The 71,689-nt window shown below is 35.0% G+C and overlaps 6 protein-coding genes and 1 pseudogene across 8 annotated transcripts; 4 read left to right on the plus strand and 3 right to left on the minus strand.

Annotated features, from left to right (window-relative positions):
• The first annotated feature begins 9,206 nt into the window (after positions 1-9,206).
• Positions 9,207-12,761, plus strand: LOC111898212 (probable serine/threonine-protein kinase PBL1). Its single transcript, XM_052767158.1, has 5 exons — positions 9,207-9,545; positions 10,046-10,779; positions 10,858-11,115; positions 11,215-11,334; positions 11,929-12,761. The coding sequence occupies exons 2-5, from the start codon at positions 10,081-10,083 to the stop codon at positions 12,535-12,537; spliced, it is 1,686 nt and encodes a 561-aa protein (XP_052623118.1). The 5' UTR covers positions 9,207-9,545; positions 10,046-10,080; the 3' UTR covers positions 12,538-12,761.
• Positions 12,762-13,871: 1,110 nt separating this feature from the next.
• Positions 13,872-18,605, minus strand: LOC111898211 (B3 domain-containing transcription repressor VAL2). 2 transcript variants are annotated; one of them, XM_023894139.3, is made up of 13 exons: positions 18,317-18,605; positions 17,993-18,100; positions 17,369-17,450; positions 17,164-17,265; positions 16,502-17,064; positions 16,307-16,403; positions 16,057-16,231; positions 15,880-15,956; positions 15,370-15,783; positions 15,243-15,292; positions 15,048-15,161; positions 14,881-14,948; positions 13,872-14,802 (listed from the first exon to the last, which is right to left on the minus strand). In XM_023894139.3, the coding sequence occupies exons 2-13, from the start codon at positions 18,091-18,093 to the stop codon at positions 14,192-14,194; spliced, it is 2,454 nt and encodes an 817-aa protein (XP_023749907.1). In that variant the 5' UTR covers positions 18,094-18,100; positions 18,317-18,605; the 3' UTR covers positions 13,872-14,191. The 2 variants fall into 2 exon arrangements, with proteins under 2 accessions (XP_023749907.1, XP_023749906.1); XM_023894138.3 differs by having other exon boundaries at positions 17,993-18,142.
• Positions 18,606-21,806: 3,201 nt separating this feature from the next.
• On the minus strand, positions 21,807-26,254 carry LOC111898210 (probable disease resistance protein At4g27220). Its single transcript, XM_023894137.2, has 4 exons — positions 26,155-26,254; positions 23,223-26,049; positions 22,373-23,149; positions 21,807-22,124 (listed from the first exon to the last, which is right to left on the minus strand). Exons 2-4 carry the CDS (start codon positions 26,001-26,003, stop codon positions 22,071-22,073), a joined length of 3,612 nt encoding a protein of 1,203 aa, XP_023749905.1. The 5' UTR covers positions 26,004-26,049; positions 26,155-26,254; the 3' UTR covers positions 21,807-22,070.
• Positions 26,255-37,872: 11,618 nt separating this feature from the next.
• On the plus strand, positions 37,873-40,235 carry LOC111898209 (uncharacterized). Of its 2 annotated transcripts, none has more exons than XM_023894135.2 (4): positions 37,873-38,391; positions 38,637-38,949; positions 39,089-39,219; positions 39,294-40,235. In XM_023894135.2, exons 1-4 carry the CDS (start codon positions 38,263-38,265, stop codon positions 40,026-40,028), a joined length of 1,308 nt encoding a protein of 435 aa, XP_023749903.1. In that variant the 5' UTR covers positions 37,873-38,262; the 3' UTR covers positions 40,029-40,235. The 2 variants fall into 2 exon arrangements, with proteins under 2 accessions (XP_023749903.1, XP_023749904.1); XM_023894136.3 differs by having other exon boundaries at positions 37,875-38,391; positions 39,092-39,219.
• A 6,702-nt stretch (positions 40,236-46,937) lies between these two features.
• Positions 46,938-48,622, plus strand: LOC111898208 (uncharacterized). The gene is made up of 4 exons (XM_023894134.2): positions 46,938-47,093; positions 47,547-47,611; positions 47,704-48,215; positions 48,374-48,622. The coding sequence occupies exons 2-4, from the start codon at positions 47,563-47,565 to the stop codon at positions 48,434-48,436; spliced, it is 624 nt and encodes a 207-aa protein (XP_023749902.1). The 5' UTR covers positions 46,938-47,093; positions 47,547-47,562; the 3' UTR covers positions 48,437-48,622.
• A 2,363-nt stretch (positions 48,623-50,985) lies between these two features.
• Positions 50,986-52,746, plus strand: LOC111898246 (uncharacterized). Its single transcript, XM_023894178.1, has 5 exons — positions 50,986-51,421; positions 51,542-51,730; positions 51,848-52,023; positions 52,101-52,570; positions 52,650-52,746. Exons 1-5 carry the CDS (start codon positions 50,986-50,988, stop codon positions 52,744-52,746), a joined length of 1,368 nt encoding a protein of 455 aa, XP_023749946.1.
• Positions 52,747-56,318: 3,572 nt separating this feature from the next.
• LOC128129414 (5S ribosomal RNA) lies at positions 56,319-56,436 on the minus strand (annotated as a pseudogene).
• Positions 56,437-71,689: the final 15,253 nt, after the last annotated feature.

Consider the following 71,689-nt stretch of genomic DNA (forward strand, 5'->3'; position numbering starts at 1 on the left):
ACCATGCGCACTTGATATACGAATGTAGTTCACACACAAAAAAAGGGATAGCACGCAACTTGGGTTGTGTATGGGCTAAATGGGCTCTCAAATTTCAAATGGGCTAATAAACTACAAAGTGGCCTCCAAACACATTTATCTTTGGATTTTATATCAAATTCATATTTTATTGGCCATCTCAACAATAAATGGGCTAATATTACAAGACAAACAACACCCATTTAACGAAGGCGTATCACAAGCCCCGCTCAACAAATACGTCTCGAATACGCAAGGAGTTTTCAAAAAAAAGGAAGCAGAATAGTAGTACGCTATTATGCGTGACGTATTTCAAAATAACCCTCAGCAACTGTGTTGCCTGGCAATCAGCATCCGTATTGACCAACTTCAAGCAGTCTTGCTACTCAGCTCTCACCATTCATGTTGACCGGCCCCTGCTAGTCTCGCTGCTCAGCTCTCAGCAGCCATACTTTCCTGGACCTCAACAGTCGCACAATCCGACCCTCAGCAGCCATGTGACCTAGCTCAACAGCCGTAAAGCCCAGTCATCAGCACTTATGTTGTCCAACATCCCACAGTTGCGCTGCTCAGCCCTCAGCAACCAAGCTACCCAGCTCTTGTCAGCACTTGCATCGCTTAACTCTCTCCAGTAGCTGCGTATCTCAGCTTTCAACAGCTATACATCCATCTTTCCATTTTCCTCGCCTCCTCTAAGGAAAAGAGGGGGGAGAGAGTTGGTACAACACTATGCAGGAGTGATTTTCATTCCAAAAGGGCATAGTTGAAGTACACAAAGAGCTAATACTTTGTGATAGTGCATCCCCGAGATGGCGTTAATATCCTGGATCGAAAGAGAAACCCTGTGGTTCAACCCTTGGTAGTCTCGTTGCCCAACTCTCAATAGTCAAGCTGCTCATCTATCGCTAGTATCCCGATGCTCGGTTCTCAACGACCCTGTTGATCAGCTCTTGATAGCAGCTCTATAGTCCAACTCTCAATAGCGTCGTTGCATAGCCCTCGGTAGTCAGCCAAGACAGCGAGGTACTAATCATCACTACAGCTAACGATGTAGTAGAGCATCAGGTGTCATTACACTTTAACCCGGACTGGTCATCCGGTCTAGACACAAAAGATTGCATATTGTTGCGCCCAACCAGGCGAGGTTCAGTACCATCGCCTTGATTCGTCTGGCTTCTCAGCTCGACTCCATTATAGCGGCAAGCTCCGCATGCGAGGTTCAGTACCCTCTCCTTGGGTCACCTGGCTTCTCAGCCCGACTCCATTATAGCGGCAAGCTCCGCATGACAGGTTCAGTACCTTCTCCTTGAGTCGTCTGGCTTCTCAGTCTGACTCCATTATAGTGGCAAGCTCCGCATGCGAGCTTCAGTACTCTCTCCTTGGGTCGTCTGGCTTCTCAGCCTGACTCCATTATAGCGGCAAGCTCTGCATGAGAGGTTCAGTACCCTCGCCTTGAGTCGCCTAGCTTCTCGATCCAACTCTGTTATAGCGGCAAGCTTCGCATGCGAGGTTCAACACCCTCGCGAGTAGTCACTTGGCTTCTCAGCCTGATTCCATTATAGCAGCAAGCTCCGCATACGAGGTTCAACACCATTGCGAGGAGTCGCATGGCTTCCTAGCCTGATTCCATTATAGCAGCAAGCTCCACATGCGAGGTTCAGCACCCTTGCGAGGAGTCGCCTGGCTTCTCAACTCGACTCCAGCGACATGCTCCGCCAACAAGGATCAAAGGCTCGCAACCTTTGCATATATGATCCCATGCGATGCTCTCCTACATGAGGTATCTATGATCGTTGGCAGCTAAGTCCGATTCATCCCACACGATGCTCTCCTGCGTGATGTATCTATGATCATTAGCAGCTAAGCCCGATCAATCCCACGCGATGCTCTCCCGCATGAGGTACCTACGATCGTTGGTAGCTAAGCCTGATCCATTCCACGCGATGCTCTCCCGTGTGATGTATCTATGATCGTTGGCAGCTAAGCCCGATCCATCCCATACGATGCTCTCCCGTGTGAGGTATCTATGAACGTTGGTAGCTAAGCCCGATCCATTCCACGAGATGCTCTCTCGCGTGATGTATCTACGATCATTGGTAGCTAAGTATGATCTATTCCACACGATGCTCTCCCGCATGACATCTCCATGGTCGCTAACCGCTAAGCCCAAGCTATTCCCCTAAGTCGCACAACATAAGTCATACATCATCGCACACCACAAATTTATTTTGTGCCTAACACCGCGCCCTTGGTGTTTCTTCTCTCACAGTCATCATGGTTCTCCACATTACAACCTGCTATAGTAAGGTGACTCTCTAGCAAGAAGGTCATCCCGACAGCGGCCCTGCTACCTACTACCTTTCAGCATCTCTATTTTCTGGCTCTCTGAAACGGTCTTACTATGCAACCTTACATGTAGCTTCGTCACGTATCCCACAACATCTTTGTTTCCTGGCTCTCGGAAACAATCTTGCTATGCAACCTTACCTGTAGCCTCGCTGTGCATCCCTCAGCATCACTGTTGCATGGCCCTCGGAAACGGTCTTGCTGCGCAACCCATACCTCTGGCCTCACCGCTTATCCCTTAGCACCTCTACTACCTGGCTCTCAGCAACAGTCTCACTACATATTTCCTACCTATAGCCTCGCTACCTGTTCCTCAAGAATTATGTTGTCTGACTATCGAATATAGTCTCACTATATGACCCTAGCTAGCAACCTAATCGCCCAGCTCTCAGAATCTCTGCTACCTATGTTATGGTTAACAACCTTACGAATCCTCGGTTTAAAAACATCCATCTTTAACTAAGAGTTTTATACTTTTTATGCCAACAACTTCGTCGTCTATTGGTATAACAACCTTGCCTTATTCGTCATAGTCTGATCTGGATACCTACGCTAACCACACCAGACTGGGGGGAGTCTAGTTGGGTATAGTGTAGTTTGAAGATACCTTTAGGATAGTTACTAATTCTCGGGTAAGGCAGACTATCTAGATGGCTATTGGTGAAATTCCATCTGCGTCGAATAATAGTCTTAGAGATTGTATGGCTACCTTGACCCGATGTCGTACCGACTCCATTGTCACATAGCAGCCTCGCTCCGCATAACATTGTCAACAACCTCGCTCTGCATGATCGCAACAATAGCTACGTTGCATCATATGAGCTGAATCGTATTCCTAACAAGGAAAGTTCATTCAGCCAGCACTGCCTGGCTCATTACGCATCCCCATAGCTCTCGTGGTCGAGGTTCGGTCGTTTTCTCTATTATTTAATGTACTGGTTCTTTATTTAGTCCGATCCGATTGTCAGCAACCCAATCACATCAGACTAGGGGGACTTGACGACGCACAGTTTATATGACTAAGTCCAGTCCGATGTCATTGGCCGCGTACCAATAACGTCAGACTGGGTGGGGGGGACTTTCCATTAGCATGACCTGGACCGCTCTAGTGTACCAGCCTTGTCTGGTGCGCTCCCGTCGGCCTGGCCTGGCGCTCCCTTACCAACCTTGCCGGGGACTCCCTTGCCAGCCTCGCTGGGGACTCTCCTGTTGGTTTATATGACTTAGTCCAGTCTAATGTCATTGGCCGCATACCAATAACATCGGACTGGGGGGGACTTGTTAATATATGGTCCATTAGCATGGCCTAGACAACTCTGGTGCGCCAGCCTCGCCTGACGCTCCCTTGCCAGCCCTGCTAAGGACTCTCCTGTTGGTCTGGCATGGCGCTCCCTGGCTTGGTGCTCCCTGGCCAGCCTTTCCTGGTGCGCGCCCGCCAGCCTTGCCTGGTGCGCGCTCACCAGCCTTGCCTGATGCCTACGGGCGGCCGTGCCCAACTCCTTGCTAGCTGGGCCTGAATTGGGCTGGCCCAAGGGTTGACCTAATTCCCCTTGACCTAATTGTCCCCTATATAATGAATAGTATCTCCTCCATGGAGAGGGATCTTCCCATTGACTCAGCCACCACACTATATTTCGGCCGGGTGGCTCAGCCGCCACCCACCGCCGTCAGTCACCATACACCACCACCAACACCAAGATGGTTCTCTCTAGCTAAAGAGAACCATCTCAGATCTACCAGATGATCTAACTTGGCCGTCGGAGCCCGCTCCCAGGGCACAGTCCCTGGGGCAGCTCTAACGGGCTTGTCTTTTGTGACCTCGCAGATCCGTCTCTGGTGTAGAAGCACTCCCGCAGCTAAGGTGGTCGGAGCCGATGTCGCATCAATTGCATATGCTATAATATTATATGGAAATATTATAGCAAAAGACTGGTCAAGTATCATATCTTTATGTAAGACATTATGAATCGTATCCCATATGCTTCGGGTATAGGATCAATTGCATATGCTATAATATTTATGTGTTCTAATTTTCCAAATGCCTAGGGCATTAAGAGGGAAAAAGGACTAGAACTGGATATGACTAAAGTTATTAAACAATTTCTATGAACAATCCAAGGTTCGCCAACGATTGGTTGCTTATGGATAGTTGGAAGTATAGTAATGGATGGACCATATTGACATTATTATGAATAGACCCCGTAACCGGTTGAGATAAACCGGAGAGTAGGTCAGGCACCCATATATGTTTGACAGTATGTTATGATATGTTATTATGTGGTAGTGGTAGGGGTGAAATAGTCCCCGTAACCGGTTGAAATAAACCGAAGGGTAGGTCGGGCATCCAGATATGCCTGGCAGGGTAGGTCGAGCACCCTAATATGCTTAACAGGGGTAGGCCGGGCACCCCAGTATGCCTAACAAGGGTAAGTTGAGCACCCATATATGATCATCAGGGTAGGTCGGGCACCCAGATATGCCTGACAGTATGTCTATTGTATGGTATGTAGTATGAAAGGGGAACTCACTAAGCTTCGTGCTTACGGTTTTCAGTTTTGGTTTCAGGTACTTCGTTTTCAAAGGAAAGGATTCGGTGATCGCATCTCATCACACCATGCTTTCCCGCACATGAGATCTTTAGGATTACACTATGATATTGTTTTATAATAACATGTTTTGATTATTAACACTTGGGTTTTGACATGAGATGTTATTATGGATGTTTGCTCATACTATTGGTTTTATGATAACTTAATTAAAAATGAAATTTTTGGTCTTGAATTTTGGGATGTTACAGCCTGTCATAAAAGCTCATATATGACAAAGAAATTTCTAGAACATTTTTTGGAAACAACAAATAACATTAAAAGGCACCCGTAAGCAAGAAGTTAAACATGGCAAGGCAACGATACAAAGTCCAAAATAAGATATGCAAACAAGAAAAAGAAGAAAACAAAACATTAAATGAGAATATCTATCTAAGAGAAAAGATGATTAAATGGCGAGATACTCCAATCTGACGAAGTGTCTCATCCAATGTTGCTTCTGTATTTGAACCATGCAATTGACAAGGAAATGATGTTGTCAGTCGTTTTAGTTGGGGGTGTGCCAATCCTCTTGAATCTTTTTTCATTTCGGGCCAACCACATGTTCCAAATGAGACGGTAAAACACCATACTCAAAGTAGATTTCTTTTTTGGGCAATTCCCTTAGGCATCTGCGAGGTCGATGAAATTCCTTACGGATATGAATCTTCTACTTGTAATCCCATACCACTTAAGTATCTAATCCCACACCACCAGGGAATAGTCACAAGTAACGAGTGTGTGGTCAACCAATTCAATCAATTTGTTGCATAATGAGCATGTGCTATCTGGTATGTTGACTCCCCTTGTTGACAGAGTGGCCGCCACCAGGATCCTACCCATTACAACTCTCCAAACGAAGCATCTAACTTTTAGAGGAATAATATTGGATCAGCAGATGTATTTCCCTTTGAACAAAATCATTTTTGATTTTAATAGCATCCTCATGGCATTAACTATGTAATCCCATTCGGAATTCAATGTGAAATTGAAGTCGTACATAGACGTGTACTCTGTCTTCAAATTACTGATCTTGATATAAATTTGATGAAGCTCCTTTAATTCTACTACTCCTATTGGTTTATATCTCCACATCCAAGAGAAACCGTTCCTTGAAATATGATCTTCCAACAGGCAACATTTTATCGATTCTAATGAATACAAATGAGAGAATTTTGTTTGAAATGGCACTTTGCCACACCAAGCATCTTTCCAAAACACAATCTTAACTCCATAACCAGGAATAAAATTGAAAATCTCCATGCTATCGATGTTTAACTTATAAATGGATTTTACTGCCTTGGATGTATTGCACCTAACTCCATTCGAAGTCTTCTTTTCCATATATGGTGTCGATGTGTTATACAAATTATGAATACTCTCGATTACTACCTTCCATAAACTTCTCTTCTCATTCATCAATCTCCACCACCACTTTATTAAGAGAGTTGTGTTGTGAGCTAATAAGGTGCCAACCACTAAATCACCATCTTGTATTGGTGCAATAATTTTAGACCATCCCACCTAATGAATCTTCTTTTTAACCTCAACATTTTCGCCCCATAAGAAATTTTGTCTGATCTTCTTAAGTTCATCAACGATTTAATGAGGGTAAGTAGACCGCCAAATGATAATGATTTTGCTTTCCACATTGATAATTTGGAACTAACTTTATCTAGGATTGGTTTCCCGTTATTTTTGAGAGCCATGTTTGTACCGATAGGGACCCCAAGATATTTGAATGGGAAATTACCTTCTAAGCATCCAAAAATACGTACAATTTCATGTAATTCTACGTTTGAGACATCGACTCCAAGGATTTGAGATTTTAGAAAGTTTACTTTTAAGTCAGGATACATTTGAAAGCACTTAAGAATGTGGGATAGATTTCTAATGCTTTCATAATCCCATTCCCCAGCAAAGATTGTGTCGATGACATAGAATAAATGTGAGATAAAAGGTCCGTTTCTTGTTAATTTGACCCCACGCATAAGGATTTGTCGCAAGCACTCTTAATTGTAGTATTTAGGCCCTCTATAGCAAGTATAAAAAGAAACAGGGATAGTGGGTCTCCTTGTCTCACCCTTTTCGCTATAGCAAATTCCATCGTCGGTGAACCATTTACAAGTATCGATGATCTCAAAGAGGATAGACAACACATGATCCATTTTCTCCATTTACACCCAAATTGCATTTCTTCCATTACAAAGTTCAAGTAACCCTAATTGACCGAGTCAAAGGCCTTTTCAAAGTCTATTTTGAATATAAATATATTTTTCTTGCATTACAAAGTTTAAGTAACCCTAATGGACCATCGAGGATGTTTCTGTTCTGAATATAGGTTGATTGGACTTCATATACAACCGATTTGATCACGTGATTTAATCTGCTTGCTAGCAATTTGGCCACCACTTTGTACATACATCCGATGAGGCAGATGAGACGATAGTCACTAAGCGATAGCGAATCAGATACTTTGCGAATGAAAGTGATGAACGAGACAGATGGTTGGTTCTCCATGGTACATATTTGATAGCCCTAGTTTTAACCACATATGTTTACGTCATTATCAATTTTGGTCCCTAAGTGGTATACACTTTGTGGTTCATACATAAATGGTCCCTGGATTTTTTTGAGCTTGACTTTTTTTTGTCCTTATATGGGTTTTGTTATTATGTTCCCCTATTTATTTAGTTTGTTATCTTGTACCTTTGCTATAAGTTAGATAAATGATCCGTGCTATTAAGAAATCATCAAATTTGATTTTGATTTTTTTTATTTTATTTTAGTTTTTGTTGTTTTAAATGCATCGATTTTTTGGTGAATTAAAAAAAAAGACTTGGACAAAACCCGAAATCATCTACTACTTATTATAGTTTTATTGTATCCAATATTTTAACATATTGTATTATTTTTTTATAACCATGATATATTGTCCTTGACTAACAAAATGTATTATTTTATTATGATTTTAATATATTATCTTTTAAGATAAAGTTTATTATCTTATTATAAGATTAAAGTAAAAATCTATTACAAAAATTACAAAAGAGTTAATTTAGGAAAAAAAAAAACTTATATTTTCAGCAAATCCTACTTATCGAATTATTGGTTACAATCCCAAAATTGAATATACTAGGCAATATCTTGCCACTTTCGGTTTAAGAAAAAAATATATAGGGATTTTTGACAATACCATATAATTTCCAGTGATAAATCACAAAAACAATTTAGAAAATACTCGGATGAAATATTGTTGAGGATCAGTCCTAAGCTTAGAAATATGATACGATTAAAGATCGATTTCCGGTGGCCTTGTCTTACTGTGCATCCATGTATTTGGGGCTACCCCAATTGGTTAACATGAAAGTTCTTTCTTTTTTTTTAAAAAAAAATATGAAGGTTCTAATCTAACTATTAATTAGAAGACTCTGGGTGAGTTTAGTCCCAAAGAGATGAGATATATAGTTATTTGCCATTGAAAAAAAAAAGTATTTATATACCTCAAGTTCCTAATCTATTAAGTTCCTAGCTTATTAAGTCATAAACAAAAAACACCCAAATCTAGAGTAGAGCGAGGGGTATTATTAAGTCAAATTATTTGGGGATGGATCTGATAATAAGATATCGATAAAAGGAAAATCTCATATCCTTCAAGTTCACATGTATTTTAATTTCTGTTATATATTATTTAATAGTAAAATATAAAAAAGGAAATTATAAAAATGGTATGGCCCACATGTTATTATATGGTCCAAAGTTTGACTGAGACGTCACCTCAATCGAGGCCCCCTTCGTTGAATATCGAGATACTACTTGTTCCCTTGTTCTAATTACGAAATTGCCCATCCCCTTTTTATTTTTCTTTATTTTCTTTGCTTTCTCTAATGACCAAACGACCCTCTAACTAACTACCACCCTCTCTCATAAATCCATATTTCAATTTTCATATCACATCTTTTATTTTTCTTATTGTTTGTCTATCCCTATCTATTTATTCTATAAAAAGTTAGAAAAATGATCATCGGTTTTTATAAAATATAGAAAAGTCATATTCACTATTCAGTATAATATAACTGAAATTCTATCCAATGTAAGATTATTTAAACTTATATTCAAGGACAAAATAGTAAAATTAGATAAAGACAGAAGATTTTCGTTCTTTGTGGGCATTGAAATGGCATGGGTAAAATGGTCAATGAAAAGTGAGTAAATCCATTTTTGTTGTATACAAAGTGATAACAATAATGACATCTTCCCTTTGATTGGTTTGACTACTGAAACTCTCTTCCCTTTCTCTCTTTCTCTCTCTTTAAAAACACAAAAACAAATACACATCTGCTTCCTAAATGCACAGTACTCCTACTCTTAAATATTTTCCCCAAACTTTTTTCTCTCTTCGAAAATCTCTTAGTTGTTTTAGTTTGACTCCTTTAAAAACGTTTCTAGGGTTTGTTCTTCACAAATCTCACAAGTTGTCAACAGATTTAAACAAATCTTGCAAACAAGATTTGTGGGTTTTCTTATTTCTGTTTATTAAGGCCATCAAGATCAACAAATTGGAACAATCAACGGCGAAAGGTCAATTTTCCTCAGGTCAGTTCATGTTCTTCCCTCTTTAGATCTTGATTTATGAAGCCTTTTCAGACATCTCTTGAATTCCATCTTTTGTTTATTTTCTTTGATTTTTTTCGTTGAAATGGGTCTTTTGAATCTGGGAATATGATAAAGATTACATCTTTTACACCTCGTCGATTGAATTTATCCGTTATTTTTAGTTTCAGGTATATTATTATCTGATTAGCTGCTTGATTTCTGATAAAAACACATTCAGTTTTTAGGTTACGCTTAATTTGATCTGTTCTAAAGCTCTTCAAGAATGACAGTAGTCAACTCTTTTTTTGAAATCGGATCAGTGAATATATGACAATCTGTTCTTAAATCAGTGATTATTTGTAACAATTTAGGTTTTTTTTTTCAGCTTTACCAATTCAAGAATATAATCACAATTTCTGTATATACATCGTTATTATCTTTTAAGATGTTTATAGTTTCATTTTGTTTTACGCAAACTGTTTCTGATTTTCAATCTGCAGTGAATAAAACGCAAAGCTCTTGAATTTCAAAGACGATGGGGTGTTTAACGGTGTTAAAAGGCAAGAAAAAGAAATCAAACCCAAACATTCACGTAAAACGAATCAACCCACAAGACCCGACTCCAACTACATTACCCGAACCACTAACCCAAACCCAAACCCAAACCCGGTCCCTACAATCCGCACCACCAAGCTTCCGAACCAGGGTCAAACCGGTCCAACCCAACAACCCACCAAACACCAGCAGAACACGAGCCCTATCAGCACCTTCAACCCTGGATGCAGCCGAAGAAGACGCACTTTCATCAGCCGAATTTGAAGAACACGAAGAATCCAAAACCCGTGGCAGCGGCGGAGGCGGAGGCGGGTTGCCGCCTGTCCCGCAGCCGCTGCCGCTTCCTGCACCGCATTCAGCCAACTTGAAAACCATGGGAAGCTTTAAAGTTGGTGGCGGGAGTGGGCTGCTGCCGCCTCTTAATACTTCCGGCCCTCTGCCACTTCCGCCATCGGGAACCACCCATCTTCCGCCAATGATTCCGGCATCTTTACCGACATCTGGAACACTTAAGAACTTCACATTTGAAGAAATCGCAGCTGCTTGCCACAACTTTTCACCTGAGAGATGCGTGTCTGAAGGTCTTTCTTCTGTTATGTATAGAGCTTCTTTTGGAGAAGATACTTCTAATTTAAAGAATCTTCAAGCCACTGTTACCAGTCTCCATCCTTCATCTCAGGTAAAGATAGGACCCACAATATCAGTAACATCAGTAACAGGATCAGTAAATAACATCGATTTTTTTGCATTTTTTTAGGGTTTGAAGGAATTTGTGAGTGAAGTGAACACGCTAGCATCATTGCAACACCCTTATCTCTGTAAATTGATTGGTTTCCATGCGCGTGAGGGATCTGATAGAAGAATGTTGGTTTACGAGAGGCTTTTTCATGGAAGTTTAGATCGGCTTTTATATGGTAGAACAGATGGCCCACCTATTGATTGGAATGCAAGAATGAAAGTCGCACTTTGTGCTGCTCAAGGGCTTACTTTTTTGCATGAGGAAGGACCATTTCAGGTAGTCAAAGAGTTGACTTTTTTTTAAATGAAATTTGAATCTTGAAATATGGTCAAGTTTGTGGTGTTCATTGTTGTTATGTATTTTATCAATGTGCAGGCGATGTTTCATGAATTTTCAACTGCTAATATACAAATTGATAAAGATTTTAGTGCAAAGCTTTCGGGGTATGGTTGCATAAGTCACATTCCTGAAACTGACATCTCAAATAATTCAGTTGTAAGTTATTTCTTCTTAAAACTTTCTTTTTATGATTATATTTTAAATAATCGGATAAATGATTTGTAAATAATATTTGAGAAACCTACGGCATATTTGGGGAAATGAAAGGAAAAAAAATAATTAAATGAGGGACAATTTGGTAAAAACTTAGGACTTAATGAAAGCTACACTTCCTTGACTTTCTTTGTTAAGTCGTTTTGTCCATGTTAAGTAAAAAATAAACGCTTGTATATAGCTTATCAAGTTAAGTTATATCCTCGTTTAGTTTGGAAAACCGGTCAAAATAGTCATTTTGTCAAAGATTAACGAATGGGATGTAATTTTGGACAACTCAAGGACCAAAAATTTGAAAAAAACATACCACATGGATAAAAAAGGTAAAAAGATTCCTTTTTTGACCAGATCCAAAAAACCACTATATCATATGGAAGAAAAATGTGATTCACTTTTGTGGAAACGTAGATGCTAAAAGGACCATTCTACACTTCCCCTTTTTTCATTTTCGCAATTGTTACGGTTTGAAAAGTCATCCATTTAGCAAAATTACATATATACCCTCCTTGATGTATGTATGTTTAAAATGTGATTCAGGCAATGGGGAATCTTTCAGTAGAGACATTAGAGAGAGGACTTTTAACCCCAAAAAGCAACGTATGGAGTTTTGGGATCATCCTCCTTGAATTGCTTACAGGGAGAAAGAATCTAGACAGCCGCCACCCAAAAGAAGAAAGAAACCTAATCAAATGGAGCAGACCCTTTTTAGCGGACGATAGCCGCCTCTCCCTGATCATGGATCCTCAGCTAAAAGGGCGGTTTCCGGCGAAAGCCGCCAGGACAATGGCGGACATAGCCCAAAGATGCCTTCAAAAAGAGCCATCAGAAAGACCAACAATGAGAACAATTGTTGAACACCTTAAAATCATACAAGAGATGAAGTTTTCATGTCGATTCCCGCTTCAAGAGCCAGGTGGCCCAATCAGCCGGAAACACATGGCGAAATCTTTGAGTTTGAATGGGATTATTTATCCGGCACCAAGGCTGAGCTACTCGCCATCGCCACCGCCGCCGCCACGGCTGCCGCCGTCTCTGCCGCCACGAAACTGTGCTGCGAATCTTGCGATGGAGGGGATGATTGTGGACCGTCAAGAAAGTCGGAGGTCATCGGCTTCGGGTAGACGGTCTAGTGTAGAAGGGTTTTGAATGTTAATAGAAAGTTTTTTTTTTTTTTTTTTCTTATAAATTTTTTGATTTTGCTTCCTCTTTTCTTGAGGTGAATGTTACTAGATATAGAAAGTGGAGGATGGATTTATATTTTTGGATGTTAGGTTTTTGTTTTTAGTTTGTAGATAAAGTGTTTTGGTTTGGCTTTGGGCATATATGATGCCAAAGGTTTTATTGATAATATTAGAATTAGTTTTCTTGTATCTTATAAATGTTCTTATTTCAAAATAATTGTGGGTTTAGTTGTTTAAAGTTGTAATGATAAGTATTGAAGGTGGTGTTGAATAATTACTTATTATTGAAGAGAGTTTTAGATGAAATGATTATAAAGAAGAAGAAATAAGTCACTTTATTTTCTCATCATCACTTTTGTGTGGCTCGAGTCAAACTGTTGCCAAAGTTGTTTATTTGGTTCCGGAGTAGTCAAATGTTCATAATGGAAATCTCTTTATTCAAATGATTCGCTTAATAACTTTTTTTCTTTTTTGCACAAATTGTTTACAAATCCATTAATTTTAACAAATTCTAATACTTCAACGTCACTAGAAATTAACAAAGTTTTTAACCCAAATCGAGATCTTTCGTCTCATCTATATATACAAAAGACATGAATACCCTTTCAATCCTTATTTGTTTTGTATAACGTAGTCTCATCTATATATATAAAAGACATGAATACCCTTTCAATCCTTATTTGTTTTGTATAACGTACGCAACTATATGTATGTGAATGCTTGTCATGTAAAGATTAGAGATTAACTTACGCTTTTTACACGCTTAATAGCGTATAGAGTACCAAATGGATTAAAAAAAAAAGAAAAAAAGAAGATAAACTTCTGAGCTAGACTGTCAACATATACCTCATCTTAGTGAGATTATGAGATGTGTTGTTGCCTGGTGGTGTACTAGTTTGTGTTGTACCAACGTTCAATAAATTAATAAGTTGCCTTTTTCTAATGATTTCCTCTTAAACATGTAAAATATGATTTTTATTAGACATGTAAAAAAAACATGAGAAAATGTACACCATGGTAATGAAAAAAGGAAAAACAAAAGTTTTTCTAATGTTTAACAATTTCTAAAAAAAAAGAAAAGAAAGAAAGAAAAACATATAAAAGGGTAAACGGTATGTGCATCATTGGTAATGAAAAAAGAAAAAGAAAACAAGACCATCATACATCGTTTTTTAGGGTTAAAACAGTGATAATAATGTAAATTGGTTTCCACACATATAAGCGCTTTTATAAAAATAAAAGTTATAAACAACTTCAAATAAGTTATAGAAGAAACCAACCTACTTATTTAAGCCGATAAAGTCTAAACAGTTTTTCATTTTATTCCATACAAACACTCAAAAATACTTATTAACATCACCAACCAACCCACAATAAGCTAACAAACACCTTAAATAACCAATCTCAAACACCCTTTACACTCTTTTGTACAAGACATGTAATGTGTGTTCATGTGTTGTACAACATATATCAAATCCCGTTTCTAAACAACTCCTCACCCAAATTGTACTACAAAATACAACATATCAACTTCCCAAAAAAAAAAAACAATAAAAAGTTTTTCCTTTTTCATTTTTCTTTTTCCACCTCTGTAAAACCCAGAAAAACAAATTCCAAATTTACGAACTGTTTTGGTTATTCTGCTCATCTTGAGCTGTTGAGCTTGCTTGTTGTTGTGGTAATGGCTGTGAACCAGAGCTAGTACCTTGTGGCTCAGGGATTAATGTGGTAAGACCATTCTGCTTCATGTAAGTCTCTAATGGCTGATTTGCAGCTTGAAGAAGACTCATCATGCTTACATGAGGATGAGGTCGTATGTTCAAATCCAACTGACTTTTCCCGCCTCCTCCTGATGATTGTTGTGACTTCATAACACCTTCAATTTCTTCTTTGGGATTCGAAGTGGGTCCCAATTTGAGTTGATTATTTTTTTCTGCAATTTCAGCTTCACGTTCTGATTGGCGTTGCTGTTTGCGTAACATTAGGGTTTTGAATCTTCGTTTAACTGTCATACACACATTACAAGTGCAGTTTGGCTTGTGTTTGCCTTTGCCACTTGGCGGTTGACTGCAGACTATGCAGGAGCACCCCGGGCGGTGCCTTGGGTGTTTCGTGGTGGTTGCAACCGATGGGTCCGGTGGTGGTTCCGCCTGGTTCTGGTTCTGGTTCTCCCCCTGGTCTTGGTCTGGTGGTGGCTTTTGGTTCATGGAGTTTCTCCATTTGTGAAACTCTGAAAATGAAAATGAAAATCAGGAAGGGCATTTACGTCATTTTACATGAAAGTTGAAAGTAGTTGTAACAACTATACCTTTAGCTAGTCTAAGAAGGTGGTCGAGTTCCCTAGGGCCTAGTTCATCTGGTGCAACACAGGCAGACCTATAAATATAAATAATCCCAATATTGTCACATCATGTGAATATTTATTAAAGTTTTTGTTTATTATAATAAGAATAATAATTAGGAGTAAGGACTCACCTCATGTGATCCCAGACATTTTCTTGGCATGTCCATTTAGCAGGGAGAAGAAAATCAATAGGTAACCTTCGCCATTTTGAACAGTTATCACATTGGGCCCACTGTTCTTGTTCCCTGAAACATAATTTTTTCATGTTACGTTTAATTTATATATAATATATAATTAAATATAAAACGTGAAACAATAATTGTTACCCAGAAGAGCGAGCAGTGAATATACTCCCCTTTCCAAAAACAGGAGGTTCCTTAAAAAAGAAAAAGAAAAATCAATTATTTTTTAGTTGATGCATATGATATGGGAAAAAAAATTAAGATGACTGACTTCATATTCTTCAAAATCTTGGTCTTCAATGGTGACACTAGTTGGATTCAAAGTGTTAGGTGGAGTCAACATATCTTGTAATTCTTCCCATGTATATTTCAGCTCAAGAGCATCTTGACTTTCAATCAACAATCTTTTACTTTTTGAACTAATATTTCGACTTCTTTTTTTGTCTGGTTGAAATGAGTCAGCCCTTGACTTGCTTCCTTGCTTTTCATTTGCATGCCAGCTGGCATCTCCAATAGTCAAGCTCATACTTCTTGACAATGGATTTAAATGGGAATCTGTGTTTCTCTTTAGTGACTGAAGAAGACCAGAATAATCACTCATATTTGAAAGATTCTCGACACCAGATAAAGAAGGTGAAGATCCACTTGGAAATACTCCATTATGCATTGCACCCATTCGAGAATCCTGTTCATTTAATTTCTGTATATCAGTATTAAAATAACAATTGACAAATTATACATACATTATATATAATTATTTATATATATAGTATATAGTTACCTGTACAGAAGCACTAACTGAGGCTTTTCGGAAGCCCATAAGAAGCTTTCCTTCAGGTTCCATGCGGCTGAATGTCACTGGTGAAAAGTAAGATAATATGAGCAAAAGCTTCTAGAAGATTTAAATTTTTAAGAATTGTTAGCAGAAATTAAGGTTTTGGATGAATGAATTGAATACCAGTATCTCCAGCCTTCAACTGCATAGACTGTATGCATGGAGTGACACCTTCTAGAACATACATACGGCTGTTGTTATTTGGCCAAAATCTGAACTGAAAAAGCCATTCTTTGCCTTTCACATCCTGTATTCTGATTGGAAGCCCCTCGGGTTGAGAAATAGGTGGAAAATATGCCTGTAGAGTATGTGAACTTGAGTATTACTCAAAGGACATAATTGTCTTTTTATCATAAATATACAATATACTTACTTCAGCACATGCTTTTGGGAGAACCAAACGACCAATTCTACCAGCATCACTGGCACTAAGAACCTTCTCAAATAGTGGAACAACTGTAGCATTTGAACTTAAAGAAGCAGAATCAAGGAAAATATTACATTGTTTAATATATTTATTTTAGATTAATGTAATATAAATAATCAAAACATGGTTAAACATGGATACTCTCCAGATATCTGCTGCAACTCTTGTTCTGTAATTCTAGGCCAATAACGAGGAAGAAGCTGATTTTTAATACGCCCTTCAACAGGAGGCCTAGCAATTCGTATCTGTGAATTCATTCCAATATTTGCATCAAATCCTTGTGAAAAGACGGATTTGGGCACTTTGGGTAAAATATGGCGAGACCAAGGTCCTTGTTGAAAGGGTTTATTCAATTCCCTTCCATCAAGAGGAAGAAGAAAAGGTGATTTTTGTGAAGAGGAAGAAGAAGAAGCTAAGCCCATAGTTAAGTCTGTTTGAACAAGTGATCCAATTACATCTTTACCCCCTGTAGTTTCTCTATACTTAAATGATTTGGTTCCATGAGCAGGTTCGAAAGTTGAAATGGGAAAGATTTCCTCTTGTTTCATTTGAGATGTTGATGTGTCATCGTTATCAGATGGAAGAGGGTATTTTTGTCCATCATCGTTTGATTGTTTCAACATTTTATTAGAGGATGATGGTATTTCTCCAATGCTATTTTCTACTGAAATGCCACATTCTCCAAGCTTATCCTCACTCGTGCTCTGCATTTAATACAATAAACATGAATAATTAAAACTCTTTAAGTGCTTAACCAATTAAGTCTTAAGTCAAAAAGAAAAAATAATGTAACTTGATCTTACAGGGTCACGTCTCAAACTATTTGAACAGCTGGCACAACTTACACCACCATTTTCAAGTAGTTCAATGGCAGCAGTAGAAGCAATACATCCACAATGGAGACGCTGTAATTAACAGAACATATTAGAAAATTCAAATTACAAAATTCCACACAAAAAAAGGAAATTTAGGGATGTAGTTTAGATAATTGTGTATATGTTTGCTTACCTTGCCACATGAAGTGCACTCCCTCCAACCAGTGTCTTCTAGGTGGAATAGTTCACAAAATGCTAGTTGTTCATATGCAGTACTGGAACAATCCGGAACTTCAAATATTAAGAAAGTTATTCAAAATCTTTAACAAAAAGTATATGCAAGATAAGATTGTGACTAGAAAGTTTGTTATATCTCCACTCTAGTCTTCTCTTAGTAAAACTGTGTAGCAAGCAAATTAAGTTTATTCAGAGGAATTGATGACAGAAGTGAAAGGTCTCTGTAAACAATGGCTAAAGATGAGATCTGTAGCAAGAAGAATATGGGGATTCACTCTCTTTTGGGTGGATTAATAGAAGATTATACGTTAAGTTTATTCACTTTTCTGAAAAAGAAACTTCACCTAATACTCCAATAACATATCCCAGAAAGAAGTCACTGTTTTGTAAATTCAAAAGGGAGAAGAATCTACACTACAAACAAAAAGGTAAAAAGGAAAAGGGAATAGGGAAATGATAGCTAATGAAACCTAGTAATGAACAGTATTGTGTTGAACTAAGTGATAATTCGTTAATTCCACCTTCAGATCAAAGTACAGAAACTTAAAATTGGAAACCGAAGAGATCTGGGATTAATTACCCGCATTTATTACAAAGTCTGGCAAAATCACCAGACCGCAAAGCCCAACCTTTCCTATAATCACCAGCTGCTGCTAATGAAGCTCCGCATAAGTCATTCATGCATATTCTAGACTCCATCCGCAGACATCAGTTCGGAAAAAGAAAAACCCTAATCCCAATTAATTAAAATCCAATTCAACAGGGGAGACTAAATACTAGCAAAAATCCCCCAATTAACCTACTCAAAATGCTTGAATTGAAAAATAACACTAATTTTCAGAAGTAATTTGCCCGAAACACGGTATTCATAATAGCAAGATGTATCGAGTCAACAAAAACTTACTTTATCCGAGTGGTGTTTGTGTAATTGTGTCGTGAAGTCAAAAGAAACGGTGGGATTGTTGGTTCCTGTATGAAATTTGATCTTGCTGATCTTGGTTCGCCGGAGATGGAGGTTGCTGCCGGCGTTTGGAAGAGTCATGGAAAATGAAGAAAGTGCATGCTTAAGAGAGAGGGAGTGAGTTGCATGCACGACGCTTTACGGCACAGCAAACCAACTCTGTTACTCGGCGTCGAACTCTTGTGGGTCCTTTACCCACCACTCATGATTCATGACTCAACCAATTTAAGTGGTGTTTAGATACCAATTATGATAATAAAAAATAATTGAAGATATATATATATATATATATGCAATGTTAGATAATGGGTAAAGATTCTCATATCATCTTGATGGAAAATAACCAAATCAATGTGTCATTATATTGTGTAAAAAATAAAGTATTGGTAGATTGGTATTTTATGGTTGGTTAATTTTGTGTTGAAAGCTATTTGAGGTTATGATGTTTATATTACCTAAATACATTATGCGAGACCATGGGTTAGCTGGTCAACATCACACGCGTGATGTAGACAATTGGGGGTGGATCAATAATAGCGTTTAAGAAGAAATGGTATAAGTTATTATTTACAAAGAGACTACAATATATATATTTTTTTAACAAAATAAGCTATAGCTGATTAGTTGGTTACTGGTTAGTGATTTGCATTCATTTGCCAATTGAGGTGGGGAGATCCTGACCCAAGACAACTTTCTTACATGTGATCCCAGGTTTGGATCAACCCGCCCAAGGCCCAACTTTCAACTTTTATAGTTTTGGCCACTATTTTTTATTTTATTTTTCTTTTTTTATGAGCTTACCCATTTACCTTTCCATCTTTGTTTATATAACTTATTTATTTATTTATTTTATATATTTGGCCAAACTTTCTTTTTATTTTTTTTATAAATTTATTCAGAAACATTGTATACATATTTTTTCGAACTCTTTTTTTACAACTATACTTTTATGTCTTTTAAATTTAACTTTTTTTTTTTTTAACTTAGTTAACATTTTTTAAAATAAATTACTGAAATTGTCCCTATATTTTGGGGTGTGTTTGGTTCTTTAATTTTTGTTTTGCACTTAGGCTTTATTTGTTTACCTCTTAATTGCAAAATTAAGAGGTAATATCTTAAAAATTCAGATTCAGATTGTTTGTTTGCATCTTATTTTTTTACCTCTTAAAGTTGTAAATACCTCTTAATTTTTCAGATATTAAACAACGTCTGAATTTAAAATAATAAAAAAAAAAAAACACACACACACACGCGTTCCTATTGTGCCTTAAACGATTGACCCTTCACCAAAACAACGCCTCATTTTCTCCTCCCTCTATGCGTTCTTCTTCCCTTCCCCACCAGATTCACTGACGACACTGCCTCGCCGACGATGTCGCCTGCAACACCGCCGCCTCTGTCGTTTGGAACGGCGCTTCCGCCTCCATCATCGACAAACCAGGTTCGTTTCTTCCTTCTTTCCCTCAAAATCGATATTTTTTTGTTTTTATGAATGATTTGGTCTGAAATAAACGAAATCAGCTTTCTCTTTTTCATCTGAAAATCGTATTCTCTTCAAACTCAAGTTCAAATCAATAATGTTTCTCTTTTTATGTTCAAATCAGATTTTTTTCTTCTAATTTTGTCGATTTTTTAAAGTTCAAATCTATTTTTTGTTTTTTATGCTCGGTTATCATGTGTTCAATGGATATGATATTTATAAATAATTGATATGATTTGCTGAAATCAAATTTATGTTATGCTGAAATGTTGAAATCAAATTTGTTGTTGATGTTATGCTGAAATCATATTTGTGCTTGATGTTATGCTGAAATCATATAAGTTCTTGTTGTTATCATTAAATATGCATTACTTTTGCTAAAATGTGCATTTGTTTTGTTGAAATTGTTGCTAAAAATGTGCCTTTGTATTGCTTAAATTGTTGTTGAAAATGTGCATTTGCAATGCTTAAATTGTTGCTAAAACATGTATTTGTTTGTTGAATTGATCAAAGAAATGAGAGAAAAGAAGGATAATATTAGTTGGAAGGTTGAAGGTGCAGGAAAGACGTTATCCGATTTTCGACGACGACCTGTGTTAACTAAGGAAGAAAAATTCAATCATGCACATGCGCAACTCATAAATGTTATTGAACGTGCTTACGGTGTTTTGAAGGTGAGAGTCCCAATCTTAAAGCAAATGACTCTTTTTTCTTTTTTAGTGCAAAGAGACGTAGTCGTTGCTTGTTTTGCAGTCCGTAATTTCATAAGGAAAAACAATATTCATGATGAGTTATTTATGGCGTTCGGGGAGAACAATGGTCAAACACAAGGGGGGGGGGGGGGGGAGAATGATGGCAAAAACATTTACACATATATTTATATTTTATTGTATCTTTATAACTATTAGATAGAGAAAACATTATGTTCTTCGACTGCTCTCATTTTATTGTTGCATAATATTGTATGTTTATATTTATATACTTTATTTGAAAGTTCGTAACTTGCTAAAATTGTTTAAAACGGCAATAATTAGCATCTATCCACCTCACGTGCATGTATCTCACGCATTGAAAGGTCTAGAAATCTTCATCGTCATATATTCATCTTCATATTCCAATAAATGAATCAAATTTGCCACATGACATCTTTTCCACCTAATTTTCTATCAATGTTAAATTACTATTTTATCATTCATCTTTATTAATATAAATCATATCAATTAACTATCAATGTTAAATTACTATTTTATCATTCATCTTTATTAATATAAATTATATCAATAAAATTCTGCTAAATTTCAACATCTTAGTTTTGGAAACCTATTAATTTCTAAAATGCACAAAGCTACATGGCAAGTCTTCAAACATATAATTCCAACATAACATATTTATCCATAACTGGCATATCTATCCATAAAAACCACATCAATTACGATGAAAATTCAATTTTATGCCCTCCAGAAAAACAGAATTTTCAAATTCAATTACAAAATATCTATCCACAAAAAGTTAAATTACGTTATTACCCTCAACGTATATATTAATTTTAATTAGTCATTATAATCTTACTAGGTTAAAAACTTGTGTATTACACAGATGATATTTAAAAATAAATTATAAGAAAAAGTCTTATATGAAATTATAAATATGAAAATAATTCTTTATATATAGGGTTTTATATATTAAATTGTTTGATTTTGAGCATTAATTAATTTGAATATGTTTAAATCGTTATATGAAAAATAACGGGAATAAATTGTTAAATTTTGAACTTCTTAAATTTAGGTATTTATATCAAGTAAATTAAAAAAATATGGAAAGAATCAAAATGCCATTAAATTTTAAACTCCTTAGAATTTGAGATTTATATCAAATGAAAAAAAGAAAATAAAAAAATATGGAAAAAATGACATGTGACATCATTTTATCTTTTATATATAGAACTATGTCATGTGTCAATCAAAATGTATGTTTTATTATAATAGGGATAGACAAAATTTCTTAATTTAATAAATTTTTATAAATCTTTGATCTATCATTACTTATTACCATTTTAAATTATCAATAATGTTTTTCTTGTAGGGATATTAACCTAATACAATATATAATATATTCCATAATTATGAACCTTGTTGAACCAATAGCGATACAACAGGAAGGAGATTTGTCTTCCATGGCTACATTGATTTTGATATTTGACTCCGCCTGTTGAGGTAGTCATTCCACGAGTGAGCTTGTGAAGGTAGAATCACTTGTGTTACCATCATTCAACTACAAAACAGAAAAAAGATGGATAATATACGGGAAGAGAGGAATGAAAATTTAAGCATTTTTCTAGCTTATTTACATGGCTAAATATATAATTTTCTTCATTTCTCTGTTATAGTCCAATCTTTGTTTATCTGGAATAAAGTAAAAGAACCACAAAATAAAGAACACCCACAATCTAAATATGATAGTAAAGTAAAATAAAACGTAGTACTTTATATAAAACAATTCCTAGAAATTGTGGAACAAACCTGTTGTTGCAGCCACCTTAGATCAGTGTTTATGTCTCCTTCCATATTATGATTTTGTCCATTAATTGAAATTTCCCTAAGCTTCGGTGTGTTGGAGGTTCCAGCAGTGAAAACCATCATCTCCTTGCAACAATCAATCCACACTGATTCAAGTAGTGGCCATATAAAGCTATGCAACCCCGACGAGTAGAAACACCTTAGGCATGGAAGATCAATGAGTTCTAGAGATTTTAATCGAGGGAACACTAGTTCATGACTCTCACTTGTTAATTGGGTGGCCTCATGTTCATCTTCTTCCTTGAGAATTACTGTCAGATTCCGGCATTCAGTTATGGATAATTCTTGAAGATGTGAAAGAATAGTGGCTATTGAAGGCAAGAGTATGTAAGTTAACTTATGACAACTAGATACTGAGAGTTTAGTCAGATTCTGAAACCCTACGAAAGTTTCAGGGCCATGATTCCAGATATGTGTCATTGCAGGCAGATGTTCGAGCTCCAAGTCGCTCAAATTTTTAAGCACCTCATGATCTTCTCTTATCAGCCTATCTATGTCAAAGACCACTTCTACCATATGACAACGTTCAATACGTAGTACTTTGAGATCCTTTGGCTTTTGTAAGAGCCCAGAAAGAACGACACTTGATAGATCATCACAGTAGCACAATGACATTACCCTTAAGTTGACAAAAGATGAGACTGGAAGAAGATGGTTCTGTATCTCGTTGATCTTCATCTTGGAAACTGATAAAACCTTCAGTTGCATAGTTGAAAGAATCTGCAATGACTAAATATCAGTTAGAAACACATCGCGTCAATAAATGTTACATTAATAATACTAAGAGGTGGACCTTTTGATTTAATGACTGAAGCTTAGGAAGGTTGCGCAACCGGAATTCCAACAGTTGAGGAATCGCAAATGAAAAAACGTCTTTGCAAAAACCAGTTAAACGTGGGAGATCTTCAAGAATCAAGGATTTCAGATTTAAAAGCTGAATCTCAACAACAGATTTTTCATCTTTCTTCCTCAAGAAAATTTCTTCTATCATTTCACACCCAATAATCTTGAGACTTTCAAGCTTACGAAAATCTGTTGGGGCAGATAGAGAGAAAACACGTCTTAAATTAACACAGCCTACAATTTCAAGATCATGTAGATTCTCAAACAAAGTAAGCTGATGATCAGGTTCGTCGACTGTAATTTCACCCACAACATGGTTTTGGCCCTGACATATTTCTGTCAAATAGGACAAATCACAACGTTCTAGCTTTAAGTTTCTCAACATTAGGAAGTTGGATCTTGAAGGATTCTTGAGGCTTGAATTTGTTAACAAACGCCAACCATGTAAATGCAAGATTTCAGTTCTGTTGAATAGAACTTCTATTCCACCATCTCTCCAGTGAGCTGGAAAGCGTACTTGCAGCATGTTTTGAAACATCTTGCTCTCGATGGAAAACCCAATACATATCCTGAATCTTTTTAGCCTCATGAAGATGAAGTCATGTGGAAGAAGATCATAAATGGAAAGCTCAATCTCTAACGCAGTCAACATAGATAACGAGTTGAGTTCTGTAATACATGTTGTGATTTGTTCATCAGGCCAACTTACAAGGGTTCCACTCATGTATAATTCTTCTAATTGGATCAAACTTTTCAAAACTCCAGGAGCTATATTAAAGAGATCTCCACACCCTGTTAGATCAAGTACTTTTAATTGGCTTAACTTTCCAATTTCTTCGGGTAATTCTTTAACATCGGAGTGTAGAAAGCTTAGAGTTTCCAGTTTTACTAGATTTCCTATCATTGATATATCACTAGTTTTGTCAAAAGTGCAGTATTCTAACGACAAGTTTCGGAGTTTGCTCGAGACTTCAAATGATACAGGATAGGATTGAAGTTGAACTAACATTCCCCTAAGAACTATCACTTTGAGTTCAGTCATACCTTCATAAAAACCAGTCGGGAACTCCAACGGGTGATTTCCACCAATCAAAAGCAAAAGCTCGAGTTTCGGGCAGTTAAGCCTGCCCGGAAGTTCAGACATTTCATCGCATCTTAGAGAGATGGAAGTGCAACATTCGTCAGTGAGCTCATATGGCCAAAACGTTAATCCATCACCATTTTTGACAACAAAAACATGTTTGTTCTTGGAAGCAATCTTAAGAGCAGAATCACGTACTAGATCATGCAATTTTACAGATTGTTCATGATCACTTCCATCTAACAACAAGTTCAAATTCTTTAGTTTCTGAACAAAAGCATTTATTCGGATCCTAGCTTCACTAACCCCAGTTGTCTTCTTAAACAAACTTAACCCTAACCCAAGCCTTAGCAAATCCTCGATGGAAATATCATGACCTTCAGGAAACAAGCAGCATAGAAGAAACACGTGTTTCATCTCATCACTTTCTAGAAAATTGTAAGTCACTTCAAGACTCGAGTACACAGAAGCATACTCTCCTTCAAGGTCGTAGCTTCTTAGTCTCTGAAGCGCATCATCCCACATAGACTTGTCCTTCTCGCTCTCAAGAGCTCTTGCAATTGTCACGATGGCAAGTGGCAACCCACCACACTCCTCCACGATATCTCTTGCTACTTGATGCAGATTCGGATCTGGGTGAAAAGCTTTTTTAGCTGTTCTTTCGAAAAGAAGCCATGCTTCATTCAGTGGCATTTCTCGTATTTTAAAGATTCTATCAGCTCTCATCTGGTTACAAGCACTAATACTTCTTGAAGTCAACAAGATTTTGCAGCCGTGGTGTTGTCTATCTGATCCAAAGGGAATCCCAAGTTCCTCCATGTCAAGCCTTGACCATATATCGTCTAATATCACCAGCACCCTTGTAAGCATTTTTAACCTCGCACTTACCCTAGCTGCTCTTACCAACAAGCTCTCTTCTTGCAGTTTTAATCCCAACTGTTCTGAAATACTACTTTGAATTGTGTTCTTGTTGGGTGCTTGAGTGACATCTACCATGATAATGACGTCAAATAGATGCTCTAACTTAGCTCTTGCTCCGACTTCTTTTGCCATTGTTGTCTTCCCCACGCCACCCATTCCACATACCCCAATCACACAAACGGCGTCATCTTTCAAAGATTCCATGATTTCAGTTCTAATCGAGACCCTTGATCCAAACCCTTCAGAATAACTCAAATGATTGAAATCTGTGATTTCTACAGGCAATGGAGGATTTGAAACGTTAGTGAATTTGTACTTCTCCTGGAGTTGTTTCACATCTTCCATCATCTTCACAGCCTTCTTACTCCGTGAATACCGTGATTTGATATTTAGAAATCGACCACAAAAACACCAGAACCATTTCTGAACCGAATCCGTTGTAGTAGCTTGTAAGACTTTATCTGCCTCTTTCTTCAACTCATCAACTCCATTCATCCATGCCAAAACGTCTGGTTTGATAACCTCTAAATTTCTCATGGCAGCATCAACTGAATGCTGAACACTAGCTCTACGATTTTCAAGATCTTCGACACCATCTCTAAGTTTCCCAATGTTAGATATGTAGTTAAAAAGATACCCATGTTGGTTTTTAACTGGACCACACAACCATTGTCCAATCTTTAAACTAACCTCCACTAGAGGGACTAAAAATGCCAGTAAGGCAACCATCTGTTCTTCTTTTCTTGAAAAAAGGACTTATCTTTGAATACGTGACCTTGTAAATCGGAAGAATACAATCAAACCCGAAATAAGAACTGACAGCAGAAATGAAGGAAACTGAAAGGCAACAAGAATGTTTACACGAACGGAAAGTAATTACCGTGATATGGTCTCTGTAGATTGCAGACGACTAGCTGGAAGACTTCATCAGCCAATGGCGGAATGTAGTACAGAGTGAGTAAACATTGACTTAAACATCTGATTGTGAATAGATGACAAAACAATGATTGGAGTTTGTGTTTAATTGGTTTCTTACAAAAATAGTCCCTAAAGTGTTTGTGAAGGACTTATGTACCCATATTTGTTTGGTTTCTTGCAGAAATAGTCCATAAAATATTTGCAATCACAGGACGACATGCATGCCAGACAAAGTAAACATTTCCTGCATGAAGAATTGTTGTAGCTACATTGCATAATTAAATTGTAGAATAACCTCCACGGGTCATACTTAAGGAGGGAAATAAAGAGAAATGGAGAAAATTGAAAAGTAAAGAGGAAAATATGTGTATTCACCATAATTTTTTTTTGAAAGGATTTGGATGGAAGAGAAAATGATTGTTCTTCTCTCGAGGATGTCAATACTATATTTATACATCCATAAAAAAATCATAATTAATAAGCTAGAGATGATTTCTACCATCATAAAACCCTTGTTATAAGCAAATTCAATGATTCAATACTAAATCAATAAAATAAACCAACAATTGCTCATTCAAATATCAAACTCATGATCAAAGTATTAAATAAGCATAAGAATTATGAACTAGAATCATAAACATAAGATAAATGACAATCAAGCATGAATCCTTCAAAACCCACAGATATCCAAGGGTTTCAGCCAAAGTTAAAATAAAGAGATTAGTCACTCATGACAGCAAGATAACAATCACAAACGTGTTTTTGCATCAAGAAACTAACAATTACTAGAAAGATGAGAAGACTGTAGATCAAGCTTTCAAAAATCGCCTCTAAGGTGCTCCAATGGTGGAAAATCGAAGTGTGGTTGTCAAACCTAACCCCCAAGGTAAACGAGGAGCAAAATGACCAGAATGCCCCAAAGTGTGCAGCTGGGCGGGTACCCTCACAAAGTTGTGCGACTGAGACTCCACCATCGTAAATGATGTTAAAATGCTATTGGCTCTTTTTCTCCACTGCATGTAACACTTGGAAAATTTGTAAGTTTCATATGTAATCCCTCCTTATTAAAAATATTGCATTTTGGTCTTTGAGCTAGTACGTAGGGCGTACAGGGTGGTACGTTTAACGTATTAGCCCATATTTGGATCACGACCTTGGACCACGTACGTTGGACGTACATGGACTACGCATGACATACACATGGATCAATGAAACCCTAATTTTAGGGTGTTGCAACCTATTTAAACCTTGTGATAGCCTCACTGGGTTATGTTTAGATAGCTTCCATCCCCTATTGTCCAGAAAGTTGAACCCTAAGTGAGATCTTGAGAGTTTGAGCCTTAAAGTGTGATTTTTGCGTGCTTGTGAAGGAGAAGAAGAAGTGAACCACTTGGATTTGTGATTGGAGCTTGAAGATCTGAGATTTGTTCTTCATTTTCTTTCCTTGTGAGATAAAAAGCTTTCATCTTGCTAATTCATGTTGCTAGATCTAGTTTGGTGCCATTTTTGTACTTTTTGAGTCCATGGTTGGGTTGTTGAGCCTCTTGATTCACTCCAGAAGTGATTGATGGTCTGGGGTCCTTTAGGTCCATTTGTCCATAAAAGTGCAAGCTTTATAGCATTTGTGGTCTCATGCATGTGTTAAGTATTTTGTTAAGCTCTTTTGAGCTCTAAAAGCCTCATTAAGCCATGCATGCACGTAAAGTTGACAACTTTACGTGATAAACCACCTTAAGGAAGTTAGATCTAGGTGTTGGGGTGAAGTCTTAACTGTTTAAGAGCTGAATAAGAAAGTTGGTTAAAAGGGTGGAGTACGCAGGGCGTACAAGGACTTAAGCGAGTATGCCATGCGTACTCAACATTGGGCTTCAAATATGTGGGCTTCTCGGTATTGGGCTATGTTGGGCTTTTGATGTCTTGAGCCTTGTTGACCATCATAATTCTCTTGTTGGGGTGTTAATGTTTTATTGGACTCTTTGGTTGAAGGCCCATGAAATGGGTTTGGGTCCAATTTGGAAAATCGGGCCATAATTGGGCTTTGGGTGATTATTTTGGAATTTGAGCTTTTGGACAAGTGGATTAGGCCTTGGTCTTGGGCCAAGTTAGGAGAAGGGTAAAAAGGACTTTTACCCTAGTTTGGACTCTTAGTGTGAGTCGGGATTTAAATATTAATTGGATGTTATTTTGTAATAGCGCGGGAATTTTAGTGGGCCAACAACGAAAGATTTTTCTATGAGATTTAACAATACGAGGTGAGTTTCCTCACTATGTTTAGCGGGTCTAAGGCACCAATGTCGGCCCATGATCAGTTATGCTAGGATACTAGATGTTTGTGTGACTCTTGTATGTGTATATGCTTATATGATTTGTATGTTGAGCGGGGCCCGTTATACTCAGTGACTGGGGCCCGATATGCGAGTTTGGGCGGGGTCCGTTATGCGAGTGTGGGCGGGGCCCAATACACTCATTAGGCAGGGGCCATTATGTGTTTGTTTATGTATGGTATGTTGTATTTTGGGAACTCACTAAGCTTTGTGCTTACTATTTTCAGTTTATGTTTCAGGTACTTTAGAATCAAAAGGGAAGAACTTGGGATGATTGCAGAGCACACACCACGTTTTTCCACATTTTGAGATTTACTATGATATGTTTTAATTTAGTGACATACTTTGATCGTTTGGGGTTATATGACAATGTTTGGGTTAATGTTTTATTGAATCAAAATCGAATTTTTTTGGGTCTTATTTTTGGGAACGTTACACTGCACCACCTCACTACTAAAGATTCCCTTGGTCCCCTCCATACCTCATATGATTCAAATTTGGCCAATCATCTTCAAGATTCAAATGGACAATCCAAGTCCATCTTCTTTAGTCCATGAGCCATCTTTATAAGCCCACTTCATCTAAGTCTTCAACATTTTAAGCCTACTTCCTCTTTGATGGATCCATAAAGCCCAATGACGCCTCTAAAGCCCACTAAATCCATCTCCAAGCCAAATCGTAACCGCACCGAGACTCCAAAACCCTGCATAATACCTCATGCAAAATAGAAAGTACTTGACAAGATCCATGATAAAGAAAATAAAGAATATACAATGCAATACTAATAGAAATGGCTAAAAATTCTAAAATAAACTATAAAAAGAAGGAAATCAAATAAACTATCAATTGTACTAATTACAAGTATTGTTGCATGTTACGAATATAATTCATGTTTTGTTAATAATAAAAAGTAAGTTTCTTAAATGAATTATTAATATCAATTAGAATTTAAATATTAATGTAAAGACATTTACATATCTAAGGACCTACCAAGAACATGGGTTTGAGAAGACTTTGAATTAAGCTAGAATTATAGTTTCAAATTTTAGAATTGATATGGTGTTTGATGAGAAAAATAATAAAAGAAGAACTGTTAAGAAAATAGATTTTGACAAGAGAGGCAATCAGTCATTAGAACTAATACATGAACTTTCACCTCAAAAAAACATTCATGACTCGGTATTTTATGTACATAGTTGATCAAACTATTGGTTCATTAGAGTGAAAGTTTGAGCAATACAAGCAGTATGAACTTTTAGTTATGTTTCGAGATATGACGTGGATAACTTAAGAGGACTCGGGAACACGGGGGGTCCAAGAGCAGAGTCCATGATGGGTTTCCAAGGGACATTTCCCTTGGTGAGATCTAGGTGCAACACCCCTAATAAGGTCTAAGGGGCAGAGCCCAACTTTTCTAGCTAAATAACCCATTATTCGTGTCCATTAAAAGGGCATCGTTTTCCCTACTAACCATCATCTTCTACATATAAAAGAAGATTATAACGCTTTAGAACATCATAAAAACTGTTATCTTCTATTTGCATCTTGGTTTCTAGAAAAAACACATCGATTGCAAGGTATATTTTTATGTTTCAGAATTGGAATATACGTGTATTTCAATTCGTTTTGTTCTTGGATTATCTCAAATCGGATTTCATGATACCCCAAGAAAAAAGGTTGAAATAACAAATTTTGGAAAATGCTTCTTATACATGATCCTTAAAATTATCGAAGTATTGATTGATATTCAAAACCCAAAGGCTAACACTAATTTCTTGGCCAGCATACACAATATTGTTGATTGTTTCCATTACAATTGCATAAGCGAAAAAAAAAGTTTTCTAAAACTAAAACTTTTAAAATCTTATTGTTCTACCATGTCTCTACATTAAATGTTTCTTAAAAATATTTGTTATGACAATATAACATATGTTTGCTTATATAAAAAATGCTAGACTACGATGTTTAAGAAATAGTAATGCCTTGTCGGTTTATCTTCTTTGGAAAGTTTTTTGCAGGAGTTTCATTTTATTAGTAATGAGTAAATACTAGTAACAAGTGAAGACCCATATATGACGTTTAGGCTTAATAACATTTTATAATAATTTTTAATGGGACCTTAATTTAATTTTCACATAAGGACTTGAAATATCATGGACATGCCTGGTTACAAGTACATTTTTCTGTTGTGTGTCTGCGTCAACCCAAATTTCGTGATATAACAAAACAAAATAATGTTATAAATCAAACTCAAACATTGTTAAATGTTTTTCCCGAAGGAATCTGAATAAGTTTGAAATTAGATGAGAACTTTGGATAAGCTTTTCCCCAAAGGGCTTTGGAAGCATTGTTTTTTTGTTTCGCTATGATTGAAATGGGTGTTACCCATGAGAACAAGAAGAGAGGGGTTGTGAGATGATCTTCGAGTTTATTAACTAGGGTTCCTACAACGAAGAGTGAGAGACTTAGAGGTTGAAGGTGACAATTTGAAAGTTCACAGGGGTTATATGGGGATTTGGAGTAGATGTGTTTGTATTTAATGCCAAAAAAGAGGAATAAGGAGAAGAAAAGAAGATGTTGGTGTTTTAAGGGTATCACTAACTCCTCATCAAAATCCATTTTTTACACCAAAATGGTGTTAATCATTTTTAATCTTTTTTCATTTTTACACAATTTTTTTTTTTGTGTAAATACATAATATAACATCAAATTTGGTGTTATGTTATGATGTAAAAATTTTATGTGACACTTTTAGTCTCTCGTTTTTAATATTTATTATATTCTACTTTATAAAGTATGGATTTGTTTATTTTAAATATAATAATTATTCATTATAATATTATGTTAAACTGATATTCATAAGTATAAAAGTTAATATGAAGGTTTACAATTTATTTAAAAATTTAAATACTTTAAAGTTTTAAAATACAGTAACATATTTTATAAAATAAAATAAATTTGACATATATATCTTAAAAAATTAAATTGGTTATAAATTAATAATAATATTTTATAAAGTTTTACACAAAAAAGTTGTAAAAGGCTAATAAGTCGAAAAGTTTTACACAAAAAAGTTGTAAAAGGCTAATAAGTCGAAGAAGGTATTTGATAATCTAAGATAAAAAAATATTCTATGAAATATACCTTTTGGTGTACAAAAATGGTGTACAATTGGAAATGAAATACTATTTGCACCATTTTTTATACCATTTTGACGTAAAAAAATGACAAAGTTAGAGAGGGTCTAAGTCCATGGTTGCAAAGGGCGTTGGAGTAGAGGTTTTGTTTTAATCTCTCATTAAAAGTACAACAATAATAATATTATTATTAATAAACATTGAACCAGTCACCATACCGATAAAGTTTTTCATGTGTTTGCGATATAAAGCAACAAAATTCCACTTGTATAAATCTAAGAAGTTATTTGTTTATTTATTTATTTATTTTTAATTCACACCCAAGTACCCATGAATTTAACACTATAAACATGTGCATTAAAGTCTAACCATGAATTTAACATTGTAACCATGCATTAAAGTGTATTTCATCAACAATTTTACTTGTATACTACTTTGAAATGATATGAAACAACGTTAAGGGTATAACTGAAAATTATGTTGGATAATATTTGGATTGCTTAATAAATGTGTATATTATGTTATCATTAAATTGAAATTAATTATGTAAATTATTTAAAATTATTGATGGATAGATTTTATCAATATATGAAAATAAACACTTATAATTTCTATGTTGTGAGTTGAGTTACCGGCCTGACTCGAGATCTAGATCTCCTATTTAATATGGGCCATGGACTAAAAGTAAGATTGAATGCAAGGACAAGATTGTAACTTTGACCAGGGATGTAATCAAAGTCGACCACTACCAAGCTCGAAACTTGACTCAATTAAGAAAATCGAGCTCAAAACTCGGCTTAAACTCAAATCGAGCCTTCACTTCAAGCTCAAGCTCGAGCTCGATAAAGTAATCGAGTCTTTCGAGTTCAGCTCAACTCAACTTGAATAGCTACTAAAAAAATAAAACCACCTTAAATTACAATAGAAATACATTGAAGCTCGCGAGCTTGACTCGACTCTATAATATGTAATATATGAAGAAAATAAAGGGTAAATGTGTAAATATAACACTACTTGATTAAGCTCACGAGTTTCACGAGCCGAGTATTTCTATACTCGAGCTCGGCTCAATAATGTACTCGAGTAGCTCGAGCTCGAGCTCAACTCAATTTGAACCGAGTCAACTTCGAGTATTTTTCAAGTCGGTTCCGAGTATCACACGAGTTCGCTCGGCTCAGTTACACCCCTAACTTCCACTAAACCCACTTACCATTTGTTTCTAGTTGGAAGCTATAAACTCTTGTTCATATTGATAGAGTTTGTTATTTTCACCGACTTTAATTTTTCTATATTTGCTTATGATGTCCAAAACTTGTTTAAGGTGTGAAAATTTCGTAAGATTCCTTCATATTAATCTATAAGGTCTTCAAACCATTACATTTTTTTAAACATTCACGAGTTTTCCAGGTCAGTAGACATTAATAACATTCGTTTTTCTTTCACATATTGTTATTTGTTAGAAATCAAATTATATGTTGTCGATCAAAATTGGTATTCGTTGCCTACATTTAATGTGTGGTTATGTTATGATGACTATTAGCATACACTCTCCATTACTTACAGTCGATAGGTTAGTTGTATTAATTAGGATGGTAGCTTATCTTGGATTTGCGCCTGACACGTTGTTATGTTTTGATTTACCTCAGTAGGATGGACCTTTGGTGATTGTATGGTTCTTGTTAATGTTTTTATAATAGGGATGAAATTGGTACGGTCAATCATTTTTTACTAAATTATGTACCGTACAAATTATAACGGGTATAAAATTTGTGCTACTATTACTGTACCAAGTATAGTTGATATTAACTTGTTTGTATACCAATACGTTTAATTGATAATGGTATATTCCAAAATGTATGGAGGGTTTTATGAATGGAGACGTGTTCTTGAGCATTATGGAACATGAATAGAGACTTTATGAAAAAAGATTTTTGTAATTGTTAGTAGTGAAAATTCGCTTTAAACAATTTATATTAATTTCTACCACGAGTTTAAAATTTAAAACAATGGAGAAAAATGGGGCATTTAAACTTTACACTTTACTAATACGGTGAATGCTAATATTAAAGTTCTTAAAATCTTAAACACTAAATATACTAAAATTTATATATATATATATATATATATATATATATATATATATATATAGGGAAAGGATCAAATGAGAACACCTAAAAGGTTGAGAACGCGATAACAGTTCTGGACCAATCAATATATAAGGGCATATTAGTAATTGTATATTTTAATTAAATTAAAATAAAACAAAATTCAATCAAATCTCTTAAATTTAGGATCAGTTACCAAAAAAGAATAAAATATTCGATTTTTTAATCTTCTTATTAATGGAATGTAAAATGCATTTTTACCAAAAATTATTTTAAAACTGAAAAAAAGTATTTTGTTTCTTAAAAAAATCAAAAAATTTCTCCTGTTTGACTTTTTTTTTCAAAAAAAAAATGAATAGAAATCTAACCCCAAATCAATACATTTGTATTCACAAATGATTTTTTTTTTCAAAAAACATGATACTACTCCAATCACAAATAAATACACATCAATTTACAAGTAATCCAATTTCTTTTTTAATCAATTGAAAATAAAGAGTGTAAAATTATCATTTTTTCATAGAAAGAATACTTCTAATCATAAATAAATACATTCATTAACATATGATTGCAATGCTATTCACAAATGAATACACTATTATTAACAAATGAGTACCCTGGTATTCACAAATGAATGATTGAATACCTCAAATCATAAATAAAAACATTCATTCACATATGAATGCACTGCTATTCACAAATGAATACAATGTTATTCATAAATAAAATACACATTCTAACATAAATGAATTCATAAAAAAATAATATAACTTACATCTAAAAAATATAGAATATAATACAATTTTTCATTCTCTTCTAGCTCAAATTCTTCACCTTTCATCTTCTCAAACATCTCCAAAGAACCTCCACAAAACCCATATGAAATTGGTGTTTTTCTCTTCTCTAGAGCATCCAAAATCTACAACTAATGTTATAATCGTTAATGAAATGTTATAATCATTAATGATTGAAACTCAAAGCTTACCTCTTGATCTCTATATTTAAAAGCTATTCCATTAAATCTAAAATTATGACATCAAAGAAATTAAAATTCAAAATCGAAAATTATGGACTCAAAGAAATTAAATTGTGATTTCTGTTAGGAGTTCATATATGATATGGATTGGAGTGATCTTCGGTAACGATGATGTGGAAAAGTTTAATACCTCGATTGTCTTCCTACCATAAGCATCAATCCATTTTCCTCCAATTAGACCTTTGGTTCGCCATAATCCAGAACTCTTGAGCCGATCAACAATACTTTCTGTTTCTGTGCTCATCTGAGCCATCCGAGACTCCATTTAGTGAATTCATGAATCTATCCAAAAACCCTAAAAAATTAATAACGATTAGAGTAATCGATAATGCACCTGGCGATGAAGAAGATGCGTGAGATTGAAGAGTGGTGAAATTTGATCCTGCTGCTACTACAATGAATTGCTCGTGAAAACATTGTCGTTATCATGGTGTTTGGCTTCTAAAATCGAAAAACCTTCTTCTACCTCCACGTATTTGACACCTTTGTACAAATGGCAAAAGATTCAACTTCCAACACACCACTTATTGCTTCTCCCTACACCAGTTGGATGATACAATTGATAACAAGAAAAAATTGAAATCCCTTCGGTCACAAAAGGCTACTCATGGATCAAATTTCTACGGATAATGAAGCTCAGATCTAATATGTAAAAGTCGGCAGTGGAGAGATGAGAGGGAAGAGGCAGACATTTTTTTTAGTCCTGGCTTCCATCAATTAGGGTTTAAAGGAAACGAGAGAGAGAGAGAGAGAGAGAGAGAGAAAGAGAGAGAGATTTTAATAAAACCTAATGACTATAGTACCCTTTTAGGTAATTAGGAAGTTACAGTTTAATCCTATGACTTTCAGAATTTATATAAATGGCCCGATAATATAAACCTTTGATTTTAAAATTTAGAAGGCTTAGATCTGTTCTCGCGTTGGAATGTCCTATACTTAGATCTAGTTTTGGGATGTTTTCTATTATATTTTCGTCTTATAGTTGAGGTTCTTTGAGTAAATGAGTTTTCAGTCCATATGAGCTATCCTTTTAGGCTCTTAGAAGTGTTAAGAGCCATAAAAATCGAACATTGATGGTTTAGCCTCAACCATGCAAGTTCTAGGTACCAACTAAGTGTGTTTATGGACTTAATCTATGTCTTAATCCACATCCATGCATGCAAAAGCATAAAGTTTATGACTTTATGGCTTAGGATGTTCTTAGGAACCTGGATCTACATTATGGACGTTAGGAATTAATGGATTAAGTCACAAGAGGATTCTTGGGTTGGTTGGGTAGTACACTGGGCGTACTCCCTGGTACGCTGCGCGTACTGGGTTAACCACCCGAGTCAGGTCAAGACCAGCATAAGTTGGGCGTACATGCTGAGTACGCCACACGTACGCATGCATAATGCAAAAATGATTTGTTGGGACTTGGCTTGTTAGACCCAAGCCCATCTGTGAATGAAGACCTTTGGGTGTAGGGTTGACGGATGATATTTGGGCCTTATTAGGCCTTAGAATTTAATTGTTTGGGCTTGGTCACTTTTGGGTTGTTCGAAACTAGGCCTTAGAAGGGAGAGGCCCAATAAGGCAAGAATTAAGGAATCTTTGCCTTAAGACATGAATTAGGGTTGGAGTCATACTTTGTTAGCTAATTTGAATTTTATGATGTACGATAGGGGAGGAGTTAACGAGTCATTCGCCGAGTACATTATTACACCCACAGTTTGAGGTGAGTCTCCTTTCGTAGAACTTATTGGTCGACACCAAGGTCGACCCACTAGTTATGATATGGCATGATGATTGTCTTTATGATAATTATCGGTTGTGCATTTAATGTTTGATGATTTTGTGAATTATGTGGGATATTATGTGGTAGTGGTAGGTGGTGAAGTAGACCCGATATCCGATTGGAATAGACTGAAGGGGCAGGTCAAGCACCTCAATATGCTCGACATTATCCGGTTGAAATAAACCGAAGGGGCAGGTTGAGCACCCATATATGCTCGGCAGTATCCGGTTGAAATAGACCGAAGGGGTAGGCCAACACCCATATATGATTGGCAGTATTTTTATTGTGTATGTGATATGGTGGGGGAACTCACTAAGCTTTGTCCTTATAGTTTCAGTTTGTGTTTCAGGTACTTCTAGCTCGAAAGGAAAAAGTCGGCATGATCGCATCGCATCACAACTCTAATTTTCCGTATTAGAGATTTTGGGACTTAAGTTCTGATAATACTTTTCTATGTCTGATTTTGTTTAAATACTATAATCACCGTATGTACACATTGCTTTTGAAACTGATGATGTTTTGGGTTACGGATTTAGTAACTTTAAAAATGAAAATTTTGGATTGTAATTTTTGGGATGTTACACATTATGAAGATGTTTATCGATAAAATAGGTTGTGGTAGCAGTCGAGTTGGACACAAAAACGATCCAGTATTTTTTAGGATCGGTATCAGAAATGGTCGTTCTTTTTTGGACCAGTGGAAGTTTTTTTGTTTCGTTTTTGTAAACAAGTCCTTTTTAGACATATTTTGCTTTAGATCGGTTCAGTCTCGCTCAAAGATCTTTTTTTGTTCCGTTTTTGTTTTGGACCGGTCCTTTTTTAGATATATTTTGTTTTAGATTGATTTGGCCTCGCTTTTCTTATGGAACTAATTCAAAACCGATTTATTTGCTCACGCCTACTTTAACACTTTGTTACCTTCAACTTAACAAGGGGAAAAAAAGAAATGGATGGAAGTAAGAAAAAAGTAAAAAAAAAAAAAATTGGTGATTTTGAATTCATTAAAGGAAATGAAATGATTACTTTCCCTCCTAGCTTCTTTTCAATTTAGAAGAATTTGAAGAGATATAGCAAAATGTTTTATTTTGCTTTCATTTATCTTCAATCTGAGAAAACACAATATATTTTTTCCTTTTTTTTTATTATTTTTTTCTTACCTTTTTTTTTATTTGCTAAAATTCGGAGCCACACATAAATGATTAGAAAGTGTTGAGGCCCAAATAGTTTTGAAACTTTTTGAAGACTATAAGCTGGGCGTCCGGCCCAATAATCTGATAACTCGGCTTCAAGTAATTTTATTCACATCGTCAAGAATGACAAGAACACATCTACTGATACAATTTCCTCTCTGCGAATTGAAATCTCTAACAAATTCCGATTTTAATTTCAATTCCAATTCCAATCTCCACAAATTTCTGATTTCTTCCCTCCTTCGGGTTTCCTAAGATCGCCAGTAACGTGCTTTGTAAGCTACCCCTCACTCCTTTAACCAAACTTCCGTTCTGATCGAAAATTTGCAGCTGATTAAGATGATGTTGATGAGGGCTTAGGGTTTTTTTTATCAAGAGGATGAGACGATTTCATCAACTGAATAGATTAAGTGGACGATTGATAACTTTATATCAACAGGTTAAGTTAGGATTTCTTATACTTTGAGTTTTGGATCGAAGATTTGTTCTTTTTGAGGTGGAATGGATAAAAATGGATTGCTGATAGTGTTATTGCTCTTATTTATGACCGTTTTGGGTCGGTCTAATGCCTTGAGTTCCAGGAAATTAGTTTCGACACCGGATCCAAATGGCAGCTCTAATGCAATTAAGGTTCGTGATCTGTTGATACGTGTTTTTGTTATCCCGAATTACTTACCGATTATTTTTTATTGAAGAAATTAATTGAAAATCATGTAAGTTAACTACTTGCTGGCCGATCCTGTTATCAATAACTTCAGTGCATCAATTAGGGTGGAAACAAGATAGCACTATGAAATTCACTTGATCTTCTTCTTTGTACATGTAAATTGTTTTTGTTCTGTTATGCTATTGCTAAAATTGTTATTCGTCTTTAGGATGATCCATCTTCTACATCCATTAATGATAAGAAGTTAAATCCCTCTCCAACTGAGACAACAAAGCCAGTTGATAGTCCAAATACAAATCCCTCAAATGTGGATTCTAAAGGCTTGAATGATGATAAAACCAAGATTAATTCTGAAAATCCTCCTGATAAGACAGTAGAAAAGGAGAAGGGTAAAGATGGGAAAGAGAAAGCAGAAACACAAACACAAATGGAAACATTTGCTACCAAAAGTTGCAATGGCAATCCTGTTTGTACAGACCAGGGAAAAACCATGATCGCATGTATTCAAGATTTTGAAAATGGTAAAAAGAAAACTCTTCTCTTTTGATCCATTTTAACTATTTATACTCTTAAACATTCATTTATTTCTATCCAATTAAAACATTGCAGTTTTGATTCTTTTTCCCATCTATTTATCTACATTTAACCACCTTCTTCTAGCAGGTTCCAACAATGTGACACTTATTGTGGAAAATGAAGGAATTCTAGACTTGAAAGTGAATATCACTTCTGACACATCTATAAACGATATTTTAGCACCTTTTGAAATACCTGGTCATACCACTAAAAAGGTTCGATTTTTATTGAGTTTTTTTAAAAAAAATTATAGCATCATAATTTCATTTCTTACATTTGATTATTGTAGGTTAATTTTATATTATCTGGAGACAAGACAACAAAACTTATTCTAAATGGTGATTGTGAGCTTCAACTCAAGACCACAACCATCAACACTCCTCCAAAACCTAAGGATCCCAAAACTCCTCAAAAGCCAAAAGACGAAAATGACCCTGCAAACACTCCTTTAAACCCCAAAGAAGACAACAATCCTCCAAAACCTAACAACGCCCCAACAAACCCTAAAGAAATCAAAGAACCTCCAATCCCAATCCCCGACACCCCTGCCACGTCACCAAAAGACATCAACACCACCCCCGCCACGTCATCCAAAGACATCGACACCCCCGCCACGTCACCAAAAGACATCCCCCCTCCCGAAAGTGTGGATGTTCCGATTTCTCAAAACAACCTTTTAGACCAGTTGACTTTCTACTCGAAGCAAGTGACACCTATGCATGGTGCTTACGTGGCGTTTCTTTTGGCTTTAGTTGTCGGTGGGTCGTGGGCCCTGTGTAGCTTCCGGAAGCGGAGAAATGACGGCGGGATTCCGTATCAGGAGCTGGAAATGGGGCTTCCGGAATCTTCCAATGCGGTGAATGTTGATACTGTGGAAGGATGGGATCAAGATTGGGATGATGATGACTGGGATGAAGATAAGGCGATTAGATCGCCAGGTGGCGGTGTGACACCGAAAACTATCTCCTCAAATGGGTTGACTTCTAGGAAGAAAGATGGATGGGATGCTGACTGGGATGACTAGGGTAATGAGAGGAATAAAGAGGGATAGATGGGTTTATACTCTGATGTATGATAGAAGTTTTGTTTTTCATTGATTAATTACTTGTTGTTTTTGTGTTTTTTTTTTAATGAAATTTTTTGTTGGTTGTAAGATGGTTGTTAATTTTCCATACGAATTCTTGATACAAGTTAAAAATTTATGTGCAGTTTCTGCTTGACTGCTTTGTTCTGTTTCGAATGTAGTTTTATAATCAAGGTGTTGTCTAACATATATCCAAAACTTTCGGTTGCAAATAAGTGTTTCTTGATTCAATAGTTGGTGAATACAAAGATAAAGAAAGGCTGTTTGAGGACACATGATTTAAAACAAATCTAAGATGATACTAACGTTAAAATTATTGATTAAAGTTACACCTTGTTACTTAACAATTTAGGGGTGTCAATTTATGACACCACACCACAAAAATACACAAAACGAAACGAAATCGGGACGAAGTGAAAATTCATATTTGTGTTCGTGTCAAGATTAAAAAACAGGATGTTGTGTCGTGTTCATGTTTATAAATCGACACGATTAAGTATGTGGTTGTCGTGTTTTTCGTTTTTGTTGTGTTAGATATCTTTAAGTATGAATGAAATAAACTAATAGTTATTTAATATTATCTTTGTCGTGTCGTGTCTTGTTGTCGTGTTTTAATTGGTTCGTTTTCGTGTTAAGGAAAAAAAAAACATGACATCGTGTCTTGTCGGTGTTCGTGTTAGTCTTGTCGTGTTCGTGTTATACAAAATCTTATCGTGTCGTGTCTTGTCAGACAAAAACACGACATGATTGCCTAATTTGACAGCCCTACTTAACATTCCAAACACTTGTTTCAGTTTGGAAAATGTTGTGTCGTTTGTTTTGCACAAAGTTTAAAAAGTTTTAATCTAACGTTTAACAACACTATTAAACAACTAGTATTTCTAGTTTGACATATCCAAATTTAGACAACATTTCAATTTTCTTTATATTTCAAAACAATTTCTGCAACAAAAAATTTGAGATATTTCTAACATTCAATAAATAAAAATGTTTCGAAAATATAAAAATAATCACATTGCAAGTGTCTCTAACGTCGTTATCCTGGACACACATCAAAAATACTATATCCGAGTAAAAAGTTTGATGAGAGACATGTTTTTGGACTCTAAATGTTGTCTAAATTTGGAGATATCAAACTAGAAAAATAATCACATCTCAAGTGTTTCTAACGTCGCTATCCAGGACACACATCAAAAATACTATATCGGACTAAAAGTTTGATGAGAAACGTGTCTATGGACTATATAAACATCATATGTAAAAAAATACATCAATATATATGGAATCACATCAAGATCTAACATCTCACTAGTACATCAAACATCAATGGAACATGAACATTTATAGTATGCATCGGTGGAACATATTATTACACACTTGTTGCAATATGAAAGACAACCCATGGCCTTCCAATTGGCAATAGAAACATATGAACCTTTTAGGATTAGCACATAGAGCTATCTCAGAACTAGCATTTCTCTTTACCATATGGTCAAACGGTTTGACCTTAGCATATCTATTTCCATTGGAAAAGGAAACCTTTTCTAGACTACTATTGTTGTCATCGTCAATGTCCATGGAAATTTTGGAGACAGATCATTCAAGAACTTTTGCTTCATTTGCGCTCTTAAGCATTTCTGCCTCAACAACAATTAAGATATGTGTCAGATCAATTAGGGTCACGTCGTGATCGCTTATATAATAGTCTTTAATGAACTGAATATATGACTCAGGAAGTGAAAGTGGAACCAAGCCAATGGCTAGCTCCTTTGTGAAAACGACACCCATCATATCCTTTATGAAAACGACTCCCATCATATATCCAATCTGTCAATGTGCGATTTCATTTCCAGAACATGCGCACACACAAACTTTCCATCTTGATGTTTAAATGCCAATAGGGGTCGAGTAATTTCATACTTTTCAACTTGAAGAAGACATGACTTAGGGAGAGTCACTAGAGGAGGAGGAAGAAAAGTTGAAGAAGAATGATGTCCAGTTCCATCATTTCTTGAAAAAGAGAAAACATTTTCACCTTGATTTGAACGTGGAAGATCATCTTCAAAAAAAGAGGGAAACCATTTTCATAAAAATAAGGAAGACCACTATTGTTTTGATTTGACATCTATAAAGGGAGAAAAGAGAATTCAAGTTAGTTGACTTTTAATCCTTAAATTCGAATCTATTTTAGGTAGGTAAGACTTTTACCAATTTTAATCTTATGAAATTCCTAGATCTTTTTGAGATTCATTGAATCTTATCAATGACATGTTTAATCTCGATTATGTTCTCATTTTTGTGACTGGGATGTTGAGGGTGACATACTAGATGTGAATAATCATGCAAATTAGCTTGGTACTATCGATGTTATTTATCATCTCGTTTTAATGTCCCGGTTAGTCACACGTGCTCCATTAATCAACAATGATTTTCGAGTCACCCATTACCACTCTTTATTAATCACACATTAGTGTGCCGATTAACCATAAATGCTCCACTAACGACTTATAAATGTAATGTGTAATTTCATGGATTAGCATCAAATTCACATTTTTCCTGAAGTAACTACAATTGAGATTTTAATAAAAGGTTTAGTTACTTATTATATCACATTATAATTATTAATGAGATTTAACTTGTCTTATCAAACTTGTTTGGCTAACGACCATCCACCATACAAGAGAGTGGTGGTGAGAGTGGACACCCATTCAACGACCATTTTATAGGCTGCTTCCTTATACCCTTTTCATAGTGTGACTTCGTGAATGAGGTCTAGTATTGGTATGCCTGACTAATCTTATACGTATAATATATATATATATATATATATATATATATATATATATATATATATATATATCCTTATTCTAATAAAAGAATAGTTTTAATTTCCTTTTGACATGTGTCATCCTATTAAACATCCTAATTAATGTATATTTTATTCTATTTTTGCCATGTGTCACCCTATTAGGCTTCATAATTAATGAATGCTATTTATCAACCTATTAATTCTCAATTTTAAATTTTAAATTTTAAATTTCCCACTCTAATTACATTAATTTAATTACATTAGAATAAAAATTAAATTAAAATTAATACAAATTATAAAGTGATATAATTTCATATATTTATTTAAATTAATGATTATAGTTTTATATAACTAAAAAAATATCTCTTAATTAATAATTTATTTGAAATTATTGATTAATAATTTTGAGTTCTCACTATAATAATTTAATTAATTTTGTAACCGTGGTTTCCACGGGTTATAAACTAGTATATATATATATATATATATATATATATATATATATATATATATATATATATATATATATATATATAACTTTTAATTATATAACTAGTATAAGGTGAATTTTAAAACATTTTAATATTTCAAGGGTTTAATCTTTTAATAAATTAAACTTTTAATTCAATTAATTTGAACAATTTTATGGATTTATTAAATATATTTTAATTAATCATTTAATTAAATTATTAATATTATCCATAAGGATGTATCTTAAACTTTTCAAAATATTAGAGTTATATTTTAAAATTTCACAATTAATAATCAATTAATTAAATTAAAAATATAAACCAATCATGAATTTAAGATAAGGATATCAAATTACATGGATAATTATTCAGCTTTAATTGATTAAAACATTATCTAAGGTAATTATCCTAATCAACTCATGAGGTAAGCCAAAAATCCGATTTTGTGGATCCGACGGTCCAACACACCATGTAAGACAATCACTACGCCGTGTTGGGTCGAAATTTGCAGGTAAACACGTCGTGTTAGAAGAACACCACGACGTGTTTGATGAACAAAATGACGATTTTGTTTTCTCCTCCCTGTTCAAGTTCAACAATTGTATCAATTCAATAAAAAACTAAACCTACACTCTGATACCACTGATGAGAATTATGCAAAACATATAAATCTTATGTGTGCATGCAACCCTAAATAATTGATCTATGTTTTCTCTAATTGAACATACAACTTGAACAACAAAATAGAAAACTCTAGGATACCTAGTATATTTTCAATTTATACTAATTAGGGTTAGGAGAAACATACCTTAGTAGTTATTGTATAAATAACAAATAAACCTTCTTGAATAAATCTTGGAAGCAAGTGTTACAAGTGTCGTGCCTCTAATGCCTTACACCCAAACCCTAACAACCACGGAGCTTAAATAGATATAGGGGAGCGAGGTGGAAATAATCGGAATTCCTCTAAGGAATCAATGCTTGGACAAAATCAAACCCCATTGCGGTTTATATAGGTGATAAATAAGGTATTGGATAAGGCAAGTATCTCAAAGTTAACTCTAATCCTTTAACTTCCTCTCTAAGGCATCTAAGGCACCCTTAATGCTCAATGAAACCCTAGAAAGTTTCTATATTTCGTTCCCCTTATTTATGGGAGGTTCTAGAATTGTCCAATGCTCAACTATTGAACATTGTCACCTTTATTCCTCATACTTTTAATTGATCTAATTAATCCCAAAATTAATTCAAATTAATTTCTGATTAATTATTAATTAAATAATATTATTTCCAATTAATATATTATTTTCATAATATATTAACAAATCATATATTTTGATTTCTAATTAATTTATTAACACCTTCCTTCAATCCTCCAAAATACCCTCAAAATGGTCTTTAAAAGCTCAAGAACACACAAGAGAAATTAAGGTTTAAATATAGGGTTTAGAGAGTAAGGAGGCTGATCAAGATGAGGGTTCGAAGTCCATATGGTTGTTTATATAGTGGCAAACCCTAAAATTAGTGTTTTCATTAATCATCGCGTACACCCCATGTATTGATCTGTATGCCTTGTGTACGCGTCCGGGTTCCCGATCCTTCCTCACACGAGTACGCTAAGCGTCCCACAAGGTACGTCCCGCGTACTCGCTTCGCACAAGCACGCTAAGCGTACTCTAATGTAAGCGCAACGTATCACTCAGGGACTAGAATGTGACTATTTAAATAGTGCAAGGTCTAAAGAGAACATACCAGAATCCAAGTGTTACACCTTAATTGGTGAATCTTAAGTTTAGGACTTGTCAGTTTAGAAAATTATCTGGGATGTTGACTTAAGGTTTTTTGGTAATTTGTTATTCTGAGGAGTTCGGGTCTACAACTCTTGCAATGTTTCTTTGTTTGTAGTTTGAGATGAGTTTCTCTCTCACTGTTCCCGAGGATCGAAGGCACCAATGCCGACCGTCTGATAATGTATAACATATGGTATTTAGGATGTGGTATGCAATAGTTGGTAGATCTGTATGATTATTGTTTTACTGGTTATTATGTCATATTTGATTATTTGTATATGTTGACATATAGGATTGGGTTGAGACAGTCTTGCTTTGTGTTGTAGTCCAAGATACCTGGGGGCGGTCTGAATAGGTTGTAGGCCCTGCAAGGCGGTCCAGTTATGCCGAAAGCCCGATAGAGTGGCCCAGATAGGATGTAGGCTCATGTTCGCATGCTTGTATTATTATGTTTGTGTGTGTTATATTAGGGGAAGTCACTAAGATTTGGCTTATAATTTCAATGTTTGTTTCAGGTACTTCTGAGGATCAGGGTAAGGCGAAGGCATGACCGTACAAATCCTCCATTGATTTTGTTATGATGGATTTTTATGATGGATTTTTATGATGTTTGATTTGGATGCATTGTATTTGACACACATGATTTGGGATGACTTACTCTTATTCACTATGGTTTTACCTAATTAAAAATGAAAATTTGTATCATGATTTTTGGGATGTCATAAGTTGGTATCATAACCATGGTTTGATAGAAATAGATGAGCATTCGTGTGAGGTCAGACTCAACTAAGGATCTACAGAAGTTTTCAGGAAAAAAAATCGATCAAAAGGAGGATGCGATGTGTAAGATCAGCCGGAGCAATAATGTATTCCCAAGATACCCACACATGTATTTGTATTGAGTTTATGTTAGAGCTACATTCTAGTTAGTAGGCTAAGGATCTTCATGAATGATATGTTGGAACTGCTTGGATTTGATGAATTTGATGCTTGGTAGCCTTGGAAGATTATTTGCTTGCTTGTGAAACTGACATTATTACTGTAGTAGTTAGTGTAAACATCATAGCTATGCATGATTAAGATTTCATACCCTGAGAATGTATAATGTAGCCTTATTTCATGTACTTATTTGATGAAGAGATTAGGGTAGTGTAGCATGTTAGAAGTATAAAGAACAAGAGATCTAAATAAGATATGTTTAGCTCGATTATAAGTCTAAGGAGTACAAGAGTGAATGAGTACAAGATATGATGTATGACTCAAAGTTCGTTAATGACGTGGACGAAAATTTAGAGGAATGAGACAATGTGTTTTAAGAGTTGCATAGTCTTTTACTCTGTGCACAACAATTAATGAAGGCTAAGGCAGATCAGCGTTGATGAGAAATCCACTTTGAAGTAGGCGATTATGTTTTTTCTTAAGTTAAGACCATATTCGCTGGTTATTGTCTTATGATTCGTCAATGGTAGATAGCTTTGCAACAATATCAAATATATGGACAACATAAATTAAGCACACAAGCATATTACCGGTAAACCTTTTGAATTGGTTACCATGCTTGGAGTAAAATTTGACTTTAATAGTATAAATACCAAAAAAAACCTTTGAAACCAAAGACAAGTTAGTTGATTACAAAAATATTAACCTTTTTACTTATTAGCAAAAAAGAAGAAGAAATCAGTTGGGCTTTTGTGAGACTTGGCCCAAACGGCAGACATATTAAGGAAGTTTCTGAGTTTTCCGGTTTTCCTTATATCAAAATCAAAATTTTTAAATATTTTTACCACATATCTTTTCTACCCCGAGTATTAACCCTAAGCAAAAAGAATCTCACACCGGAGGGTTTGATTAAACTAAAAGGTCGTTCCCGAAGGATAGTATTACAGTCGATAGCACGAGAATCTTGAATCGATCGGTACTATACGTCCACTTGTTCGTGAGTATTCTACTTCCATGAAACCTTAATTTAATCTGTCGATTGTTAGTATTGAATGGCAGCGATCGATTTGTTCGCTTAAATCCCGTCTATATGCATTTTTCCGGTTTTAATTTCTATTTCAATGGCTATAATGTTCATCTGCGGTGTATGATGGCGTGATGAGACGTTAATGGAGTTTAGTTTAGGTAGATTAACCTAAAATTATTGAACGAATGTAAAATTAAAACTAATCCTTCTCCTTAGGGTTTTAAAATCGCGTGATGCTTTGTTTGTTTTAGATCTTGTAACTTGTATCAATGAATTGTTTTATGATTTTTATGGTAAAATAGAAACCGGTTTGGACATTTTTTTACGTTTTTTTCTCTGATTTTTGATGGTAATTGGAATTTGAAGCACCATGAATGCGTGAAATCTCAGTTTTTGACATTGTCTGTATTGATTATTCTACAGACAAAGTGTAGGGGAGATGGCAATGCATGGCAGTGAAGACGCAAATTCCAGTGATCACTTTGATGGTATTCTATTTGATTATTGATATTACATATGTTTGTATGTTGTTTGATATCCATTTTGACGAAAGGAATGCTTTTTTTCTTCTTTGGTGAAGGGAACAACAAAAATCAGGTTTTCCAGACTAATAGTGAGCGACTGAATCTTGGAGTAAGGAGGAAGAGACGTCAAGTTGTAATGTCAAGGTTGGGGAAGCCATTTGCACTCATGAGAACATCACGAATTCAAAAAAATGTGATTCCTATTGGAAAAGAAGTCGGTGGCTACAAGAAAGCTCAGAAGCACCAACATAGACATTGGGATGTAAAGAAAAGGAGTCAGGGAAAGAAATCAATAGCACAAGTCAGGGAATCTGAATCTGATAACAAGGACCTTGTGGAACCATTTGTTTCAAAGACAGTCCCATCTGAAGATGAAGAAGATGAAGAAGATTCAGAAGATGATTTTTGTGGTATGCGAAGCCGGCGTGAGGCATGGTTCAAATCAGACTTGTCCTTGCTGGTGACAGATGAATCTGAATCTGAATCTGATACTGAAACACATACTAAGAAGCGGGGTTCAAATATAATAAGAGGTCCTACACCTTCCATACACGGAATTGAATATCTAGTGAGTTGATGTCACTTTTTTTTATTATGATTATGATGATGATGATGATGATGATGATCATCATCATCATCATCATCATGTGTTTGTTTGTTGATGCATATGTTTTTAGTTGCAACAAATGTAAACTAACCCATAATCCTTTTTGATCAATCATGTAGGTTTTATATGATCCAACTCCAAGCTTCTTGATGTGTAAACCAGGAGAGAATATAAGATGTTGATGATGCTACCTTTGGACCTTAAAAAAAACTAACTCATTTGGTTTGGTTTATTTTGGTTTGAAAAATGTATATAGTTTCTTTACTTATCCTCAAAGTATGTTGTTCTTTTTGTGGTTACTCCTACTAAATTTTTTTCCTTGCTATTTTTGGTCAAATATTTAGATTTATCCTCATATTGTGAGAGAATTATGTTGTTGGGTGTTTAATGGACCTTATGTTGCGGTATGAGGGGTTAAATTGCGAATTTAACATTTTTTCCATAAAAAAATCATCTACATCATTTGTTGTTGATAGCCAAATGAAATGAACAGTACAACTTTGTAGATAGTACCTACTTTGGCAGGTTTTTACATCTGTAAAAACCACTATCGTATCCTGACAATTTTCTTTAAGAGAAAATTACAAATTTAGCAAAAAAACACTAATTACTTTGCAAATTTAGCCAAAAAAATCAAAGTTGCAAAAATAGCCATCGAAATCGCGGATGGAATGGTCTATCTGTGATTTGCCCATCCCATCTGCGAATGTACACGTGGCTAAAGCATAGATGTGCTTTAGCCACTTGTATATTTACAAATGGTTTTTTTTTTTTGTTTTTTTTTTTGTATATAAGCAAGAATCAGACTAAAATCGCAGATGGACAGTGTCTGCAATTTCCTCCCTTTCATCTGCGATTTTATGTTTTATTTTTTTATTATAAAATCAATGAGTTTGACTACGAAATAACCTTATTATATATAAACTTTTGTAGGAAATTGTAGATGGGTTTTTTTTAAAGATTTTGAACATCAAAGGGATAGAAACAGGAAGCTGAAACAATATAAAAAAAATAAAAAAATCACATAATAATATTATAATATTTACGTAAGAAACATGAAGTAACAAACAGGAAGAAAGAAAAAAGAAGAAACAGATGGAATACCTGTTTTATTGAACTTGTTTATTAGCAGAAGATGGAATATAAATAACAAATAGTATTGGGAGATGTTAGCCTTATGACGATAATTAAGGATTTGATGCCCGATTTTTAGCTGGACAATTTTTTTTAAAGCACCTTATTTAATGGATTGTATAACCTTATTTACAGATATCTTTATTAAAAAATTTAATTTCAAATTGGATTTTATGGATTACAAACCCATTGATTTTATAGTAAAAAAACCATAAAATTGCAGATGAAAGGGAGGAAATCGCAAATGGACATTGTCCATCTGCGATTTTAGTCTAATTCTTGCTTATATATACAAAAAAAACCATATGCAAATGTACAAGTGGCTAAAGCACGTCTGTGCTTTAGCCACTTGTACATTCGCAGATGGGATGGCCAATCACAGATGGACCATTCCCATCCGCGATTTCAGTGGCTATTTTTGCAACTTCAATTTTTTTTTTGTGGCTAAATTTGCAAAGTAATTAGTGTTTTTGGCTAAATTTGTAATTTTCTCTTTCTTTAATAATTAGCCTTAAAAAAGAAATGATTGAGTAGTTAATTTAGCAATATGCCATAAAGCTTACATTTTTTCAATAGAAACCGCAAAAAAATCAAGATCAATGAAAAGTGAAAGCTTTTGATACTTTTAAGACGGAACAAATTATTAAAGTTGTTCTTATGGTTTGCTGAAATTGTGTGTTTGATCTCTATGTAATTTTTGCGTTCAGAAAGTCCCTAAAGTTTGGTTTTTTTGTTTTTTTTATTTTTTATTTTTTTGTGTCTTATCAATTTCTTTTTTTTTTATCTATATATTATTTATGTATCACTTATAAAACGAGAAAGGGAAAATGACATATAGGCCCTATAATGTTTCTACGGTTTACCCATTCAGCTACTTAACTTATTTTGTAGCTTAATAAGCGAACAAATTACTCTTTGTCGGGTCGATTAAGTCCTTATGTCAATTTTGAAGGGGTTAGCCGGTCATTTTAAGTCCACCTCCTTCTACTAACACCACATCGGATGCTGACTGTGACTTTCGTCTAATGCCATGTCATTAATTAGTCACCTCCTTCTTAATGTTGGTATATGCTTTATAAAAGAGCCCTTTTACCTCCAATGTTCAACACTTCATCGGTAAACCCTTTTTTGTGAGCTGCTTCTAAATCCTCAAGCATGGAACCCGTATTCTTACAAGTAGATGTCCACTTCCAAGGAATGTTCGCACGGAACCCCGTACGCTACACCGGTGGAATTACTCAGAGGTTTTCGGACATCGATTTCACAGGAATGGACAAGGATGGGTGTGTTGCGTTCATCGAAAGGTTCACTGGGGAAAAGTATGAGAAACTCTATTACTGCCAACCTGATATTGATTTTCCAAAAGGTTTGAGTCTAATTTGCAATGACCTCGATTATTACGACTTCATAGCAATTGCATATGAATGTGGTGTTATACTCCTTATGTATGTAGACCATTTTGAGAATAGTAACATACAGGAATGGTTGGATGAACACAAAGACGAGTTTGTTGGTAACATACAGGAAAAAGTATTTGATGATGCATGATTGGTTAAGGAAGTTGCAACAGGGCATTGGGATGTGGGTGACACAAACGATGAGGAAGAGAATGGCGAGGATGATGACGACGGGGATGAGGACGTCGATGACGATGAGGATGACCATCAGAAGCCTCATTTTTTTTATAAAGGGTAATGAGATTCAGGTAGACATGGGTGAGAAAGCAGGTGCAAGTGAGTTTTTCGAAGAAGACATGAGTGACGATGAAGATATTTATCCCGAATTGCCAAACATTTTCAATGATAAGCTCAATTGTAAGGAGCATGAACCTGTTTTAGGTATGAGGTTTGAGAGTCTTAAACAATTGAAACACATGCTTTGTAACTATGCTGTCGCGAATGGTTATCAATTATGTTTTGTTAATAATGATACTAGACGATTACTTGTCAAATGCTGTGATGGCAAATGTACTTTTAGGCTTTGGGGTTCTGGGATGAGTGAAGATAAGTCTTTCCAGATAAAGTCTCTTATCGGTGAGCATAATTGTGCAAAAAATTTCAAATTCGGATCAATTGTGACTTACAAATGGATAGGGACCCACTTTAAGCACCAATTTTATAACAATCAAAAGATGAGTGTCTGATTGCTTAGAGAGGAGGTAAAAACTGCTTTTGGGATTAATCTGAGTATGAGTCAGTGTAGGAGAGCCAAGAAGTATGCATTGAGTCTAGCTGAAGGCACAATAGCTGAAAATTATGCAAGATTATGGTCATATGGTGAGGAGATTAGAAGATCAAATCCTGGATCCAAAGTTAAAATTTGTGTTGATTCAACGCCTGATGGTAAGAATTATTTCAGCAAAATATACATATGTTTTGCTTCAGTAAAAGAGGGATGGAGGGGAGGATGTAGGAGGATCATTAACCTGGATAGTTGTTTTCTAAAAAGTTTTTGTCAAGGGGAGTTGCTTTGTGCTGTTGGTAGAGATTCTAACAATGGAATATTCCCGATTGCTTGGGCAGTTGTTTCTGTGGAAAACAAAGAGAATTGGAAATGGTTCATAGAAACGCTTTCAGAAGATTTGCAATGTTGGAATGATGGACATGGTTTGGTTCTAATTTCGGATCAACACAAGGTATGGTTCAAAACTAGTGCATGTTTTAAATTTAGTAATTGCTATTCTAATTTCTAACATTAATGTGACTTATGTAGGGTTTGATTGAGGCAGTAAAGGAAGTATTTCCTATAGCTGAACATAGGCATTGTGCTAGACATATCTATGCGAATTTTAGAAAGAGATTTAGTGGATCCAAGTTTGAAAATTTGTTTTGGAAAGCGAGCAAGGCAACAACTGAAGCACAATTTAATGTAGTTATGAAAGAGATTGGAAAATTAAATCTGGAAGCAGTTGTGTATCTTATGGATAGAGATCCAAAGACTTGGTCTTTGGCTTTTTTCAGAGTTCATAATTCTTGTGAGTCAGTAGAGAATGGGTTTTCAGAGAGTTTTAATAGTGTGATTTTGGATACGGGGAAGAAACCAATAATAAGCATGTTAGAGGACATTCGTATATATGTGATGCAAAGGATGGTGACTATGAAACTAACCGGACAAGGATGGAATCGTTATTCTGTTTGTCCAAATATCAGAATACGGTTGAATATGCTCCAGACTGAGCAAAGGTTTGTACATTTATCCAATTACATTAGTACCTTACTCTTCACATCTCATGATATTTACAGTTTTCATCTATATATGTAGGCATTGGAAGGTCATTTCTTGTGGGGGGATGAAGTTTGAGGCAAGGAAAATGGACGAGGCGTTTACTGTTAATGTTGAAAAAAAGGAATGCAACTAGAGGCTATGGCAACTTAATGGATATGGTTGCGTACACTCAGTTGCCACCTTAGCCTACTTAAATATCACACCTGATGGTCCATATGTAAATCCAATGTACTTGGTTGCATTATACCATAATACTTACAAACAGCCAATCCATGGGATGAATGGAAAAACATGTGGCCTTCTACTGACTTGATACCCCCTTTTCCTCCATTGAAAAGACGTATGCCACGCAGGCCAACCATAAAGAGAAGAAGAGATGCTTCTGAACGGATGGGAAAATATATCGTCTCCAAGGCAGGGAAGAACGTGTCTTGTAGCATATGCAAGGAGAAAGGACACAACAAGGCTACTTGTAGTAAATGTGTAGGGACATCCAAACAAAATGGAACAAAGAAACAAAAAACTATACCTACGCAGGAGTCTGTATATGTTGCCATAGGGGTTGGGGATGATGAGGTAACGGTAGATGCTAGTGATGCTTTGGAGAGGACTGGTGAGGAAGAGTTGATGGTGGGAGTCAATGGACGGGATGAAGGGGTGAAGGCCAATGCTCGTGTTCATCAAGTTAAGCATGTTAAACTGCCTAACAAACGAAAGAAGTCAGAAAGAATCATTAAAATGAAGCTTGCAAAAAAGGTGGGAGATGAAGGTAGGAGTGTTGCAACGGCCATGGAGTTGGATTAAATAATTGTTTGTTATTTGTAGTGAATGTGTGTTGCAATAAACAAATGATCTTTGTATGTTCTTTTATGGTGTAATATGTTATTTTGTTGTGTGGTAAGTTGTTATATGGTCTGTTTTTGTTGTCCCGTGCCACGAATATGTAGGGGTATTATGGGCATTTTAGTCATTACAAAGTAAATTACTTGTTGTTTTATTTTTGTTATATGAATTTTTTTGTTGGTTGTAAGATGGTTGTTAATTTTCCATACGAATTCTTGATACAAGTTAAAAATTTATTTGCAGTTTTTGCTTGACTGCTTTGTTCTGTTATTTGACTCTGAAACCTGTAAATCCATTGATCTGTTAAAAAACTTTCGGATGCAGACATGATTCTTGATTCAAAGAGTTGGTGACTACGAAAATAAAGGAAGGCAATTTGAGGACACATCTAGTTAAACAAATTTAAGATGATACTAACATTAATTCATTGATTAAATTTATACCTTGTTACTTGACATTCCAAACACCTGGCTTTTGTTTTGGAAAATGTTATGTGTTTGATTGTTTTGTACAAAGTTTAAAAAGGTTTAATGTAATGTTTGGTCACTGTAAAATAACTAGTATTTCTAGTTTGACATTCCCAATTTAGACCCCATTTGAAATTTCTTTATATTTCACAACATTTTCTACAACAGAAAATTTGAGATATATCCAAGAATTTGATAAATAAAAATGTTTCGATAAAAGAAAATAATCACAAGGGATGTCTTAAGCAATCATCAGACATAAGCAAAGCATAAATACTAAGTCAACTTAACGAGGGCAAAATGGAAAATGGATATAAGTGAGAAGAAAATAAAAGAAATTAACGTTTCCGAGTTTCATTAAATGAAAGAATTGGAAGGATCATTTTTCCTTCATAATTTTACTTCCAATTTGCAAGGATTTTGATAGAAAATATTAAAATGTTTATTTTTTCTTTCACTTCTCTCCAACTCGCGAACACAAAATACAAATTTGCTTTAGTTTCCTTTCTCTCCCTTTCTTTTCTTTTCTTTTCTAAAACTCCAGAACTTGTCGTACATGTTAGTGTATCTCTATTCTCCCAAGTTAATTTGCGTCTCTAACCGCAAGTGTCTCTAACTTCGCTACCCAAGACACACATCAAAATACTACATTAGTCTAAAAGGTTTGATGATAGACATGTTTTAGGATTCTATAAACATCATATGTATAAGCATCATATGAAAAAAACATCAATATGGAATCACAAGATCTAACATCAAAGTCACATATAACATCACTAATACATCAAACATAAATGACACATAAACATTTATAATGCGTTTACATCAAAGAAACATATCATTATCACATACTCGTTGCAACATCAAAGAACATCATATAAGTGCATGCCTATTCTTCCTACCCTAAGGCATCTCCCAGCTCATTTATCATTTATCCCAAATTCATTGTTGATACATCCTCATCTGGGAAGGGATACATATTAATGAATTCACAAAGGAATCCATATATAGGAGGAAACATCGAGCGAAATATGTACACTAAACCCCACGCATAGGAAACCACACGACACCTACATATAGCTAACTCTCTAGTATCCACTAGTCACACCCCCAACAAGCGACAGAATCGCTAGGCAGTGAGATTGTTGAAGGGAAATTACATCTGATACTTAACCTAGAGGTATTGAAATTTGAAAGTACATAACACTCCTCAATAATAGGCACACTTATGAAAGTATTATACTATACTAAGTAGGATGCCATTCCATGACTGCGACCTTCAAGCTCTTAAATCCCTGAGAATGCATGTGATTTGAAAGAGTGTCAACGTAATGTTGGTGACTTCATAGGTTTAAAGTATTTGAAATCATACATACTTTTAATCAAAAGTAGGGTTTCATTGTATATAAGTGGTTTCCTAGCTTATATATAAATGAATTTAGTACACTCTCAATGTTACAATGAGTCCCTACAACTAAGCTCCTGACTAGATCCATATGCCCCTCCCAACGCTTCTTCGACGTCGTAAATGATAGACAATTATCACCCCGTGTGAATTAACAGTCAAGTTTCTAGCTAGAAACTACAAGTAGGGGTGTCAACCCGTATAGATCTATACATAATTTCCCCGCTCATAAAGATTAACGATTATAGGTCAGGCGTCTTCTAAGTATTGTACTTAGGTAATGAATATGTCTCATGTAAACCATTGAGTGAAATGTTTTAAAAGTTTTGTAAGCCCTAGCTTATAAAAAAAATTTCCAGAAAATTTTTTGTTAACATATATCTACTGTATAAGTTTTGTAAGCTTAAGTTCGACAATATTTGAAATAAATAAAGTTAATAGCAGTTTGACATGTATTCTCCCCCGAAAATTGTAAAACGTTATAAAAAGGGTCGTGAAACCCAATTTGGTGTTAGTGTGGCTTTAATAATGATTTAGGAGTAAAATCCAGAAATAATTGGAAAGATAGTTGAAGAGGATGAATAGTGCTTGCCGGAGATGAATAGTAACCCGTTGAAGTTTTGGTCGGAAAGTGTAACATCCCCCTCTGACACGTATCACAATATTGTCCGCTTTGGGCCACTCGGCACGAGGACTTCCCAGGGGGTCACCCATCCTGGTACTACTCCCGCCCGAGCACGCTTAACTGCAGAGTTCTTATGGGATCTGTTGCCCTCACGGTTTTAAAACGCATTGTGATAGAGAAGGTATCCACACCCCTTATAAGGAATGCTTAGTTCTCCTTCCCAGCCGATGTGGGATTAGATCTAACCCACTTTCACCCCCATTATAGGGTTCGACGTCCCCGTCGAACACATCGACCCGTGCCCTGGCTCTGATACCATTTGTAACATCCCCCTCTGGCACGTATCACAATATTGTCCGCTTTGGGCAACTCGGCACGAGGACTTCCCAGGGGGTCACCCATCCTGGTACTACTCCCGCCCGAGCACGCTTAACTGCAGAGTTCTTATGGGATCTGCTGCCCTCACGGCTTTAAAACGCGTTGTGTTAGGGAAGGTATCCACACCCCTTATAAGGAATGCTTAGTTCTCCTTCCCAGCCGATGTGGGATCAGAGTACTTCATTTTATAAAAAGGTTGCGGAATTTGTTCCCAGAAAAACATGGTAAATACATTATTAAAACATTTTTGAAGAAACGTATTTATTTCATTTTAAAATGTTTGGGATGTCATCGTTAATACCGAAACATAAGCATAAACAGACTTACAATGATTTACACTAGTGATCTACATCTCTTTTAAATCTCTCAGTGTAATGTCACTTCACTTCGTCACCTGTGATATACATAAACTGAGTGGTTAGGTTGGGAAACCTGGTGAGTACATAGGGTTTTCAACCCACAATAATATAATTATTATGTTCAATCAAACAATCAACCCAATTACCTATCCCCATTATCTTCTTTACTCTTTAAGGATTTAACCTAAGAGTCATCTATCCTGCATTCGTTTATTCCAAAGTCCCTTACTTCCAGGGTTATGGGACTGGCACTAAATCCATAGCTGCCAATGTTCGTTCATAAAGCACTAATTCCATAGCTGCTATAGTCTATTCATCGGGTACTAAATCCATAGCTACCAGTCTTTATCTAATAGGTACTAAGTCCATAGCTACCAATGTTCAACAAGTACTAAGTCCATAGCTACCAATTCCTACATGTACTAAATCCATAGCTACCAACGTCTAAAAGGTACTAAGTCCATAGCTACCGGTGTTTGTCCCATAGGCACTAAGTCTGTAGCTGCCAATGTATACTCACGTCATCTTCTATCTCTCATCATTCATCTACCCATCTCATACCCAACATTTTCGTATATATAAAATACGTATACAGTTTAAGTCCTTTAAAACATGTATAAAACGTTCAACCAACATAGACAGCAAGTATTCAGATAATGTGCACACATAGCACGTAGTTTATATAAAATACTTCATATCTATGTGTAAGATGAAAGTAACTATGCACTCACTTGAGAAGGTGGTGACTCGGTACTCGGACAGCGCTTCGTTTACTTTAAAATAATTTCCTTCGACGAAACCTAGTATTATTACCACTAGATTTTAGTCTAATATTTACCGTGACTAATTATTAGTCTTATTATTATTATTATATAAGCGTTTAAACAATACTTTCCAACCACTATGTACAGACAGGGGCCAGACATAAAACACCGGAGGGCAGGACCATTTTGGCATATAGCACTTCTGAAATCCAACAACCCTATGCGGCCCTTTAAACCAGATTCCCCGTACCGCGAGTAGTTAAAAAGATATTATAACGACACTTATATAAGTCATAATAATAGCTCAAATATTTATTATAAATTTATAATAACAATACTAATTTTAAATATAAACTATATTTAAAATAGGGTAAGCATAACTTACTTACAAGGGGATTTTAGCTAGGAGTCGGGCTCTGTAGGGGCAGAACTTCGTCGCTGAATCTTTCTAAGAAAGATTCGTGCAGCGCTTTAGCGCTCACCTTACTATACTAAAACTACAGAAAGAGAAGTCGAATCACGAGGGACCGAAATGCTCGGGGGATAAGGAGAGAAAGACTCTTGAATCAAGAGAATGGTGCAAGAAATATGAGAGCCCAAGCCTCTTATTTATAGTAATTGAATTTACAAAAACTACCCCCCATAATTACTTAATGACCTTATAGTTATATAAACAACTAAACACCCCTTTATAATACTATTTTAAATAGATTTAAAGATATTTGTACTAAACTAATGTCGAAAGAACTCAACATTAGTCTTATAATGACCGCATCGTCGATACCTTTCTAATGATATATACATATGTATATATATATGTGTACGTATATATGATTTATACTTTATTTTAATACGTAAATATGTTATTATAATTTGTAACTCATTCATACGAACTCCGTTTTTGATGTTCTTTATATCCATGCGTAGGTGGAGACGCACTCTACAACTTTCGTTTAGACTCCTTCGGCTAATTTTGAATTTATTTTTAACAGGCCGGGACAGGATTGGTCCGTTATAATCTCATAACTTCTTCATCCGATGTCGATTTTCGTCTGTCTTTTTATTGTTACGCTACTAATAATGAGATCTTCAATTCTCGTTTAGGTTGTGTCGGCTAAAAATCGCTCGATCTAATATTCGAATTTCGGACAGTACACTGCTAATCCGAAACTTCGAAAAATCGTAACTTCTTCATACGAAGTCAGATTTGGGTGTTCTTTTTATCGAAGTTCTTAGTTTAACATACTATACGACTTTCGTTTAGAGCGCTAAATCTAAATCTCGCTCTATCATAAATTTACTATTTACGCTTCCCGGCGCCGTGCCGGTTCCGACGCGAAACTTCGACGGGTCATAACTTCTTCGTTATAACTCGGATTTCGGCGTTCTTTATATGTACGGAAACCCTGTGACATCTTCTACAACTTGGTTAAGATTATTTATTCTAAATAATCTTTTTGTTGAAAAGTCGTTTTCGACCCCTATTGCCTCTAAATTGACTAGCCCGGATCTGCGGGCGTTACAGAAAAAGTAATCGGTGTCGGATTTTGGCCAGAAAAGGGGTGGCGACGGTTGCCGGAGGTGGCTGCCGAAGCTGTGTTAGGATTCGAAAATTATAGTGTCTAGTTGTATGCGCTGTTCGCAATTTAGTTGTAATGTTTAGTGTCTTTTCTTAATTCTGAAATGTGTTATGATTTTGGAATGTATTTAATCTTAGGTTTGCAGTTCTAAACGTTATGATTTTGGAATGTATTTAATATATATATATATATATATATATATATATATTAGTCAGTAGAATGGATAGTTTTTGTCAACATAAGAGTTTTGCACATTCATATTGTAACGATTTGTTCTTCCTGTCCATTAATGCAAACAAATCTTATTCACATCTTTGTGTTCTTACAAATATATCAAATCTTCTTATTATGTTTTCATTTTAGAATCTATCGTTCCTATAGTTCTTCACAAGTGGCATCACAGCAGGAGGTTTTGTAAGTTGTTTTCATATCTAAAATCTTTCAAAGTTCTTCGTGTTCTTTATATTTTTTACTTCACATTTTTTCATCGATTCTGCATTTTGCAACTTTTCTTTGCAATTTGATCCAAAATTCTTAGTTCAAATCATTAGATTTTTGGTTTGGAACTCGTTTCTAACTTACATATCTGATTCTAATCGCTTTTTCTGTTGATTTGTTTTGAAACGTCTATAGAAGATTCTCACTCAATCTCATTCAATCTTCATGGTGTCATTGCTACTAAAAATCAGATTCTGATTCTCTTTCCATAAGATTATGAAGTCCGGGCACTACATTTTGAGGATTATGCTCCTAGCATTGTAACTCGTGGCTCATCTATCTGGTGTGCGATCTATGAAGGACCATACAAAGTAGAAAAGACCAATAATATCATATACATTCAAAAGGAATTGGATGATCTTGTTGCTGAAAAGGCCATTAGATCTGATGAAAATGAATTGTTAATGAACACTTTAAAGGCATTTTGAATTGTGAGGTTTGATCTTCCTCCAGATACTTTTCGTTTGGTAAGTTCTTGTCTCACAGCTCATGAAATTTGGGTAAGATTGAAAGAATTATACTCGGGTGATGTTGATTTACTTCATTCACTTCAAACTACTATTTTATCTGAATTTGGTTCATTCGAACCAAAATTAGATGAATCAGTTAATCAAACTGTCACTCATTTTAACCATTCTCTAAGTAGAATGATTAAGCATAAGTTGGATAGAGAAGTGATTGAACAAAAGGTCACTTTTCTAAATGGCCTAAGATCTAAATGGAAGCTCATTGTTTCAACTGTTAAAGCTCATGAACAGTTTAAGGACTATTCTCTTGCCAAATTGGATGGAATTATCAAATCTCATGAGAAATAAGTTCTTAAAGAAGCCAAAAGTGTCCCAAATTCAGGTCCATTAGCATTTGTTGCGAAATCAAATGGATCTAAAGGTAAATCATCCAACGTGGTTCAAGATGATTCTGATTTAGATAGTCTGGATGATGAATTTACAAGTGAAATCAAGGTGCTCATGGTCATCAATCCCAATTTTTTTTCAAGAAAAACTACTCAAAATTATAAAGGAAACAAGTTTAACAAAGGAAAAAATGGAGATGGAACTTTCTAGAATCAGAACTTTGTTTTGGAGAAAGAAAAAAAGAGAAGGTTATAGGAAGTTTTAGAAAGATAAAGAAAAAGGAGAGAAAAAGTTACTAGGTGATTTAGGTTATGATTGCAATTACTGTCATGACAAAAATTATTTTTGCAATGGAGTGTATATTAAGAAAAGTGCATGAGAAGAAAGAAAAGACAAAAGATGAAAGTTATTACTCTCAGAAGATAGAAGAGCTCCGGAAAGCTAAAAGCATTGGAAAAGCTTTGACAGTTAAAGAAGATGATGAGGTTCGAAGGGCTACACATGGAAAAAGTTTTGTTGTGAGAGAAGAGGAGAATAGGATTGGAGGAAAGTGTTTGATGGTGAGAAGCACAAATTTCGAAAGTCAAGGATATTTCACTAATGAAGGTGTGAAATTTGATGAGTGTTTCGCAACAAAAAGAATTAAAGAGTATGCTGGAGAAAGCGAGAAGGTAATCGAAAAGGTACATTGTATTCTTAAATCTCTCAATATTCCTGTTTCTCGTTATGATTTTGAAATGACTGAATTGCGTGCCACTGTTTCTAATATTAGCGAATGTCCTAAGCGCTCTCGCATTAAGAATTATGATCTTAGTGATAGTCGTAGCAAGGAATCTTTCAAAAGCGATGAAAGAAGAATGAAAATTGAAGCTCTTAAAATTGAAATAACTAGACTTTAGGATGATGTAATAGTCTTGAAACAGGATAATAGGTTGATAACTAAACAAAAAAAAATTCTATTTAATTGCCAAACGTCTGTATAATAATATTACACAACTTTATTTTAATTGTGAGATTGATGACAAATTGCATAAAATGATTCTTCATTTTCTTGAATTAAAAGAAGATGAAATTTATGTTGATTGTTATAAATGTGAATCTATGATATCATCTGATGAATCTTTGCATGATTTATACAGAATTGGACTTGAAAAGGTTGAAGAATTCATTAAATCCAAAGAAAAGAAATTGACGATTAACAATATTCTATCCGAAGAGGATAAAAAACTAGTCAAACAAAATTCAATGGAGAAATATAACTCGCTATACCAAAAATTGAAATCGAAGAAAATCATTCTTATGATAATACTTTTGATTTTGATGAAAGTTAAATGAGTGATGCTGAAGACGAAGTTGATTGTTCTTATTTTGTGAAAAATACTGATGAGTTGAAAAAGAATTTAAACTTTGAGGATTCAATTGAATTTAAAATCATGTTGTGAATAAAGGTTTTGAAACTTTGAAAGAGGAAGCAATTATTTTTCCAAAATTTCTAAAAACTCCTAATCAAGTTTTTGTGAAAAAGGGACTTGACAAGAATGATAGATTAGAATTGACATCAATTGTTAATGATGATAATGCCAAGGGTCGTGAAGATCATTTTTGGTCAGCACCAATTGATAATGGTGATGAAACCAAAGGTCTTTCAGAAAAGACTTCATGGAGAGTAAAAGGGAAATATGTCTCGAAACCCTTGAATAATGTGAATATTTCACATGATGATGGTGAAACAAGTGGAACAAAAGATGTTCCAATTTGTATTACAAAGAATGAGGTTGTGAAAAATAATTCCAAAGGAAAAACAAAGACAAATAATCAAAACTCAGTTAAAGAGATTAAAGCAAAGAAAAAGAGCAATGAATGCTAGATATAAAAATAATTTGATTGAAAGAAAACAATTTTGGAAGAAAAAGGAAAACAAGGTTAATGATAAAAATGTTGATTCTGTTTCTAAAATTCAAATCGAAAGTTTTTTTTAATTCATTAAGATCTTTTAATCAAAATATCCATTTATCTCCTTGTCCAATTTTTTTCACCATATTCATACAATTAATCAATGAAAAAACTTAAAATTTCATACTATTGAAAAAGAGGAAAAAGCAATACTAAAACGTCATGATATGTTCAGGTATCTAAGAGAAAGGTTTTGGATCAAGATGCTATTCTAAAAGCATATGAAGCCAAATTGAAACAACAAGAAGAATAATTTTTGGAAAAGATGGCACAACAAAGAATGACAAATATTAATCGAAAAACTTCATTAAGTGAAATCAATCTTTGTGATATTAAAACTCTAGTTTTCAAGATGGAAAAGGGAATGAATAAAGGTTTGATTAAGAGATCATTTAGGATTGACAAAACTAAGATTTTTCCTATCTTAAACTCCAAATAAAAAATCTCACAAGGATCCAAAATGGTTTGGGTTCCTAAACTGGTTTAATTTTTTTGGTAATTCGTGATGCACAATGCGATTAGGTATGGTATATTAGTAGTGGTTGGTTCTCATCATATAACTGGAAGGAAATCGAAGTTAAGAGAATATCGAAGTCTAAAAGATGGTGGAAAAGTGAAATTTAGAAACAATGCAACTAGAGAAATAAAAGGATATAGGATAATCACGAATGATGATTTTACAATTTGAAAGGTAGCTTATGTTGAAGGATTGCAACACAATCTAATAAGTGTTTCTCAACTTGTTGTAGGTTCTAGTTTCAAAGTATCATTTAATGAGGATGGATCTAAAATTATTCATAAACCTTTAGAAAAAGTGATTTTGAAATCGAAAAGAAAAGGATAAATGTATCCCCTTGATTTCAAACCAATTCAAGGAAAACCTTCTATTTTCTTACTTGCGAAAGCATGTTCATATGATAGTTGGTTATGGTGCAGAAGACTTTCATATATCAACTTCAAAGATATTAACAAACTTGTTATTAGTGATCATGTGCGTGGTCTTCCACTTCTCAAATTTTAAAAAGAACATTTGTGTACAACTTGCGAAATGGGAAAACAAAGCAGAAAAAGTCATTCTTTAATTATAAATACTAAAATTGTTGAGCCACTTGAATTAATTCATATTGATTTATGTGGTCCTTCATCAATTGAAAGTATTAGGGTAATGAATATATTTTGGTTATTGTTGATGATTTGTCACGATTTTAGATTTTCTTTCTTAAGCAGAAATCTGAAACGACAAAGGGATGATTGATTTCGTGAAGCAGATAGAGTTGCAGTTGCGAAAACCAAGTAGGAAGATCAGAAGTGATAATGGATCAGAATTCAAAAATCAAGTATTTGAAGAATTCATCATAAACAAAGGAACCAGTTATAATTTTTCATCTACTTATACTCCACAACATAATGGTGTAGTTGCAAAGTGAAATTGTTCCTTATGTGAAGTTGCGAGGACGATGTTATCTTTTGTAAATATTCCTTTATATTTCTGGGCTGAAGTAATTGGAATTGAATGTTTTTGTAACATTCAGGTTTTGGTAAGTTTCTCTTTTAGCCCTTAATGCAATTTTTTTTATCAATTTGGTCCCTTGCTAGTACGCGAGGCGTACTCTGTGAGTACGCTTAGCGTACTAGCCCATTGTTGGTCGTGGATTCCACCAACGTACGCGGGGCATACGTGGAGTACGCATGGCCTACCCATGGATAGGACAAACCTTATTTTTTAGGGCTTGCGCCCTATTTAAATGACTTAAACTCATCTCTTGGACATTTTAGACCAGCCTCCATTTCCCTTTGCCATGAAATCGAAACCCTAGAGTGATCTGGTGAGTTTTGAGCTTGAAAGAGTGTTTGTTGGTGGTTTGTGAAGGAGAAGAAGAAGAGGAACACTTGGAGGAGTGGCTTGAGCTTGTAGATCCAGGAATACCTTCTCATTTGCAAGCTTTTGAGGTAAAAAGCTCACACCTTGATGGTATTTTGTGTTAGATCTACTTTGTGGTGTTTCTTGGGCATTTTGGGTCTTTTGAAGCAAAGATGAGCTTTTGATATACTCTAGAAGTAATGGATGATATATCTAAGCTCCATTTAGGCTCTATGTTCATAAAAATGCAAGCTTTATGGATGTTTTTTGGTCCATGCATGTATTAAGACCTTTGTTAAGCTCTTTTTGAGCTTTTGAGTCCCATTAATCCATGCATGTATGTAAGGTTGCCGACTTTACATGATAATTACCCTTTCTCTTTTAGGATCAGATCTGAGAGTTTGGCTTGAGATATCAACTGATTAAGTGCTTAATCGAGTAGGTTGGCAAACTGGGGAGTATGCTGGGCGTACCTAGTTGGTACGTTGTGTGTACTAGCCCCAGATGGAGTACGCTAAGCATACGAGCTGAGTACGCCCCATGTACTCAGCAAAGGGGATTTGGGCTTGACATCCTTGGTATTAGCTCTAGGTTGAATTTGCAAATTGGGACTGGTTGGGCCATTAGACTTTTGTTTTGGGCTAGCATGTTGGGTTTCCTTGGATTTAGGCCCATGTTAGGTTTTGGGCCCAATTTGGAAAGGTTGATATTTTGGATTTGGGCCTTTTGAACAGTTGAATTGGGCCTTAGCTTTGGGCCGAGGTAGATAAAGGGTAAAATGGTCTTTTACCCTGGTTATGGGCCAAATAGCTTAGACTTTTTCTTATGGGTCAAAATCCAATTAATAATTGGATATTATTGATTTTGATAGCGCAGGGATTTTCTGGGCCAGCAGTCAGAGATTCATTCGAGTGATTCAACAGCTAGAGGTGAGTTTTCTCACTGTGTTTAGTGGTTAAAGGCACCAATGCCGACCCATGGATTGTATGTTTAGTATGCTAGTTGTCTGCGTGACTCTTGCATGTGATGTATTTATATGTTACCGGGCAAGGCCCGATGTCGGGAGGGGCCTGATGACTATCCTGTATGCTATTATCTTTGTGATTATTGCATATGTTTGTATGATTATATTTTTATATGTTATATGTACACCGGGCAGGGACCGATGCCAGGCAGGGCCTAATGACTGACATATCCTTATACCGAGAGGGGCTCGATGCCGGGCGGGGCCCATTATGTGTTTATTATGTATGGTATGTGGTATTTTGGGGAACTTAATAAGCTTTGTTCTTATGGTTTTCAGTTTATGTTTCAGGTACTTCTAGTTCGAAAGGGAAGAGCTCGAGATGATTGCAATGCACACACCACCTCATTCAGCATTTTATGATTACTTTGATCTTTCATGATGTATTTGATATACTTTGTTCTATCTTGTTTTTATGATGATGATGTTTGGATTACAGTTTTATTAATTTAAAAATGAAATTTTTTGGTCTTAATTTTTGGGACGTTACAGTTTTATTCAAATTCATTCATTTATCAATAAAAGATTTTCAATCACTCCATATGAAATTTTGAATAAACAAAAACCTAACATTAAACTCTTTCATGTTTTTGGTTCTAGGTGCTTTATCTACAACTCCAAAGAACATCGCAACAAGTTTGATGTTAAAGATGATGAATGATTTTTTATGGGATATTCATTGACGTCAAAAGCTTTTAGAGTCATCAACACGAAATCCAAGAAAATTAAAGAAAGCTACTATGTTACTTTTGATGATAAATTTTTTAAGAATTCTTGACAAAATCCAAATGTTTAGAATGATGAAAGTTTTCCATCTTCAATACTCAAACATGTACTCTTATGACTCTTTATGAAGAATTTTTAAATCTTTTAGATGATCTAGAAAAGGCAATTTCTTCTGAAGAGAAAGCTAATGACAGCAAAGAGGATGAAATGTTGAAACTGGTCGATGATGCAATTGAAAATATTGAGATTCATGAAGAAAGTCAGAACCATACTTTTGAGCGGGAGAATATAGAAAATTTTGTTCCACTTTCGAATGAAGAAGTTGTTAGATCAATCTATAATTCCAATTCCAATTTACATAATGATGGTTTTGTGTAGGGGAGAATTTAAATAATCATGATCATTTCCAGGGGGAGAGTTCAAATCCGAATGCAAATGTCTCGTGGGAGAGTTCATTATATCATGACATTGGTGAGAAATCAAATTTTGAAGAAATAAATGTTGAAATTGATGATGAATATGATTTGAATTATCCACCTTTAACAAAATGGAAAAAAGATCATCCGAAAACTCAAGTCATTGTAGATACTATTTCAGGAGTCTTATATCGTGCACAACAAAAATAAAAACAAGCTGCTTTATTTTCAAAAATGGAATTTTGCTTGTTCAATTCTTTTATTTCTAAAATTGAACCTAAAACTGTTAAAGTTGCTCTTGAACATGCAGATTGAGTAAAATAAATGCAAGACGAATTGCATGAGTTTTAAAGAAACAAAGTCTGGAGATTAATTCCTACACTAAAAGATGCATTTGTTGTTGATCTCAAGTGGGCACTTCGAAATAATATGGATAAAGAAGGCAATGTCATTCGGAACAAAGAACGTCTTATGGTTAAAGGATATTGTCAAGAAGAAGGAATAGATTGTGAAGAAACATTTTCACCTATAGCTCGATTGGAATCAGTTCGTATTTTTCTGGCACATGCAACTGACAAAAACTTTGAATTTTTTTCAAATGGATGTGAAGTGTGTATTTATAAATGGAGAGCTTAAAGAAACTGTTTATCTTGAACAACCTCCAGCTTTTGTAAATGAACAATATCCAGATCATTGTTATGTTCTTGATAAAGATGTTTATGGTTTGAAACAAGCTCCTCGTTCCTGGTATGAAATTCTGACTCGATATCTTAAACAATCCAAATTTAAACAAGGTTCAGTTGACCCTACTTTCTTTCGTAAAAAGGAAGGTGAACATCTTATGATTGTTCAGATTATGTTGATGATATCATTTTCAGATCCACTAATCCTCATTTGGCTAATGAATTTCTAAAATTGATGGAAACTAAATTTCAAATGAGTTCCATGCGTCCAATAAATTTATTTCTTGGTTTAAATGTAAGGAAGGTATTTTCATTAATCAAGAAGCTTACACTAAATCATTACTCACAAAATTTGTAATGACATGGGATTCAAAGATAAAAGTTCCAATGGCATTCAGAACTAAGTTAAATCCATCTCTTGATAAACCTGTTGAAGATCTTACAAGTATCGTCGAATGAATGAATCAATTTTATATCTTTCTTCGAGCATGCCATATATGATGTTTTCGGTATGCTATTGTGCTCATTATCAAGCTAATCCTCGAGAGCTACACATAATAGCAGTGAAAAATATATTTAGATATCTAAAGCGAACATCATCACTTGGTTTATGGTATCCAACTAATTCTGGATTTTTTTATACATGCATTTCAGATGCTAATCTTAGAGCTTGTGGGCTTGATCGCAAAAGTACTACGGGCGACTGTCAATTTTTGGACGGTAAACTTATAAGTTGGCAATCAAAGAAGCAGACTTGTGTTTCAGTTTAAACTGCTGAAGCCGAGTACAAAGTAGTTGCTTCATGTACATCACAATTTCTTTGGATGCAAAGTTAATTAAGAGACAATGGGATTAACATGAAGAAGATTCCTCTTTATTGTGACTCAGAAAATGCAATTCCTATTTGTCATAATCCTGTTCAATATTCTAATTAAGACAAACATATCGCCTTACGGTATCATTTCATAAAGGATCATGTTGACGACGAAAATGTTAAAGTTCATTTTTGTTAGATTAGTAGATCAATCGGCATACATTTTTACAAAAGCCTTATCAGAAATCAATTTTAATCGAATTATTTAAGGGGTGGAATGATTGAGGCTGATTCGGTTCCAAAATCATTTGCATAATTCCGAAATGTTTCGATTGTTTAAAGTTATCGGAATTCAATGTTCATAACGAAATTCATTGTTCATCTCCGAAATATACCGATCTTCGGAATCTACTATTAATTTCGGAATTGTTGTGATTTTTGTCTTATATCAGATTTACTATTCATTTTGAAAAAAATTGTTGTTTTGTTTTGTAGTTACTTCTTCGTTGTGAGAAGGTACGATGGCTCGTAGGCCTGTGGACTAGGTAACTATATTTTCTTCACTTTTGTCTTTTATTTAAAAAAATATATCAAAAATCCAAAAATATTTTCTTTATTTTTGTCTTTCATTTTAAAAAATATCAAAAATCTAAAAAGATTTTCTTTACTTTTTTCTTTCGTTTTAAAAAATATCAAAAATGCAAAAAGTTTTTCTTTATTTTTGTCTCTAATTTTCAAAAATATCAAAAGTACAAAAGACTTTCTTTATTTTTGTTATGAATTGACGGATCTTTTTACAATGATTTTCACTTAACCCTTGATGTTATAAGTATAAACCAACTTGGGATTAGATTTCGTGAAAATTGTTTTTATGATCAATTTCATTATTATCATGAAATTGTGAGAAACTCATTTCCAAATATGAATTGACAGGTAAATTCATTTACGAATTCTAGTATGCAGCAAAAAAGGAATTGAAGGATGAAACTAGATCATGATGTACCAACTTCACTCCATAACTTCTTTGTATCATATCTATTTTCGATTTCCATGTAATTCCTTAATTGTCAAGTATAACCAACTTGATATATGATTACAAAATTCTGTGTTTATGATCTTTTCATCGTTATTACCATGATGAAGAGCGAGACCCATAAATCATTGCCAAAAAGGAATTGACGGTGTTCTATTATCACTCCATTTATTTCTTTCGTTCCATATCTTTATCATATTCTGCATAGCGCCCCTGAGGTTTTGAATAAAAAAATTTGAAACTTACGGTGTTATAAAACTATGTGCGATGATTGCCTACTATCACCATAGGATAATGTGATGCACTGCTAACCTTTCCTATTTCTTATATCTATTTTCTCTAGCAGTTTCACATACTTCACTTGAAATCCTTGAGGTCTCGGGTAAAACAAATCCAGACCAATATTTCACAAAGTCTAGTTAGTGATTCAAGTCATTCTTCATGTGACTAGATGAAAATCTTCTTATACCTGGTTACTACATTTGGTTGCTAAATCAATCCTAATCGTGATTCCAATGGATTCTATTTTGGCTTATGCAAATCTAAAGAGTGGATTAGTGATTGTGAAACTTTTGCAAATCGAAACAGAATGTTTCCTAAGTAGGAAAATCAAATCAGGGCGCATATTTTGAAGTTCAATGATGTCATTCTAGCAATTTCAAACGACGTCTAAAGCAATTACAAAGAATGATGAGCTGGTGGTTTCCTATTAGACCTTTAATTTTGACATGATGGGCATGGAAATTCTCGAATGACATGGTAATGACAAGAAATTTATGTGTGAACGATGCTTTCTCTCGCCACTTATAGATATCGGCTCAAATTCTAATTAAAAACCATTTGGTTATCCAAGACTATATAATACTTAAGAGTTGTACATTCTACTCTTTATGCTCAAACAAGTTTTCACAGAATTCTCCAATTCTCTCTAATGTTCTTCGATTTTCTGCAAGCAATCTTCGTCTACAAATAGATTCTTTTGAGAATATTTCTTTCATGCATCAAACTGCGTCAACTGCCATGTTGAAATCAAAGTCAATCAGAATTTGGTGGCTGATTTGGAAGCGTTGAAGTATAACCCTAATATTCAACCCTTGATCGAATGCTTGTACTATTCACCATTGATGAAGGCTTTAAAAAAGTTTGAAAAAGTTCCTTTATCTTACTTATCCAAGGCGTATTCAACGACTATTTACAAAAGTGCTCAAGAGGTGATGAATTTTTAGGTTCACAGGCATCGAACTTCGATTTCCAATGAGAACTTCTGTAAATTGCTAGGGCTTTCTTCTTCTTAATATGTTTGTCATCCAGATTTACTAGCAATTTCTTGTCTCATTTCTATGTTTCATCAAATGGGGTATAATTCTGTTCTTTCTCTTTTATAAGAGTTTAAGAAGTCTACTTTGCCTCCTATTTGGATTGCACTGTTCACTATCTTGTTTAAGTGTTTATCGAAAAGGGTTATCGGTTCTGATAGTGCAAGCAAGTTCTTCTACATATTGATATATGGACTATTTTTTGGGGAGAATGTTGAATATGAAACTGTTGTTTAGACTCAATTCACTCAAAGTGTGAGTTCCAATACAAAAGATTCAAAATTTTCTTATGCTCGATTTTGGTCGATAGTTTTTTGACGAGCCCTAAATCATTACTAGGTTCCTGTTATATCAGATGTTGTGGTTGGTGATATTCTGAAGATGTAGACCACTACTTTTATTACTTATGATCCTAAGAATTTCAATTTTATTGGTTCTATTGCAGAGGTGATGTTGGATAGGGTTCCTCTTGATAATGATATTATCAAAGCCTACATGAAGATTCTGAATTTTGGTGTTCATGAAATTCCTTCCCCTTTGCAAGCAACCCTTGAAACTATTGATATTCCAAAACAAGGAGGAAAATGAAAAGTAAAAGGAACTGGTGGCGTTTCTAAGAAACCGAAGCACCAAAGAAAACCAAATTGTAGACCAATTGTACTTGATGAAGATTCGGAGGATCATACTCACAGTGATGTTTGGATTGAAGATACCATCTTACATGAGGAAGATAATGCTCATACTTACAAAGTTCCTCAACCATATTCTGATCCGTTTGCAACGATTTTTACTCCGACTGTATCTTCTCCATTGGCTTCATCTATTATGATTCAACCTGAGGCAGATGTTTTTGAAAACTAAGCAATGACCCAATTATTAATCTTAATTATTAATCTTTCACATACTTCTCCACCACCTCCTCTGATATCCACATCTTTTCCGATTGAAACCATCATTCCGAAATTCATTTCTAAACCAACATATCAATCATAAACCACTTCACCATTTCAGAGTCTAATCTTTAGTGACTCCATAACAAATCCATCAGTGAAGCAAACTACTATAACTTCAAAACCTCCACCAGAAGTTTCTAATTTCGAATCCAATCTGGAGGAGAATAGAACTTCAGGCATCCATGAGAACACATCTAATATGGACTCAAATGTCAATATTGGTGTGAGTATGTTGGAACCCACCTATACTTCTGTTCCTCATGTATCTCTAAGTTTTGATGAAGATTTTATTATTGGGGAAGAACCTAAACCTCTTGAAGATTTTTCTATCCCCAATTTTCGTTTTAGAGTTGACAGTGATGATGAGGAAAATTTATCTTCTCCAATGACACGTGGTGAATTTCGTGAGTTGAAAAATAAGATGGATCAGATTCTTAAGCATACAAGCACTTTTTCTACAACAAATTGGGAAAACATGGTTATATCTCATCAGGAAACAATCAAAATGTTAACAAAAGATAATG

This window comes from Lactuca sativa, chromosome 9, assembly GCF_002870075.4.
Source record: "Lactuca sativa cultivar Salinas chromosome 9, Lsat_Salinas_v11, whole genome shotgun sequence".
Lineage (NCBI taxonomy): Eukaryota > Viridiplantae > Streptophyta > Magnoliopsida > Asterales > Asteraceae > Lactuca > Lactuca sativa.

Coding starts and splice junctions, on each gene's coding strand:
- LOC111898212 (XM_052767158.1), top strand. CDS start 10,081: ATGGGGTGTTTAACGGTGTTAAAAGGCAAGAAAAAGAAATCAAACCCA. Junction 10,780..10,857: donor GTCTCCATCCTTCATCTCAG/GTAAAGATAGGA, acceptor GCATTTTTTTAG/GGTTTGAAGGAATTTGTGAG. Junction 11,116..11,214: donor ATGAGGAAGGACCATTTCAG/GTAGTCAAAGAG, acceptor ATCAATGTGCAG/GCGATGTTTCATGAATTTTC.
- LOC111898211 (XM_023894138.3), bottom strand. CDS start 18,111: ATGGAGTCTAGAATATGCATGAATGACTTATGCGGAGCTTCATTAGCA. Junction 15,957..16,056: donor GTTGAAGGCTGGAGATACTG/GTATTCAATTCA, acceptor ACTTTTCACCAG/TGACATTCAGCCGCATGGAA. Junction 14,949..15,047: donor AATGTCTGGGATCACATGAG/GTGAGTCCTTAC, acceptor TTATATTTATAG/GTCTGCCTGTGTTGCACCAG.
- LOC111898210 (XM_023894137.2), bottom strand. CDS start 26,003: ATGGTTGCCTTACTGGCATTTTTAGTCCCTCTAGTGGAGGTTAGTTTA. Junction 23,150..23,222: donor TTCAGTCATTAAATCAAAAG/GTCCACCTCTTA, acceptor TAGTCATTGCAG/ATTCTTTCAACTATGCAACT. Junction 22,125..22,372: donor TAAGGTGGCTGCAACAACAG/GTTTGTTCCACA, acceptor TCTGTTTTGTAG/TTGAATGATGGTAACACAAG.
- LOC111898209 (XM_023894135.2), top strand. CDS start 38,263: ATGGATAAAAATGGATTGCTGATAGTGTTATTGCTCTTATTTATGACC. Junction 38,392..38,636: donor GCAGCTCTAATGCAATTAAG/GTTCGTGATCTG, acceptor ATTCGTCTTTAG/GATGATCCATCTTCTACATC. Junction 39,220..39,293: donor CTGGTCATACCACTAAAAAG/GTTCGATTTTTA, acceptor TGATTATTGTAG/GTTAATTTTATATTATCTGG.
- LOC111898208 (XM_023894134.2), top strand. CDS start 47,563: ATGGCAATGCATGGCAGTGAAGACGCAAATTCCAGTGATCACTTTGAT. Junction 47,612..47,703: donor TTCCAGTGATCACTTTGATG/GTATTCTATTTG, acceptor TCTTTGGTGAAG/GGAACAACAAAAATCAGGTT. Junction 48,216..48,373: donor TACACGGAATTGAATATCTA/GTGAGTTGATGT, acceptor TCAATCATGTAG/GTTTTATATGATCCAACTCC.
- LOC111898246 (XM_023894178.1), top strand. CDS start 50,986: ATGAGGAAGAGAATGGCGAGGATGATGACGACGGGGATGAGGACGTCG. Junction 52,024..52,100: donor TAATTTCGGATCAACACAAG/GTATGGTTCAAA, acceptor TGACTTATGTAG/GGTTTGATTGAGGCAGTAAA. Junction 52,571..52,649: donor ATGCTCCAGACTGAGCAAAG/GTTTGTACATTT, acceptor CTATATATGTAG/GCATTGGAAGGTCATTTCTT.